This window comes from Silene latifolia, chromosome X (genome assembly GCF_048544455.1).
Source record: "Silene latifolia isolate original U9 population chromosome X, ASM4854445v1, whole genome shotgun sequence".
NCBI classification, from domain to species: Eukaryota; Viridiplantae; Streptophyta; class Magnoliopsida; order Caryophyllales; family Caryophyllaceae; genus Silene; species Silene latifolia.
The window spans coordinates 326375883-326447971 of NC_133537.1; the positions used below are offsets into that span (position 1 = coordinate 326375883).

At 40.1% G+C, this 72089-nt stretch overlaps 2 protein-coding genes across 2 annotated transcripts; both read right to left on the bottom strand.

The window, feature by feature from the left end:
* Nucleotides 1–22034: 22034 nt before the first annotated feature.
* On the bottom strand, nucleotides 22035–23075 carry LOC141620770 (uncharacterized). The gene is made up of 2 exons (XM_074437556.1): nucleotides 22685–23075; nucleotides 22035–22456 (listed from the first exon to the last, which is right to left on the bottom strand). Exons 1-2 carry the CDS (start codon nucleotides 23073–23075, stop codon nucleotides 22035–22037), a joined length of 813 nt encoding a protein of 270 aa, XP_074293657.1.
* Nucleotides 23076–71288: 48213 nt separating this feature from the next.
* LOC141620772 (uncharacterized) lies at nucleotides 71289–72065 on the bottom strand. The gene has a single exon (XM_074437557.1). It carries the CDS (start codon nucleotides 72063–72065, stop codon nucleotides 71289–71291), a length of 777 nt encoding a protein of 258 aa, XP_074293658.1.
* Between the last annotated feature and the right edge of the window lie 24 nt (nucleotides 72066–72089).

The window sequence follows — 72089 nt, forward strand, 5'->3', positions numbered from 1 at the left end:
GATCTTGTTGGGTTTGGATAATAGGAAAGCCAATCGTGACCTACCGTACTTGGGAAGTCCCGTTATCTTGCAGGTAAAAGAACATCTTCTTCTTCTTTTTTCTTTTTTTTCTTTCGTTTTTTTTTTTCTTTTTTTTTCGTTTTTTTTTCGTTTTTTTTTCTCTTTATTTTTTTGATGTCTGATACCCGCTTTTGGTAGGTGTGGCTTATGGAACGGCTTCGATTGATCGAGCCCTCAGTTCATGTCCCTTCCTATCATGCTCGTTCGATTGCAATGAGGACCAGGCTTTACATGGTGGATTTCACTCGAGTCTGTAATTATTGGGAGAACAAACTGAAGAGTGATGATAGCCCCTTGATTAGATGGATTGTACTATAGTGGCACCTCAAATCTGTCACTGGAGTATCTTCTTTGGATCCTACCCGATCTGTGCGCATTCCTGGCTTGGAATTCATGGCGTGCATCTTCCCGGAAATGCTGATGAGACAGGTTGGACTAAAGCAGACGATCCCGTAGCTTGATACCATCCCGCAGACTGCCGTGGCGCTTACTACTGAGAGTCGAAGGGAGTGGGCCATTAAATGGGCCCAAAGGAACGTGTGGTTCTTGAACTCTTTTGCAAATGCCTTACGGGTGTCGGATTCTTATCTGCGATGGAGAAAAACTACTACTCCGGAAGAGCGCGAGAGATGGAGGAAGCGCGAGCCCGTTGACTACAAGGTGCGCGAGGTGGAAAAGGAGAAAGAGAAGCATTTGACTAAGGGAGAGGAAGAAGCCGGGTTTCGAGTTGTTCATCCTTCGAAGAAACCGAAGACCTCTCCTGCCGTGGAGATGGTGATTGTCAAGAATGGTAAAGCCAGGCCTCGAGAAAGACCGTTGGTGATTAGGTCTGAAGTGGCACAAGAGCGTCCGGCTCGAGGTCGTGACAAGAAATATGACAAGAATGCAAGGGCAAGGGGAAAATGGAGGAATAGCCCTAGTCTTTATTATTATTTATTATTATTGTTGTTGTTGTAATAAAAAGGTGGGGTTTTTAGAATCCTAGCCTATTTTATTTATTATTATGTAGCGTATTATTATTAGGAAAAGAATGAAATAAAAAAGGTTAAATGGTTATGACACCGTTGTTATTTTCTATTTATTATTCTTGTCGAATTCCAAATGCAATGCAAATGTCCTTCTATTTACATTTTAAAATAATGGGTTGTATCCCGTGAAGTATTGCCTACGTATTCATTAAATAATGAAATCAAACCCTTGCGCGTAGTTCGAGTAAATGTAAAAGAATAATTGTTCTAAGCAAGAGCTTGTAATGAACTTAGAAAATAAGCATGAGCTTTTGCTTACTCTGAAGGTGCAGTTTATTTTATTTGATGATATGAGGATGACAAATTTGTCAAAATGCAAGAGCAGAGTGACATTAGCTTATTTCAGCTTGGCCAGGGGCCGTTTATTTAGTGCCACAAGAGCGACACGTGAGGTTACGCGAGGCGCGTTTTTGTTCCTACTCTAGGCATAGTACCGTTTTAGTTGGTCGAGGTTTGTCGGGTTGGAAAACTCATTCCCATCTAGGTCTATGATCCTAACCGCACCCCCTAGAAGTATTGATTTGACTAGAAATGGCACGGCCCAATTAGGTTTGAATTTTCCCCGTGGATCGACAGGTAAAACAGCTCTAACCGACTTGAGTACTAAGTCTCCTTCTTTGATGTTCCTGGGCCTAACCCTTTTGTTGAAAGCGCGTTTGATACGTGCTTGATATGTTTGGACATTATGCAAGGCGCGTAGCCTACGTTCATCCAGGAGGATGACTTCTTCATATCTATCCCTCTTCCAGTCGGCTTCCGGGATTTGACTTTCGAGTAAGATGCGCAAGGATGGTATCTCTAACTCGACTGGTTGTACAGCTTCCATGCCGTAAGTAAAATAGAAAGGGGTAGCCCCAGTGGGCGTCCTAACAGATGTGCGATATCCCTACAAAGAAAAGGGTATCTTGCTTGGCCAATCTCGATAGTTGTCAATCATTTTCTTGAGATCACATGACAACGTTCTTGTTTGCTGCCTCTACTGCGCCATTAGTCTGTGGTCTATATGGCGAAGAGTGGTGATGCCTAATTTTGTACTTGGCTAGCAATTGCTCCGTCTCAGCTTGGAAATGTGATCCGTTATCACTAATGATCTCATGTGGGCAACCGTATCGACAGATGATGTTGTTTTGTATGAACTTTGTCACGCTTTTAGCCGTGAGACTAGTGTAGGAAGCCGCTTCTACCCATTTGGTGAAATATTCAATTGCCACTAGGATGAAACAGTGACCTCCTGTTGCGGCTGGAGTTATCTTCCCGATTATGTCGATTCCCCAGGCGGGAAAAAGGCCAAGGAGATGTCATTGTGTAGAGCAATGAAGGAGGGACATGTTGTACATTCCCGAAGATTTGGCAATTGTGGCAATGTCTTACGTATTAGATATAATCGGATTCCATTGTGGTCCAATGATACCCCAAACGTGTGATTTTCTTTTCCATCATGGGCCCACTCATGTGAGGACCGCATTCTCCATCGTGGACTTCTTCCATCACCTTCCGTGCCTGTGAATGATCAAGGCAACGTAGGATTACGCCAAGAGGTATTCTTTTGTATAACTCTCCTTGCATGAGAACGTATTGTGAAGCTAGTAGGCGTATAGCACGTTGTTCCCTCTTGTCCATATCCGGTGGATAGGTACCGTTGAGCTTGAAATTTAGGATTGCTTGGAACCAGGGTTCCTGTGCGATTTCCTCTTCATTGGTGATTTGATGGACATAAGCCGGCTCTGACCGTCGTTCGATACATAAAGGCATTTCCACCATGTCGTCTGGCATATTAATCAAAGATGCAAGTTTTGCAAGAGCATATGCAAAATGATTTTCCTCCCCAGGTAGGTGTAGGTAGGTCACGTGATTAAAGAACTGGGCAACTTGGTCTATTCTGGCTTGATAAGGTGCTAAGCTTTCGCTTCGGATTTTCCAAGATCCCGTAACTTGATTGATGATCGGGGATGAATCCCCATGTACTCGGAGGTTTTTAATGCCTAAGCTCACCGCTTGTAGTCCAATGAGACAAGCTTCGATTCTGCGGCGTTATTTGTCACCTCAAGTCGAGTTTGTGAGAGATTAATGTATGCTCACCTTCAGAAGAAATGAGCAACACTCTTATTCCAAATCCCCTTAAGTTTGATGCCCCGTCAAAGTAAAGGTCCCAGGAGTCTACATCAGTTTGGAGTATATCCTCGTCTGGAAATGACCAAGTGTCTATCGTTTGTGCATCATTGATGGGATTCTCCACAAAGAATTCGGCAAGCGCGCCTTTATAACTTTCAGGGGCACGTATTTTGAGATCGAACTCGAGAGCATCAAAGTCCATCTTGCTAGACGTCCGTTGAGGACGGGTTTTTTGAAGAGGTATTTGACTGGATCCATTTTGGAGTATATTTTGACGGAGTAGCTAAGCATGTAATAGTGTAGCTTCTTCGTCGCCCACACAAGAGCGAGGCATGTATTTTCGAGTTGTGAATATTTGCACTCGTACTCCAAGAACTTCTTACTAAGGTAGTAGATAGCCCTTTCTTCGCTTCCTACGATTTGAGCTAGCATGGCACCCATGGTCATTTTTGCCATTCTTGTGAGATATAAACCAAGAGGTTGATCTCGTTGAGGTGGCATGAGCACTGGTGGTTTAGCCAATATCTCCTTGATTCGATCAAATGCCTTTTGACAATCATCATCCCACATGGTGTGATCCGTTTTCTTGAGGTTCTTGAAGATAGGCTCACAAATCATGGTGAGTTTCGATATGAATCGACTTATATATTGCACTTTCCCTAGGAATCCTCTGACTTCTTTTTCTGTTTGAGGTTGTGGCATTTCGATCAGAGCCTTGATCCTGGAAGGGTCTATTTCTATACCTCGTTGGCTAACGACGTATCCCAGGAGTTTGTCAGATGTTACTCCGAATGCGCACTTCTGAGGATTGAGCCTCATGTTGTACTTTCGTAGCCTTGCGAAAAATTTGCGAAGGTTCGCAATATGCCCTTCTCTATCCTTGGATTGACAATCATGTCGTCTACGTATACCTCAACTTCCTTGTGCATCATGTCATGTAAGACTGTAGTTGCGGTGCGTTGATATGTAGCTCCGGCGTTGATTAACCCAAACGGCATTACCGTATAGCAATAGGTTCCCCATTGAGTGACAAAAGCGGTCTTATGCATGTCTTCTATGGCCATCTTGATTTGGTTATAACCCGCATATCCATCCATGAAGGATAGTAATGCGTGGTCCGCAGTATTGTCCACCAATATGTCAATATGTGGTAGAGGGAAGTCATCCTTAGGACTTGCTTTGTTTAAGTCTCTAAAATCAACACAAACACGGATTCTCCCATCCTTTTTTGGTACAGGTACTATGTTGGCTACCCAGTCAGAATACTCGGAAACTTTGATGAACCCGGCTTTGAATTGCTTATCGACTTGTTCCTTAATCTTGAGAGCCCATTCTGTTCTCATCCGGCGAAGTTTCTGTTTTACAGGCTTGAAACCTGGCTTAATCGGAATTCTATGCTCGGCAATATCCCTGTCAATCCCTGGCATGTCTTTGTAGGACCATGCGAAGACGTCTTTGAACTCGTGTAGGAGGTCTATGAAGTCGGCCCTTTCGGTAGAGCTCAAGGTAGTCCATATCCTAAGTTCTTGGGGTTCTAGTTCGGTTCCTACATTGATGGGTTCGGTGTCCTCTATTACTGGTCCCCCTTCCCCTTCCTGTAGTATTTCTTTGGCTACGTAGGGAGGTATTTCAATTGAGTCTGGGTCTTGGTCATCCTCAGTATCATCGTAAACAGAATTGCACTCAAGATAACACAAAGAGTAAGCAGAACCTGATTTATTCATGTTAAAGTTTGAGAAAAGTTGAAACAAAGAAGCCATCGATCGTGTGGTCGGTGGCGGTAAAGGGACAGATGGTTGGGACATTTCTCGAACTACACATTACTACTCAAGGCTAAGCTAGGAGAAACAAAGGGAATGGGGATGACGACGGGAGGAGACTCCTTAGTGACTTCTCTAGACTCCGACTCCGACTCCGACTCGAATTCATCGTCTTCTGGTTCTCCATTGAACATCTCTCCTTCTCCAGTGGTGAGCTTGAAGAGTCTTCCTTGATTGTTGGTCCACTTGATTGATTTTCTCCATCCTTTCTGTTGATTCGCGTTTATTTCTATGATTAACGCGGTAGGATTGAAGTGATCGTCTTGTAGTATCATGGTAATGATCTCATCCTGCGCGGCTCTAAAAAATCGATCATCTCCAAACAATAGGCTAACAGCTTGTTCGTCTAAGCAAGGTGCTTGACGGGCTTTGATGGTAGGAACCGTTTCTGGAGGGATGAAGTAGCAATCGTGAAAGATCTCGATTCCGGCTAGCTTCCTCTCGAGATAGTGCCAAGGTTCGGGAAATCCGTGAAAGAGTTCTAGGCTTCCTTCCTTAACGAAGTATCCGTTTAGGGTAAGGAGATAGGGTCGCATTTGGACTCCCACGTACTTACGGTTTTGAACTTGAGCAAGCATCTCGAGAACTTCTTCTTTGGTGGGTTTGTACCCTAGTCCAAGTGGTATCCTTTTTGAGTTGCCTTCCTTGTATGGTGCGAAGGTGTTTCTACGGATGGGGTTTAGAGGCATTCCAGGGAAGTATCCCTGGGATTTGAGTATGTGGTTGACCACCAAGTTGGAGTAGGGATCGTAGTATAAGGGTGCCAATTCACTTTCTATGACATTTATGCTTTGGAAGCCCCCAAGTTCATATACTGGATCCGCAGGGACTTGATTGTTCGACTTCTTTTCGATTATTGCCTTGATGGGTGACGAAGTGATCGTCACCACTTTTCCATTTAGTGGGATCTTGATTTTTTGATGAAGGGTGGATGTCACCGCCTTGGAAGCATGGATCCAAGGTCTTCCTAGAAGTATGTTGAAGGAAGCTTCAATGTCCACTATTTGGAAGTTAACCTTTCGCTCAATTGGCCCTGTGGCTATGGTTAGGTTAACGAGTCCTACTACCTTTCGTCGTGTACCATCATATGCGCGAACACCTTGATTGGTGGGGGTTCAATCCGACTCTTTCATGCCTAGTTTGTATGCCGTTTTGAGAGGTATGACGTTGACCGCGGAGCCATCATCTACCAAGGTCATTGGCACATTCTTCTTTAGACAAATGACAGTGATGTAAAGAGCCAAGTTGTGACTAGCGCCAAAAGGTGGAAAATCTTCGTCTGAGAAAGTAATAGGATTACTTAGCTTCGGTGATTCTTGGAAGACCAAGTTGACTACATCTTCGGGTGTGGAGTTATGTGCTACATTTAGTTTGGCCAAGGCTTGCAGTAAAGCTTGGCGATGTGGGAATGAGCTTGCTACCAATTGCCAGACTGAAAGATCAGCCTTTGTCTTCTGTAATTGCTTGACCAAATGATCAGTGGTGTCATCTTCGTTATCATTTGGCGTGACAACGTTGGTTGGACCATTTTGAGTAGTGCTTTGATATGGACGCCCCGAACGAGTTAGGTGGTCCACATCTTGGTCTTCACCATTTTGGACTATTTCTTTGACTAGGGAGTTTTCAATGAGATACTCGTCCTCGTCGTCATCGGCCCATACTTCGTTGATTGTAGCTAATCCCCTCATTCTAATGATTTCATCCTCCAATTGTGTGATTTGGTCGACTAGTTTATCAACCACGGCGACTATTTCTTGCATAGTAGCATTTTGAGAGAAGATTAGTGGCACATGCTCCTTAGGTGTCGCGTTGGGGTCATGTAAGGTTGTCACCACATTTTCCAATTCCCAAACTTGCCTATCCACACTTCTTGCCCATGTGATGAAGTCAGAAATGGTAGGAGAGATAGTAGAGTAGAGTCCATTACTCTCGATTGTGTGGATCTCATCTTCAATTGGAGAAATGAGGTGTGAACAATCTAAGGTAGATTCTTCACTTGTGATCACTAGAATCCCAATAGGGTTCTGAGTGTTGTTGGGTTTACCTCCCGGCGGTATTGCTAGTCGCCCATCTTCAATCATGTCTTGAAGCACATTTTTCAATTTGTAGCATTTTTCTGTGTCATGCCCCTTGCCCCTATGGTAGTCACAGTACGAGTTCTCGTCCCAGAACTTGGATTTCTTTTCAGGTTCGGGAGTAGGTCCTATGGGTTGGAGTTTGCCTTGCTTCATTAACCTTTTTAGAGCGTTGGAGTAAGTATCCCCAAGGTTTGTGAATTTCCTTGGTGGGGTACTTTTCTTGGATGGCTCAAGAAGGTTAACTTCATCAGTCTTGCTAGTGGAGCCGTATGAACGACTTGTTGAGCCTTGATATCCTCGACCTACCGTTTTGGACAAGAGCCCTTTACGGATGTTATCTTCAATCCTTGTTCCTAGTACGGTTAAGTCCTTGAAAGTTTTGATGTTTTGGTATCTCAAATGATTGGCATAGATGGTTTTGAGATTATCCACGAACTTCTCCACAAGGGTAGCCTCATCCGGGCGTTCAACTAGTTGGGTACTAGTCTTCCTCCACCTACTTAGGAAGTCGGTGAATCCTTCTTTGTCATTTTGGGTAAGAACCTCTAGAGTGCGCATGTTAACTTGGATCTCGGCATTATCCGCATATTGCTTAGCAAACTCGATCGCGGCATCTTCCCAAGTAGCGATTTTCTTGTGTTCTAAAGAATAGAACCATTGCTTTGGGATGGTGTCAAGAGATGAAGGAAAGATCCTTAAGAACATCTCGGGTTTGATGCCTTTGATAGACATATAATCCTTGAAGGCACGGATGTGGTTCAAAGGGTTCTCGTGCCCCTTGAATTTAGGGATATCCGTCATATTGAAGTTGGTTGGCAATTTGGAATTGACGGCCTCATACTTGCGATTATTCTCCCTATAAATGTCATCCCCTTTAAGGTACATCAATTGCTCCTCTAAGTATTGGAGTCTTTTCTAAACTACGATCATTCCCATGGGAGGATTTTCGTCCTTGGATTCACTCGCGAAGTGACCTACTACTTCACTTTCTTGAGGAGGCAATCTCCCCTCTACGGCGTAGATCCGGCCCTCGATGGTGTCAAGACGATCATACACTTGATCTTGGGTAACTTGGATTTGAGCTAATGCGGCTAGGATTCGATCATTACCATCTTGAAGTTGATTGAAGTTAGCGTCACTTTCAGGCATCTTGAAAACTGGATAAGAGATCGACGACGAATCAAAACGCGATTGACCATTCTAACACACTTGCAAAGAGAAGAAATGTTTTGACTCTTGAAGTGGGTGTGTGCCACTTGTGTTGAGTGAGCTTTGAAGAAAAGACAAAGTTTTGAAAATGTGTATCCTAGTCAACTATAGTGTAGTTGTAGGAGTGGACTCGAAGTGAGGTTTTGAAATGGGCTTGGGCCCGAATTTTGACTCGACAAACGGACAGAATTTTGACTGGGTTTTGCGCTAATCAATGGCCTTTTTCGAAATTTCTGTTTAAAAAAGGGTTTTGATTTTTACAAAAATCGTCATGGTTTCGTTTAGAAATGGTGATCACGTAAGGTACAAACATTCATACAAGCATTATAACGGGATGCTGAGTGCATTTAAAAGGGTTTTGGTTTAAAGGGTGGGTTGCCATACCGAACAATATAACCCGAAGTCTGTGGAGAGGTTCGTACCAAACAAGAGTAAGGCCGATTCCTAGTCCATTTCCTCAAGTAGTGAAAGTCCTTGATACAAACAAGAGTAAGCATCATGGTATGGATGACGTCAATCGCTATCCATCCTTAGGCCCAAATAAGAATTAGGACCGTTTAGACGGGACGATTGGTCGAATGGGTTGGGTTGGGCCTAGGAAGGCCGAATAAAAAGGTCTAGGAAGACCGAGTTATGAAAACCGACAATTGTCTTGTACAAATTATTCCCTAACCTTATTCAAGTTTCACCCTTGGCTACACGTAAGTGTATTTTCCCCAAGCGTCGCCAAACTGTGGACAACGGGGCCCACGGGGGCGCTTGGGAGAGAGAACAAGCGTTTGCATTTTGTGGAGTCGCCACCAATTTTTATGGGAAATTGGAACCGTTCGAATACCTCGTGTCATGTCAAGACACAAAGTAGTGACATGAACACTAAGCAATCGTTACCCTTAGCATTCTATGTCTAGAATGACTCTCGTGGATGCCAATGAACACGGGTGTTCACAGAGATCTGGAGTAAGGGGTGAGGGTACGTATTAGGAAGCTCTTTTGATCGAACACCTAATCCCGCCCGCCTCGATAGCGGCCTCTACTAATGATTAGGGACATCATTTATACTCGATATATCGTCGATTATATGCATGCAATGCAACATCCAAGTTTTAATCCTAACATGTGAGAATTAACTAAGTCGGTTAACAATTAATTTAGCATACAATTGGGTCAAAGTAGGATTTAATGCTTAATTACATGTGAAAACACGTAAATAAATCATACAAATGCGATAAATATTACAATGGTAGAAAATTACAATAAAAATTATAATAATTACATCGGGTTTCATTGATTTATGTCGAAAATACCTTTGAAACGGATAAGTTGAGAGAAAAAAAGAATAAGAGAAAGAATTAACGAATGAATTAACGAACAGATCAGTAGGCGATAATACGAGTAATAGTAGATTATACGTAAGCTAATTAAACTAGGTCAAGCAACAACGGAGTTCAGAGACATAACTCAACCTGGAACAGGCGCAGCGGGACTGCGCCCTCTGGAAGAGGCGCAGCAGATGCTGCGTCTGTTCCAAGGGTGAGTTCTGGCTGTGAAGCCGGAATTGCAAATCGTTAATGTAAATTGGTGATTTTAATGGATAATTAACATATACTTACTCGGATGGAAGTGATTAATAGGTTATTTACATGTGATTGATGGTCATAAAAGCAATAAAACATGGATGAGACGGAATTAAGACGAATTAATGACAAATTAATGACGAATACGACAAAAGAAAGATTAAAATATATCAAAGATCGAATTCCATAAACCCGATATGAACAAATCGAATTTCTACAATCCGGGTTGAATTTAATGACGAAAACCTGCAAATATGAGATTATAAGGGATTTAAGTCGGATTTAATGATGAATTTTACGTGTGAAAGAATGATAAATAATATACATGAAATTATTATGCTGTTGTATCGAAGAATTAAAGAAAACAAACAAAGATTGATTTAATTACGAGGGCGAATGAAGAAGAAAGGAAGCGGGAAGCTGCGGCCCTCACGAAGAGGCGCAGCAGCTGCGCTCCTTCGAAGAGGCGTAGCAGTTGTTGCGTCCTTTCTCGACGGTTTGTCTTCTGGAAATCCGTAAAAAGGGGTTTTGAAGCACGGTTTTAGAAATCGGTTTTAAGAGATGTTTTCGACATAAACCTTACATTAATGATGATACAAAAAGTAAAGAACAATAAACAAAGAAGGATTTACACCCTCAGACTTACATGTTTGACGAAACGAGAAGAACTAAGTTATCGATTAGTGATGCTCGACTCGAATGTAGATGAAAGTGCCCTCGTAGGAGGAAAAACGATTAGATTAATTAAGTTGATTGATGTGGAGTTGGTCAAATTGGTCGGTCATGCAAACGAGGCTAGTACTTAGAAGGATCCGAGTTTACGTGGTCGAATGTTCAAGCACGTAGACGCCAAAAAGTAAGAACAAAGGTCTAGAATGCAAAGGGAGAAGAGAAGTGCGGACACTCGAGTGAGAAATATGAGGAGCGAAGGCTCCTATTTATACTAATCACGTGAAGGAATAGGGTTTTCGGAGAGACTTTGGAAGTGAATCTCGGAAAGATATGAAAAAAATACGAAAAATACGCAGAAAAGGACCTGGGAAGAGGTGCAGCAGTCACTGCGTCTCTTGGAAGAGGCGCAGCACCTGCTGCGTCTGTTCCCAAGTGGTTTCCTCTTGCGGAAGAAAGATTTCCGTGTTTAAGTTATGGAAGGACGGAATAATTTGGTTTTCCTTAATCTTTTGTATGAATATTATGGGAAATTGTTTACCAAAGAATAAAGATTGTGAAATATTTATAAAATATGGAATAGAAATATCCGGAACATTCCAGAACATTCTGACTCGGATTTTACGGTTATCAGAAAATGGAGACGGTTTTAGGCCCGGACTCCAAATGTACTCTAATTACTGTCAAAACGACCGTATCGGCGCGTAGATGACAACTAAGAGGTAGACATTAGTGTTTGAGCAATCACTTGACGATAAACTTACGAACTGTCACAAATCGTTCCGCGTACCAAACATGCGGCCCAATCATCACCGGGTGGTTTGCGAGAGGTGCAGAAACGAGGTATCTACTATATATATATATATATATATATATATATATATATATATATATATATATATATATAGATTTAGGATCCGGTGAGAACGATCATTCGGTGAGAACGGTGAGAACACTTTTATACTCTAGCCTTATACTTAACATCAGACTAGATTTTCTCTCGCTGGGTTCAATTGTTTTAATACCCAATGGCCCAAAAGACAAAAGTCCATAACATAACCCCAAACAGCTGACAACATCCAACGTTAACATCAATATCCATCACTACAATATATTGACAGTACTTCACTCCCGCCGATAATGACGCCGACGAACCTTTGACTAATTTTAAACGCTCTTCTTCACTTCATGCCGACAATCTAGATGACAGCGACAAATCACAGGCTATACTAAGCGCTCTCCATGACTCCATTACCGACGTCGTATACTGATCCTGCGTCATATACTGATCCTGCCAGCAGGCTTGAGAAGAGGAATGCACCCACAGGATTGCCAAGCATCATGAATGGAATATTACTCCGAAACTTTTCAGCCCAAAAAGCTCAGAAGCAACTGGAATCATTGTGGTGAACTACATGTGCTGTGCGGTTACCGTCTCCAAACCTCTTACTCTTCTCTAAATTTCACTACAAAATCAATTTCGTCAAAAAGAAATTAGAGTATTTGGTTTATATAATAATGTACCTCAAACCAATTTTAATGTACCTTGTAACTAAATTTGTGTATTAATGTTAGATACATTAAATTAGTCGTTAGATACATTAAATTAGTGGTTAGATGCATTAAAAAGTAGTGTAGATACATTGTAAATTTGTAATAGATGAGAAATCAACTAAGGCTGAGAACTGATTCCGACGAAGGTTCATGAATTGGGTCATCGCCGGAGTTGTCGACATTATGGTTGTTGGCCAGCTTAGTGTTGGTAGTCATCGGCAGCAGCAATCGATGAAAGAAAAACCAGATCTAGGCTTTGCAAATCGCGATTTTTTGGGCGCTTGTGATGCTCAATCGCCGGAGTTGCGCCGGTACCGTAAATGTTCGCCGATGGTTCTCCAACGTTGATAATGGTCGTCATCAGAGGCAATGGCAGCTGATGAGTGGTAACGAGCAAGATGATGGGTGGTTAGGTTTGGGTTAGATAGGCGAGGGACAACCGACATGGTGCTGACCGGCGAGGTAAGCAGCTGCTGGTGGCGCCGGCGTGGTGGTGACCTTCGGGCGGTGCCGACAGTGGTCCGAGAGCGAAGCAGTAGGTGGTGGGAGTGATAAGTGGTTTGGGTAGAGTGATGTAGCTTGCGTATGATTAAGGACCTTATATTTTTATTTTTATTCTATAATTAGTGTTCGTTCTCACCGTTCTCACCGAGTGTTCGTTCTCACCGGATCCTACCTCTATATATATATATATATATATATATATATATATATATAGTACTAGGATCAAGTGAGTCCTTCCCTCAAGTGTGAGTCCATAAGTCGTCATCCAAGCCATTGGATGAGGAAAATGGATGGTTGAGATTAGAAGAAGAAAAGGGGATTAATACACTAACTTAGTCACTCTCTCTCTCTACCTCACTAATTAATCACTAATCCACCTTAATTCACTATATATCATTTTTCCTTCATTTATTTCTCTCTCATCTCACGTAATATCATTCATTTTCTCCCTCTAAAATCCAAATAAATAAAACTCTAAAACTCCCTCACTCACCAAAACCTACCCGCCACCCCCACACCCCACCACCTCAACCCGCCACCACCACACCCCACACCATCACCACCACCCACCCCTACTACTACCCTCGCCTTCCCGCCGCCAACAGCCCACCAGACCACCACGCCCATTCGCCCTCACCCGACACACAACCTACCAGGCCACCACCGCACCTTCGCCCTCACAGCCGCAACACTGAACCACCACACCATCAACAGCACCCACACGGCCACACCCTCCAGCCACCACCATTCCAGCCGCCACAACCTGACACGCCCTCTTCACCTCCACTCCAGCCGCCACAACGCAACACACCCGCCGCAACGCAGATCTGGGCTCTTTCCTCGTTTTCTGCTCTCCCGCGACTTTTTTTTTTTTTTTTTTTAAAAAAAATTCAGATCTGGATAGGTGTTTTAAAAAAATTTTTTTTGATTTTTTCCCTTAAATCTCATATAGTTTTATCTTATTTTTTATTTTTTCAGATTTTGTTTATGTATTTGTTTAAATTTTTTTTCTCGGATTTTGTTTATGTTTTTTGTCTTGTTACATGCATTTTTAGATATAAGTTTTTGAAAAGAAATTTGATTTTTTAAAATTTTTGATCTCACATAATATCATTTTTTTTCTTGTGTTGGTGTTGGTGTGATGGTGGAAGAATTATTTTTTTTTAAAAAAAAAACAAATGAAAAAGTTAGATCTAGTTTTAAAAATTTAAACCTAGATCTATTTTTTTTCCATATTTTCTCTTTATTTGTTGATTTTTATCTTCTAGTAAAGTTAAGATTACACTTATCTTCATCTTTATTAAAGTTACATTTTTCTGTATTAAAATTCCACTTATTTCTATTAAGATTACACTTATCTTCATCTTTATCTTTATTAAAGTTACATTTTTACTATTAAAGTTACACTTTTCTCTATTAAAGTTACACTTATTAAAATTACAGTTTTCTCTATTAAAATTACATTTTTCTCTATTAAAGTTACACTTATTAAAGTTACACTTTTCTCCATTAAAATTACACTTTTTTCTATTAAAGTTACACTTTTTTCAATTAAAGTTACATTTTTCTGTTAAAGTTACATTTTTCTCTATTATTAAAGTTACACTTTTCTCCATTAAAATTACACTTTTATCTATTAAAATTATACTTATCTCCATTAAAGTTACACTTATCTCTATTAAGGTTACCCTCTCAATGACTAAAGTTATACTCTCAATGGACTAAAGTTACACTCTCAATGGACTAAAGTTACACTTTCAATGGATTAAAGTTACACTTTTAATATGGAATAATATGGACTAGAGATATACTCTCAATGGACTAAAGTTACAATTTAATTGACTAAAATTATACTTAAATGGACTAAAGTTACACTTCTGGACTAAAATTACAATTTAATGGAATAAAATTACACTTTAATGGACTAAAGTTACACTTCTAAGAGACTAAAGTTACACTTATAACTCACTCAATTTACAATGAGTTGTGTTAAAATTTGAAAAATTCAAAATAATATTTCTCAAAATTTGTCGTAAACTTGCTTCAAAATTTCAAATTTGTCGTAAAACGCAAAATTTGTCGTAAACTTGCTTCAAATTTTGAAATTTCAAAATAATATCCATCAAAACCGCTTTCTTTTTGTTAAAGTTATTACACTTTTTTTTGTTAAAGTTACACTTTTAAAACAGTAAAAGTATCATAAAATTTGTATAAACTTTCTCTCAAAAAAAAATTGTATAAACTTGAAAGTATAAGAAGACAAAAGATAGTGTTAATTGTGTAGGATAATCAATTAGTGAATGTATAATTAAAGCTAGAGAGAGAAAGTGAAATTAATTAGTGTATACGAAACTAATTAGTGTTAAGTGTGTTTCTTGCTTTCAATCTCAACCATCAATATTGGAAGATCCAAGAGATATAGTGAGCACTTAGGGACTCAAAATATATGAGAGACTTATAAGAACTTCACTATATATATATATATATATATATATATATATATATATATATATATATATATATATATATATATATATATATATATTGAAATGTAGATACATAAGAATATGAAAAGGTTAGAACGGCAGTGGATGTATGAAAGATTAGACGAAAAACAGAAACCCAAGATTGAATTCGCAAAGGTGGTGAAAGAGTTTATCAAATTCGCGGAACAACGTAGTGTGTATAAGAATTTAGGTGAAATGAGGTGTCCATGTAAGAAATGCAATAACGGAACTTTTAAAAAGATAAGGGATGTTGAAAATCATCTTTGGTAGAATGGTTTTGCTGATAATTACCATGTGTGGATATATCACGGTGATAAACTGTCTACCGAAGCAAGTACAAGTATCTTAGGTAGTGATATTCCTTACCGTGTGATTGTGGAAAATGCATTGCGTGATAACGTTGAATAATTATTGGAGGATCGTCTCAATCCCGATGACCTTAGCGATGGAGAAGTGCGTTATGAAACCCCACACCCCCAAGTATCTTCATTCTTTAAAATGCTAGATAAAGCCGAACAACCAGTGTATGAGGGAAGTAATATGAGTTTGTTGCAAGCGGCTGCTAGGTTGGTAGCACTCAAATGCGAGCAACATATCTCTTAGATGCGCGGATGGATTTGTGTCATTCGTTGGTGGCATTATTACAAAGGGTAATCAAATGGCGCGCAATTTTTATGAGATTAAGAATGTGCTGAAGGGACTCCAACTACCCCATGAGAAGATCGATGCATGTTCTAGTGGACGCATGCTTTTCTGGGAAGAAAATGCTAATCTTGAGGAATGTACAAAGTGGCATGGGTCTCGGTATGAAGCTACAAAGAAATCAAGTTGGAGACGAATTCCTTGTAAAGCATTAACTTATTTTCCGCTTGCGCCAAGCTTACAACGACTATATGCAACCAAGCACATAGCAGGTGAGATGAGATGGCACTATAAAAACTCCCGATTAAGAAGTAGGGGGACAATGACACATCCAAGTGACGGAGAAGCGTGGAAACATTTCGATAGAGAGCATCCAGAATTTGCAAGTGAGCCTCGCAATGTTCGGCTAGATTTGTGTACGGATGGATTTAATCCTTCTGGACAATACGGGAAGAAATACTCATGTTGGCTCGTGATTGTCACTCCGTACAACTTATCTCCTTGGTTATGCGTAAAGAGACAATTTATGTTCTTATCTTTGCTCATTCCCAGTCCTAAGAACCCTAAGTCCAATTTTGATGTTTACCTCAACCATTGATAAAAGAGTTGAAAGAACTTTGGGAAACCGGCGTGTACGCCTATGATGTCTCTAAGAATCAGAATTTTCAATTAAAGGTTGCGTTAATGTGTACAATCATCGATTTTCCAGCATGTGACATGCTTTCCAGTTGGTCCACAAGTGGGTACTGTGCTTGTCTTTATTGTCAAGAAAAAGAACATAGATCTTTTTGGCTCAAACATAGTGGAAAGGTTTCTTGATTCGATTGTCACCGTGAGTTTTTGAGACCTAATCATCCTTTCCGCAGCAATTGTAAGCATTTTCTAAAGAACAGGAAACCTGAGCATCACATAGCCGCATCGAACTTAACGGGTGATGAAGTGCGGGATTCCGTTAAAGATTTACCAAAAATAGTTGACGCTTCCGACGAAGAATTGAAAAGATTGAAAGACGACAAGGATGAAGGTTGGTCGAAACAAATCATTTTCTGGAAACTTCCTTATTGGAAAACATTGTTGATTCGATATAACTTAAACGTTATGCACATTGAGAAAAAACTTTTTTGAGGAGCTTATCAACACGGTGATTATTGTACCAACAAAAACTAAATTTGGCTCTAAGGGTAAAGCTGATTTTAATGACTTTTGCTATAAAAGGCCCATATCATCCAGGTTTGCTTTAGACACCACGGAGAAAAAGACTTTATGTGAATGGGTGGCTAATTTGAAATTCCCGGATGGTTATGCTTCATATTTGAGTCGGTGTGTTGACCATAAAAAGATGGTGTTGCATTCCATGGAAAGTCATGATTGTCATGTCTTTATGGAATGGCTACTCCCTGTTGCCTTGAAACACTTGCTCCCTACGGGTTCTTGGAATGCAATAACTGAGATAAGCCAATTTTTTAGAGACTTGTGTACTTCTATGATTAAAGTTGATTCTATGGAACGTCTAGAATCAAACATTGCGGAGATAATATGCAAGTTGGAGAAGATATTTCCTCCCGTCTTTCTTCAATTCCATGGAGCATTTGCCTCTTCACCTACCTTATGAAGCGAAGGTTGGAGGACCTGTTCAATATCGATGGATGTATCCATTTAAGAGATTTCTTAATCATTTAAAAAAAAAAGATTGGCAACAAAGCTCGAGTAGAGGGTTCCATATGCAACGCTTTTTTATTATAGGAAATTTCAAATTTCTGTTCTCAATATTTCGAAGATCACATTGACATAAAAGCGAAAGACTTAGATGTTGGTGTAAATTGCGATGAGGAGTTAAATTAAAAATTACCTGAGTTATTCAATGATGACATGGGAACTACAACCGGTAAATGTGTTCAGAGGTACTTGAATGAGAAAGAGTATGAAGAAGCTCATTTCAATGTGCTAAGGAACTGCGGAGAATTTTTAGAGTCTCATGAAAAGTAAGTTATTACTTCGTCATTACTCAATTCATTTTTAGTTATCAAATTAGATCAAAGTTATAGGTAATAATTAATTATAACATGTTTTTGGTACATATAGGGAATTTGAGACACATATCAAACTCACATCTTCTGATGATGTTTAGACCAAACATGACAAAAGTTTTTCAAAATGGCTCCGAAATGAAGTAAGTGATACATTTTTTGGTGAAAATGAACAGCACATTTGAATTTCTTATTAAATATTGAGAAGAATACAATACCTTATTAATTAACGTATTCTTTTATTGCTAGGTTTATAGATTGAAGGATCCTTTAACTATAGCTCTATGATTGGCCCCTAGTAACATGGTAAAGACTTGGAGATGATATTCCTTCAATAGCTATAAATTTCGAGCTTATAAAGAGGGAGTTGATGTTCCGAAATCTACCTTAAGCAATGGGGTTTATGTGAATTCAACTGAGGGGTTGGACTACTATGGAACCCTAAATGAAGTAATTGAGCTTTCTTATTATACCGAACAAAGGGTTTATAGGGTCATATTGTTTAAATATGATTGGTTTGATAATTATCCTCAAGGACTTAGTATCCATAAAGTATACGGACTTGTAGATGTAAAGGGAAAAAAGAAACTTCGTGGACATAACCCATTCATGGCAGCTTTTCAAGTCGATCAAGTTTGTTATGCTCCTTATACAACCACTAAGAAAGGCAATCAATGGTCCGCGGTTTTTAAAATCAAGGCTAGATCACATGTTGTTGTTCCTATTGACGAAATTGTCTTTCAAGAAGATATGGTTGTCAATGATCACCCGATTTCACCAATTTTGGTGGAAGAGACAGAGAATGAAGATGAATATGAAATGGTTGTGGAAAGTGGTTAAGGGGAATATGATGGGGACGTCGGAGAAGAAGAGGATGAAGATGGACTTCAAGAATTTATTAGAGCTGGAAATGAAGAAGAAGAGGAAGAAGTTGGAGTGCTTTTTTCAGATGATGAAGCTCTTTTGATTTGTAGTGATAGTGATAGTGAGAAAGACTAGTTGTATAATCCATTTGTAAAAAAGTATGAACTTTAAACATTCAATAAAATTTGAACCACTTATAAGAAGTTTGTTTGATTTCATTGTTTTATATAGCCTAGATAATTGAATTTCTCTCCTTGATAAAGATTTTCTCAAATCAAGTAGCCTAGATATACAATCGAGTTCTGATTTAATCTTTCAAAGTTGCCACTTAAAACTATTATCACCATTGATAAAAGTACTTGAAAAAAAATTATGAAAACATCAAAGATAAAAGAAAGAATGTTTAACCTTTTTTGAGGTGTAAGTACTTGACTTTATTTGTTTTCTTGTAAGGGTTATGTAATTTAATTTCTATTTACTTAGTTATTTTGTTCAAATAAGCAATGTTTGGACTAACGAATTGCACTAACGATATCTCTTTGGACTAACTATTTGCATTGTTTTTAAATAGTGTTCATGTCCAAGTTTTTCCGACGTCTAGTAGGGAGTAATAGTAGTGGTGGATCTCGTCGTGAGGATGAGAACGAGGAGATTCCGGAGGATAACGACCCAGTTATTACTCCGACATCGGCGCAAGAGAGTAGGCAGGTGACTCTCTCATCGCGCTCAGCCAGATCATTATTGGTAATTTTTTTATCATATTTTTTATTATTTTCATAAAAGATATATCATTTAAATACTTATATTTGAATTTCTAATATTTATGGGTTTTTCAGGTGGGATGACAAGGTTATCAGAAAATACATTACTTGGTCGTTTACCCGTAGCCTCGAAGAGGAGTATTTCACAAGATGGGGTGAGATGAGCCATGCACAGCGTTTACAGATGTGGATTTACTTTAAGATATCTTGAACGTCCCCTATTGTTTTCTTCAATAATAATTTTCTGTTGTAGTTAACGTGACGGATCAACTTTTCTATTATTAATAACTCGTTTTTGAAATAGACGCATGTAAATTCCATCGATCCTGACTATGAACCTAGGCCCGAGTGGCAGACAAGGGTAATGAGACGAATTGCCTCTCTTATTAATAGACTCAAGTATAACAAGAAAAAGCCAGATTGGGTGCCCGTGACTTGGTGGGAGAACCTTAAGAATTGGGAAGCAGCCAATCCCGAGTTTGCCAAACATTCGAAAATAAATCAGGCAAATAGAAGGTAGGGTGGTAAAGATGGGAAAGCATTGGGCGCCCACACTCTTGGTCGGAAGAGTTGCTCCGATGCTTTTAGGGAATTGGTAAGTATAGTTATTACTTTCACAAATTGGTTAATATAAATGATTGGCGAATATACTTGATTTTACTTATTTTCATGCTTCTTTGAGGGTGAAGAGGCTACTCCATACAAGTTGTTTATGAAGACAAAGAAAAACAAGAAAGGCGAGTTTGTTAATCCTCGAAATGCTCAGACGGACGTAAGTGTTTGTAATCAATTTAATGTTTATTTTTCTAGAAAGAACGATAATATTTATTGTATTTAATTTCATTATATATATATATATATATATATATATATATATATATATATATATATATATATATATATATATATATATATATATAATGGTTTTGTTGTGCTTTTCAGGCTGCTTACAACGAGGAAATGAGTCAACTATAGCTAGATGGACAAGCTCCAGATGAGTATCGGTCGTACTTCAACGCCGTCAAGGGCTTCGAGAGGAAGTCGAGGATATTTGGGACCGGAGACAAGGGGGCCGAAGTGTGGTATGAACCTCCTGATAACAAAGGTGATAGACGATCTACCTCTTACTCCCCTACCATGGTTACTCAAATTGCCACCCAATTGAACACTGAGCGATCCGCTCGACTAGCTTTAGAAGAACAATTTCGCCAGACTCGGGCAGAGGTGGCAGCCATGCGAAAGGCTTAAGATGAGATGCAGTCATCTCAACCCCCAAACACATGCTCTTTCCCTACCCCGCATCATAGAGACGACTTTGCGGACGATGGGCATGGGTTTGGAGGTGGTACCGTTGAGCCTTTAGGCCATTGAGCTTGCCTTATTTTTTAGGTAGTGGTCCGTTGAACCTTTAGCTAATGAAGCTTGCCTTAGTTTGTGGAAAATTCCGACTTTTCTAAGTTGTAATAAACTAGTAAGCCATTGTAAGAATTTGAGAAACTTTCTATGTAAGTAACATTGTTTTTCTAATCGTGTTCCATTTTCTTTCTTTTATTTGTTGGCTACTCTTGATTCCCGCACTTGCGGTCGACATGAAAATAGATTCACGCTTTGCGATCGACGATGGATTGTATGTTGTGTTCTGCAGGTGGCTTGTATGCGCAGATTTAAAACGATGCAAATATTAGCATCGTGGCTGGCAGAAGCTGTTGTTTCCTGCCGCTACAAAAAATTATACTAACGGAATTTCCGTCAGAACTGCACTGTTACCAAATAGTTCTGACGGATTATCCGTCAATATTTTTATTAATTCTCACGGATGATCTGTTAGGACTATTTGGTAACGGTGCGATCTGGACGGAAATACCGTCGGATTGCGGTCATTGCTGACGGTTTTCCGTCAGAATTTACAAAATCAAATTCAAATTTTTTCGGCCCACTACAGGTGACACATGTGACGGTATATCCGTCAGTACTGCTACTTACTGATGGAAATTCCGTCAGAACATCCTTTTGACTGTATGGCGGATAATCTGTCAGTTAGCCGTCAGTAAATAGAAATACAGACGGATGTTCCGTCAGGAAGGCGTTTTTAGTGACGAAACGTAGCGACGCGCGTTACTGACGAAATTTCCGTCAGGAATGCGCTTTTCTGACGGATAAGTGGCATTCCTGACGGAATAATTCCGTCAGTAACCCAAGTTTTCCTTGTAGTGAGCACTAAATAGTATCGATGTCCTCAGGAGCTAGGAACAAGTGATGTCCAAAGATCACAATGTATTATGTCAAAACGCAATAACGTACGAGACGTTGAAGCAATAAATGGTTGTTTAACAATTTTACCAATAGAACAAACTGAAGGCAACTTATTTGAATTACATGAAATTAATTTTTTAAGACATAAGGATTTAAAAATAGGAAGTCCTCGGTGCACTAAGCGGTCATGCCAGATAGACGGAGCAAGAGCTACATAAGCAACAGGACTCGATGACATGGTAATGGGATAGAGCTCACCCTGACTATTACACCTCATGAGACGTGTTCCCGTCTTGTAGTCCTTCGCAGAAAAACCAAAAGGGTCAAATTCGACGGCGACTGAATTATCAGTTGTAAATTTTCGTACGAAGACTAAATTTTGACAATTTCGGCTACGTGAATGACATTTTTAAGGTGAAGGGGAGGATGTGGTTTAGGGAGTGTAGTATGATCGTGACCACTAATTGGAATAGACTGACCATTACCGATAATTATATCGTTTTTAATGCTCGAATTAACATAAGACGAGAGATTAACTGCGTCCGACGTTAGATGAGATATAGCTCCGATATCCATGAACCATCGTGGGTCGGGAGGAGTCAATCTAAGTGTGTACATAGCTTGCTCAATATCCGTCTGAGACGGTGGAGACTTGGTCGTGTAAGCTTGAGGTCGTGCAGCAAATTGAGGCCTTGGAACAGATTGTCTTGGCCAATTTCCATAACCAGGTACCATAGGGTAAGGGCACGGTGGGCACGGCCAGGAGGGAGTTCCCCACGGCCAACCACCATACCCTATCCACGGAGCAGCAGCAGCGGACCCATTCGGCACAGGAGGAGTCACGGAATTCCCATTAGCATCACCTTGCTTTCCACCCTTATTTCCTTTATATCCCCCCCCCCCCCCTTCTTTCTTCTTCTTCTTCTTCTTCTTCTTCTTCTTCTTCTTCTTCTTCTTATTATTATTATTATTATTATTATTATTATTATTATTATTATTAGAATAAGAAACATGGGGCTTACCGAGAATAAATGCAGGGGACGAACTAGAACCCACACCATCGTCGTTCTGTTTGACATACAACGTTGATGAGGCAGCTTTAGCAAGTCCCGCTTCTTCAAGCGTTAGCATCGAGCGAGTGCGATAAAATTGTGGAAGCGGATCACTTTGTTGAATTAGGGTTTCCAACTCCTTGATAGCTGGTGAGAGTCCTAGAATAAGTTGAAGAACAAGACGGTTGTTAGTGACAGGAGAGCCTACGTTCTTTAACTGATCGGAAAGAGCCTTTAGTCGTTGACAATAGGCTGAGACAAAGGAGAAATCCCCCATAGATGTGCTTGAGAACTCTTTTTCAAGAGTAACGGCGCGACTATAATGATTATCTTGAAAGATGTTTTTAACTGAACCCAACATTCCATTGCAGTAGAGTCGGCTTCAACAGTGGTTTCAAGAAGTTCCGAGCTGACCGTTGCATTGATCCATTGAAGGACCATGGCATCTATTGTCTCCCACAACTCTTTCTCATCGGTCGTGACATACGCAACAGGTTTGCCTGATTTGGGTTCGATGATATGATGAAGCACGCGTGTAGCTTTTGCGTGATTCGTGAAAAGAGCGACCCAAATCTTAGTTTAATTAGTTGATATTCCCCTTTCACACAATTATTTGCATGTCCTAGTTAAAGGATTACTCACTAATCATTGTTCATCACTTACACTCTAAACTTACGCAGATCTGGTTCTTATATTATCCTTCATCAATTAGACTCTAAATATGGTTTTCTAAAGTACGTAACAAATTTTTATGTATTTTTATTATTAAAAATAAAAAATAAAAATATTAGTTTAATTATTTGTAAATTGTCTTTTTAAATGCGTAGTATACTGTTTTTACATGTTTTCGTTATAAGGTTAATAGGCGTTTTAATTAAATCTTACATCACTTAATGGTATTTTATTGTCATATCAAGCAATGATATACTAACATTATAGTGTTATTTTAACAGTAAAGTAAAAATAGTTTAACATAAAAATAACTTAACTTAAAGTGTCTTTTGATGGTAGTAAATTTTCGTTTTCTACCTCTTACTAAGACTATATTTAGTACGCAGTACATTATAACATTAAACTGCAAGTATAGTTAATTTATGCAATTAATTTGATAAAAAAGTCTCTTTATAAAACAAATCTAAAAAATATTGTGCTGTAACACCGGAACTATACTAGTATTGTAACACTTGTCTAATTTGTTACATGGGCGTGCCCCACCAAGACTCCGTTTGGTAAAACTAGCTGAAAAGCTACCTTAAACCTGAAACGCTACCTGAAACCTGAAAAGGTAGCTGAAATCTGAAAAGATAACTGAAAATGTAGCTGAAAACTATGACCTGAAAAGGTACCTGATTTTTATTATAACTGTTTGGAAGACTAGCTGAAAAGGTAGCTGATATTTGGTCAAATGACGTAAAAGGACATGGCTTATTATTGTTATCATTTATGTTTTTATTATTATTATTATTGTGTTATTGTCGTTGGCACTGTTAGTAATTAGAAGAAAATGTAATTTTTTTCACTATAATTGCACAAGTCTTCAACATGTTTCAAATGACGGAAACAATAATTAAAGTATCACGATAACGTAAAAAAAAATATCAAACAGTATATCAAAAAAATGTATTTTATGTATACGAAGTAAGTTTTCTATTAAACCATACATAAAAATAGTTAATTAAATTGCACCCTAAATTAAAGTATTGATATTATCACTGACGCTTTTCATTTCCGTAAAAACAATTTAATTGGGTTTATTTGAGATCATAATATAACAAATAATAATATTGGAGTAATATATAAAAAGTTGAATGGTAATAAAGGTAAGCAAAATACAATCAGGTACCTGAAATCTCAAATGCTACCCTAGGTAGCATTTCATTTCAGATACCTTTTTTGCTATAAAATGTGTAGGGTAATATCCGTATAAAACCCTTAAATTATAGGACTATAACGTAGATTTAGCATGTGATTATTGTCATAAAACATAAATACAAGAGAAACGATAAAGGTAAGAATCAACCTCGGGTCCTAGTGCAATTCGGCAAAATGAACAGAAATCAACGTAGATTTCCTCCTAATTGTTGCACCCAAGACCGTCTGAGAATATGCCCTTGTGCTAGAATGTATTCTCTAATTGCCTTGCAATATTGAGAGAATTTGTTGTGAGTTTTACGAGATGTGAGATCTAGGTTTCAGAGGAAATTTTTCCAAAACCCTAGTTTTGTGTGCAAAATGAATTGTCTCCCTCACAAAGGAGAGGAGCTCTCCTTTTGTGTGTTTCGGCCAACCGTGGGTTTGCATGGGGAAGTGGGCTTCCACTTCCTCTTAATTTTACCTTGTGGTCCGGCTCGAAAAATGCTAAATGTATATGACACGCTTTTATTATAAATCGTCATCGGTTATCGGTTATTAAAACATCAACTAATAACACGGATTAGTTGAAATATTAATACATGTCCGACATAAACGATATTGTATAATTAATTCAATATACATCAATTTAAATATAATCGTTTATATTTAATTTACGAATTAACTGTTTAATTCGTTTTAGCCATTATTATTTAATCTGGATTAAATAATTATCTCAACATCGCATTTGACTAATTATTAGTCAATGACTCGACTAATCGCTTAGTCAACTTTGGCATCAACATGACTGTATTTTCATACCGTCACATCTCTCAAACGTGTCCTATAGGTGTGACTTTTAGGGACCAGTTGATCACCGCCATCTGTATGACAATAACGTCAAACTCATCTAGCAAGCCAACCGTTATTGATAAACGTGGACCAACTGATTATAATACAAAAGTATACCCTTTGATCCTTTTAGAGATTTATAAGTCCTTGCACTAATTGTAGAGGACACCAGCCCCAACAAGCTCCCACTTGTCCGTACAAGTGTACGTGCAATGACGTTATCCGCACTCACTGGAGGACACCACCTCCAACAAACTCCCACTTGTCCGTACAAGTGTATGTGCGATAACCGATTCTCATATTCATTTAAAATTTCTCCCACTCAATGTAAAACAATTTGCAGATCCGGATCCGCAAAGGTCGTATTTTACATTCGATCCAGTATCAAGAGTGGTTTCCCGACTAGAGAGTAACTCAACCGATAAAACGATTCGTATTCGAGCATGGCCATGCATTTCGATTCTGACTCCTCGAGTGGCCCCGAGAAATATCGAGTACCGATAAAGGCTGAATATTTCCTTCAACTCGACTCCTTCCGAACTAAGCACAGCATGAAATGACCCAGAAAAAATCTACTTTGCCCCCTGTTACGGATGACCGTGAGAAAGAAACCAAAGTCACCCAAAATCTGCCTTAATCTCAAGAGACAGTCGATAGTCAAAAGAATCGACTCTTAGGATCACCATGGAGGTCCTATCCACGACCTGGCAACGAATGTTATAAAACATTTAGGACTCCACGTCGATGTCACAATTGTGTCCTACGAGATATCCGTATAAATCGCCTCGTGATTGGTCACCAACTGTTGACTTATGGCTCGTTGAACCCACCATCAACCAACGTCACAAAATAATTACCTTGAGTTATCAGCTCACGTGGGCAATTAAGGACCAAAAATATAATGTTTGTTCAGTTCACTTTGTGGTGTTCAAAATTGTCGTACAAATCCACATGAAAAAACAAAATATATAAATATCAAAACGATGATGTCGTATGGAGTACAAACGAGAATGAATCTAATCCATAAAAGAGTACTACAACTCAGGAACACGTTTAATTCCCATGGAATTAACATGCCCTTCATGCTTATCTTGTCGTAATGGTTTAGTGAGAGGATCTACTATATTATCATCTGTAGCAATATTTTCTATCACTACTTCCTTTTGCTCCACGTAATCTCGGATTAGATGAGCTTTCCGTTGTACATGTCGAGACTTGTTGCTAGACTTGGGCTCCTTAGCCTGGAAGATGGCACCTCTATTGTCGCAATAGATAGTGATCGGGTCATTCGAACTAGGCACTACATATAGTCCTTGTAAGAATTGACGCATCCATATCGCTTCCTTTGCGCCTTCCAGACGCGACATAGTACTCGGACTCACTCGTAGAATCTGTTTGTAACACTTTGTTTGGAACTCTTCCCGGTGACTGCAGCGCCATTAAGAGTAAAACGAATCCGGATCGAGATTTCGAGTCATCTCGATCCGTTTGGAAGCTAGCATCTGCAGAACCGGTTGCGCATAGCTTTTGTTCGCCTCCATAAGTCAATGCCCAATATTTAGTCCTCCGTAGGTACTTAAGAATGTTCTTGATAGCCATCCAATGTGATTCACTGGATCTTTGTTGGAATCGACTTGTCATACTCAATGCATATGCCACGCCCGGACGTGTGCATATCATGGCATACATGATTGATCCTATAGCCGAGGCATAAGGAATCCGTGTCATGCGCTCTTTCTTCCGGTGTCTCGGTGCCCGAGACTTGCTCAAATGCACCCCTGGAGCCATAGGAAGGAACCCCTTTTGGAGTTAGTCATCTTTGAATCTCTCTAGGATCTTGTCTATGTAAGACTCGGATCGAGAGATAACATCCGACGTGATCTATCTCGATAGATACGGATGCCCAAAATTCTTTGTGCCTCACCCAGATCTTTCATCTGGAAATGGTTCTTCAACCATACTTTTACCGAAGTTAAGAGAGGTATGTCATTCCCAATCAGGAGTATGTCGTCGACATACAATATTAGGAAGACAATCTTGCTCCCACTCGACTTGATATATAGACATGGTTCCTCGACCGATCGAGTAAATCCATTTTCTTTTATCACTTGGTCGAAACGATGATTCCAACTCCTAGAAGCTTGCTTAAGTCCATAAATGGAACGCTTAAGCTTGCACACTTTCTTAGGATGTTCTGGATCGATGAAACCTTCGGGTTGTACCATGTACAACTCTTCCTCCAAAAAACCGTTTAAGAAGGCGGTTTTCACATCCATCTGCCAAATTTCATAGTCATGAAAAGCGGCAATCGCTAAGATAATCCGAATGGAACGCAGCATGACTACGGGTGCAAAAATTTCATTGTAGTGCAAACCTGGCACTTGGGTGAAACCTTTAGCAACTAGTCGTGCTTTATAGATATCTTGTTGACCTTCCACTGAATGCTTTATCTTGTAAAGCCATTTGCATTGAAGGGGACGAACCTTAGCGGGTAAGTCAACAAGATCCCATATGTTGTTCTCATACATGGAGTCCATCTCGGATTGCATGGCCTCAAGCCATAGCTTTGAGTCAGAACTAGTCATGGCACCTTTATAGGTTGCGGGTTCACTACTCGTTAAGAGTAGAATGTCATCTATGTCATGTTCCTCGACCATACCAATGTATCTGTCCGGAGGAATAGAGACTCTTCCCGACCTCCTAGGTTCCTCAGGAATATTCACCGCAGCCGGGATTGAAGGAATTGGTTCCTCCAATGGTTGCTCGGTATTTGGTTCTGGAACCTCCGACAGCTCGAAGGTTCTATCACTCTTTGCATTCTCGAGAAATTCCTTCTCTAAGAATGTCGCACTAGCCGCAACAAATACACGTTGTTCGGTTGGCGAATAGAAGTAATGACCAAGTGTTCCTTTAGGATAACCTATAAAGTATGTCTTGACCGATCGCGGGCCGAGCTTATCTTCGTGTCTCCACTTGACATAAGCCTCGCAGCCCCAAACCCGTATAAAGGACAAGTTAGGGACCGTTCCCTTCCATAGTTCATATGGAGTCTTGTCAACTTGACTTTAGACGGACTTCGGTTAAGTATTAGAGCGGTGATGTAGTGCATAACCCCACAATAAGTCTGGCAACATGGTGTGACTCATCATGGATCGAACCATATCGAGTAGTGTTCGATTTCTCCGTTCGGACACACCATTCAACTGAGGTGTTCCAGGTGGAGTTAACTGTAGGGCAATCCCACAGTCCTTAAGGTGTTGATCAAACTCGTGAGAAAGATACTCGCCACCACGGTCTGAGCGCAGTGTTTTAATCTTTCTACCCAAAAGAGGTTCGTACCCATCCGGTATTCCTTGAATTTCTCAAAGGATTCACTTTTGTGCTTCATTAAGTAGACATAGCCATATCTACTTAAATCATCCGTGAAAGTGATGAAATACCTATAGCCTTCTCGTGCGGTGATTGACATAGGCCCACACACATCCGTATGTATGAGTCCTAATAGGTCAGCAGCGCGCATTCCAACACCTTTGAAGGAAATTCGAGTCATCTTACCGATGAGACATGATTCACACGTGCCAAATGATTGAAAATCAAAGGCCGAGATAGCTCCATTCTTTATGAATTTGTTTTACGCGTTTCTCTTTAATGTGTCACATACAGCGATTGCCATAGGTATGTTTGATCTTTGTCACCGACCTTTAACTTCTTATTCATTACGTGTAATATTTCAGTGGTCTGATCTAAAACATAAATTCCGTTCATGGAGACTGCCTTGCCATAAATCATATCGTGTAATGAGAAAATGCAAGAATTATTCTCTATTACAAATGAAAAACCAAGTTTGTCAAGTGCGTAAACCGAAATAATGTTTTTAGAAAGACGGGTACATAATAGCAGTTATATAAAAATAACTCAAATCCGCTAGGAAGCGGATCACGTATGTTCCCCTCGAGACGGCAGCCACTCGTGCTCCATTCCCGACACGCAGGTCCACCTCACCCTTTACGAGGGGTTCGATGTTTTGAGCCCCTGCACATGATTACACAGATGAGAACCACAACCAGTATCTAGTACCCAAGTTCCGTAACTTGCGTGGTTAATCTCAATCATATGAATAAAAGAAGAAGAAGAAGAAGACATACCAACAGGTTTAACGCGACCTGCTTTTATGTCCTCATGGTAAACAGGACATGTACGCCTCCAATGCCCATCTTGTGGCGTGATGGCATTCCATGTTTTCGGTCTTGCTCTTTGTCGCGCCTGATGAGTTACTTGCCTCACCAGGCCCACTCTTACCTGATCCCGACTTCTTAAACTTCGGTTTGCCTACCGCTAGGTCTGCCTGAGCTTTGCCCTTACCCTTGCCCTTGTTTGACACAACGAGAACATCCTGTTTCAAGCTCCCACTGAACTTCATGTCCTTCTCGGTCTGTACGAGAAGGTTCATGAGGACTTTTCTTCAAATCATTCATATAGTAATTCGCTCTAAAGAGCGCAAAACCATCGTGGAGTGAATGAAGCATGCGGTCAATCACGATATTCTCGCTGATTTTACAATCAAGCGCCTCCAGTCTCTCGACATTCTCAGTCATGCTGAGAATGTGTGGGCTAAACCGGTTGGCCCTTTCGGAGTCTCGCATCAAAGAAGCGAGTGGTATGCTCATAGGTCACGATTCTCGGTGCTTTCGAGAATTCCTTAGTGAGCGTGGTGAAAATCTTGTTTGCACCTTGGGCTATGAAGCGTTTACGCAAATTGATTCCATTGCAAAAATGAGTACATTTTTAATCGCACCCGCTTCCATGACGAAGTCGCTATACTTGGAGACTTCGTTAACTCGAGCCGTGGGGCCCGGGGTGGCGGGAGGGGCTTAGTCGGATATTTGAGCTTCCGTCGTCAGGGCGACATTCCGTAATGCCGCCTCCCATTCCGTGAAGTTTGATCCATCATTCTTCGATCTAGTAGGCGATTCATCGATTCATAAAGATCAGAAGCCGGGACTCACGGTCCAATGTGGCACTTGGCATTGGGTCATCGAGGATGCCAGCCATTATGTTATTAGCAGTTTTAAAAAAACGTGATCTACGCTGAAAAAGAAAGAAAAACAAAAACGAAATAAGCAACTCATCGAGGTGATTTAAGTCTATTTAAAATTCATTTTAATCGTGTAGACTCATTGCACTTGCATAATTGATCTCCCTCAAGAATAATACAAGTGATCCCAAGACTCAATTTCCGTAAATTGATAAGCCAACTGTTTAGCTAGTTCTTCCGTAAGAACTCTTGGTCGATAGATTTCCGTAAATCCTATCTATAGTCCACCATAATCACAGGATCGTACGAGTGACCATAGTGTTGAGATAAAATAAGTCAATCAGTTCCAACTTACCCGACGTAGAAGGGGTCATATTATGCCTACCGACGAAGAAGGGATTCATTGGAGTTTGACCTATAAAGACTATTCTCAATTTTTGGTTATACGAGGAAGATCCCATCAACTTAGTTTTAATTCATTTTAAGTGAACGAATAACTAGCATTACGTGAATGAATTAACATAGGTGATGGCTTAAAATTGATCGTGTGACATAAGAATGTCATAGAAAACTAACGCGTGACCTCTATATGAGTCAGTTTTCATGCAATTATTAGGTGGTTTTGTATTTAGGCGGAATATGATGCAATCTATCGTTACGATAAAATAAATAAAAGAATGCAAAACGTAAATAAAAATTCCTAGTGTGGCCTATCCTAGTAAAAAGAACATAATACAACTTTGGAATCCACCGTTGGACCCGAGAAGCTTGTCTTGATGTTCCATCTTTGTCCATGCAGCGGGAGTGAGCATCCGATCTCCATCTTTGGTCGTCTCAAAAATTACAATTAAAATTTACAAAATATAAACCTATTTTCATTCTAAATAAAAACTGTAATTACAAGTGAAAAATCCAAAACGGAGATGCGAGATCTCAAAATACAACCAAGACCGTATTCCATCATTACGGTAACACGTTCTACTAAGGCCACACTAAGTTACAAATGTTTGTAAAATAAATACGTAATTAAAAGCATTCAAGGCATTCAACAATAACGATAAATAAAATGCATCAACTAAACCAAATTTATTCGTGACATAATTCCGTAATTATGTTAAATTTATCCAAACCACCTTTTAACGATTAAAATTATGTGACAAAACTGGTTCTATCAACTTAATTTTAATCCATTACAATCCGTTACTTTAAATTCGCTTTAAAACAACTATATGGTACGTGAGTGAACCGTTTCACTATCAAGCGAGTGTACAACATCCGTATGATGTACATTTTATGGCCAAAAGAGAATTTAAAACAAAAAGTATAAAATTCAATGCTGCCAAAACGAAATCCCTCGATCCAGGGACAAAAGTTCTCGATCGAGGAACAAAAAGGGTCGATCGAATGAAGCTGCCATTCGATCGAGAGGTTGCCAAACAGTAAGTACTCGATCGACAGGACTCGAGGTCGATCGAGGACTCATATTAGCAATACTGCTCGATCGAGTACGAGGATTTCTCGATCGAGAAGTGGGGTTTTAAAAGAGGTCGATCGAGTGAAGCATGTGCTCGATCGAACGAAAAACAACATCGATAGAGGTCTCGATCGAGTAGAAAATTGCTCGACCGAGAGCAAAACATCTTTGAAACTTTAAAAACCCTCGTGAAAACAATTGGTAAAACAAAAACCAATGCAATTTTGATCTAAAACGCATAAAATCAATTCTACAATTGACAAAACTTAACATATTGCTATAATCTCCATATAAAATAACAATATGCAAAAGAACAAATCGAAAACAAACACAAAACAGCCGTGTAACACATGAGGCCGCACGGTTTTCGAGACAAAAACAACCGTTTCAAATCGTTTTATTGAAAATCACATTGAAAAATATACGTGGCCTCGCTCTGATACCACTTGTTGGGTAATATCCGTATAAAACCCTTAAATTATAGGACTATAACGTAGATTTAGCATGTGATTATTGTCATAAAACATAAATACAAGAGAAAGGATAAAGGTAAAGAATCAACCTCGGGTCCTAGTGCAATTCGGCAAAAAATGAAGAAATCAACGTAGATTTCCTCCTAATTGTTGCACCCAAGACCGTCCGAGAAATGCCCTTGTGCTAGAATGTATTCTCTAATTGCCTTGCAATATTGAGAGAATTTGTTGTGAGTTTTACGAGATGTGAGATCTAGGTTTCAGAGGAAATTTTTCCAAAACCCTAGTTTTGTGTGCAAAATGAATTGTCTCCCTCACAAAGGAGAGGAGCTCTCCTTTTGTGTGTTTCGGCCAACCGTGGGTTTGCATGAGGAAGTGGGCTTCCACTTCCTCTTAATTTTACCTTGTGGTCCGGCTCGAAAAATGCTAAATGTATATGACACGCTTTTATTATAAATCGTCATCGGTTATCGGTTATTAAAACATCAACTAATAACACGGATTAGTTGAAATATTAATACATGTCCGAGCATAAACGATATTGTATAATTAATTCAATATACATCAATTTAAATATAATCGTTTATATTTAATTTACGAATTAATCATTTAATTCGTTTTAGCCATTATTATTTAATCTGGATTAAATAATTATCTCAACATCGCGTTTGACTAATCATTAGTCAATGACTCCGACTAACTGCTTAGTCAACTTTGGCATCAACATGACTGTATTTTCATACCGTCACATCTCTCAAACGTGTCCTATAGGTGTGACTTTTAGGGACCAGTTGATCACCGCCATCTGTATGACAATAACGTCAAACTCATCTAGCAAGTCAACCGTTATTGATAAACGTGGACCAACTGATTATAATACAAAAGTATACCCTTTGATCCTTTTAGAGATTTATAAGTCCTTGCACTAATTGTAGAGGACACCAGCCCCAACAAAATGCTACTTGCCAAACGCGTTTAAGAAAATAAGCTACCTGAAATTTTTGTGAAAAAAGCTAATTCGATGAAAAAAGGTACCTGAAATGCGCTACCAAACAGAGCCCAAGTCTAGTTTGTTAATTATTACTTTCAATCAACCTCTATGACTCCATCTTTGATCAATTTCCTGAGAGACCGTTTCCCGTTTAATTAGTAGGAGATATGACATGGAAAATAAAAATTAAATAACTCCCTCTGCTCATCATGTAAGAGGTCTCTCAATAACGTTATTGAACAAGCTAGTACTCACCATCACTCTCCATGGACATGACCCTTTTATGTGCTACAACAATCGCTTTTACACTTATAAGGTTATAAAATAAACGAACTAGTATAAATATTACAAAAATTACTTTTGTGAAAACCTATTTCATTATGAATTCAATAATAATACTTTGATGTTTTTTATTTAATCGGACTAAAATTGTAGTCTCGAATATTTATAAAGTCAAATAATACAAGGAAATATTATCCTCCCTCCATTTTCTTATTTTCACCCCATATGTTTTTTGGAGGTCAAAGTTTTCGAACTTTGACCGTTAATAAGTTAGAGAAGAAAAACTATTTATTTATAAAACTAAAACATTTACAATTAATATCAAGACATCTTTCACGAAAAAAAATTTCAAGCAAAAAAAATAACATATAGAACATCGAAAAATACGGTCAAAATGGTGTCTTGAAGACTATAATAAAGCAAATGGGTGAAAATAAAAAAATGGAGAAGTATACACGAAAGCGAATTACCTAAAACATATGTCAAATTATAAGCTTCTATTGGCCCACTAGTGGATCACAAATTCTCATTATTGACGGACACTATCCGTCATACATATCAGCGGACTTTATCATACCATTTCTCCTCATAAAATACTCATTTACCATAAAGTGGGATGCACATGGGGGATGCCCCACCTTGTCCCCCTACCCATTTTATTATAGGTCTTTACCTGTTTATATGCCCCACCCATCTATACCAAAACCTATTGCTAGTGGATCTAGGGGTTACCCGGCCAAAATCTATCTATTTTTTTTTTAAAACCTTATTTCATTAGTGGTTAGCTAAAAATCTTGACTCCGTCGATGTATAGACCCTTATGTCACATACGATGATTTTGGTAGTCATAATCAGGAGCCGGTAAGATAAAAATCAAACACCTATTTAAATACAAGTCTTCCTTAAGATGAGTAACATTTCGTCACAAGCTGAAAATGAGGTAAAATGTGTCCCATTTAAGTGGAAAATATAACCATTTTTTGATAATCAGAATAATTGTCTAAGCTATAACAGCTTATCATTAAAATGATCACATTTTATCGTTAAAGTAATGAAATTTGGTCCATCTTCAGTTTGTGACGAAAAGTGTTCGTCTTCATTGAGAATCGGTAGTTTAAATATATAAGCGGTATTATAAGCCATTTTTTGCTTGAATTTATGAGCTATAGAAAAAAGTTGCACCGCAAGGATAGCAGTTAGAGGTGGCAATCGGGTCAGACGGGTCGGGTTTGGGTCGGGTCACTTCGGATCGGGTCATATCGGGTTCGGGCCATATCGGGTTCGGGTCATATCGGGTCAGCATACCATTTCGGGTCGGGTCGGGTTCAGGTCGTTACCGGATCGGGTCATTTCGGGTCAAATGATGTGTTGGGTCGGGTCATTATCGGGTCCGGTAACTTAATCGCATTACTATAATTTTTTACCATTAAATTTAGTTTTTAACCTATTATTTGGTTTAATTAATCCATTACTAAGTCAAACATATCAATATAAACACAAAATCACTTTCATTTTGATCAAAATTAAGCTTAATAATTGTCGGGTCATCAATTTAATCGGGTCAGTATCGGGTCGGGTCAATATCGGGTCGGGTTCGGGTCACTGATAATCGGGTCGTGTCGGGTTACAAGTCGTCATCGGGTCGGGTCGGGTCGGTTTCGGGTCACAATATTTTCGGGTTCGGGTCGGGTCGGGTTTGCTCGGGGTCGGGTCAGACTTGCCAGCTCTAATAGCAGTGTTCTGATAACACATCTTAAACACAGTGCTAACTGTCCTGCTAGGTCTGCTACTACTAATGCTACATGTGAAATTATTTGAGGTTCAATTATTTATTCAGTGGATCACTCTTCACTACATACCGGCCCACCTTGTTTATTTGTAGTATTCTACTTGTACCGGGCTTTACTCCCTGGCCCTATTTCTAACATTGCTTGCTTGGTATACTACTGTTTTTCTTTACACGAAAAGGAGAAAATAAGGAGAAATTAAAAAGCTAGTCGAGGGTTTTCTTTTAGAAGCTGATTTCCGTTTGAAGGGCCCACCTTGTTTATTTGTAGTATTCTACTTGTACCGGGCTTTACTCCCTGGCCCTATTTCTAACATTGCTTGCTTGGTATACTACTGTTTTTCTTTACACGAAAAGGAGAAAATAAGGAGAAATTAAAAAGCTAGTCGAGGGTTTTCTTTTAAAGCTGATTAAACGTTTGAAGGCTTCAAATACTATGTTATCCAACAATTTAATGTGACACTTTTTAAAAAGTTACATAAACAACAAATACTAGCTACAACATTTCGTCGTTAAATAGTCACATCCTCTATCTATAAAAGCTGAAGCATTTCAAGCTTTCTTATTGGTCCTTGGATTTTTAGATTTTAAAAAAACTTTAATTTAGGTGGGGTCTCCCACTTCCCCACTTACTTGGTAAGTAATTAATTACACTCTCTCATTCTTTTATTAAGTGATTAATATGTCTCATACTTTCATTAATTAAATATGTTACATTCTACTATGCTTAAATGAATGATTCCATGATCTTTGATTTAATTTAATTCCTCGATTAATTAATTAAAGTCTTATCTTATAATATGAAGATCACCAAAAAAACAAATTGTTTAGACATAATAATTTCGGCACAAATTTAAAAGGAAAAAAATTCATATATAACCAAATTGCACAGAAAATTAAAGGAAATTAGTGAACTTAAAATAGTAGCCATATAAATTTAAACAAATCGAAAAACAAAATAATTAAATAATCAAAAATATTTTTTAATTTGGTGAAATTAAACGATATAATCTTCGAAAAATCAACAAAAATAATCATCAATCTGATTTTTCTTTGAAAATTAAATGAAATAAGAGACGGTATAGATTCCATAGAAAAAAAAAAATCAATACATTCTTTAGAAAAATCATCAAATGTAGCCACCTTCCATTTTTTTCAAAATAGAGAACAAGAGCGTGTTCTCGAATTTAGTTTTGTGGAACTGATTAATTGAATAATTTATAGTGTATAAGGAGAGGGAGAGACTCATATAAGAGAAAAGTTTAAAATGAAGAAAAAGTAGAGGGAATCCTTAGAAATTAGTAGGGTTTAAAAGAATGAGACTACTGAGTTATGTTTTTAGTTTGTACAATTTTAGAGAGTAGGAGGTAGATCATTTAGGTTTACGGAGGCGGGTTCGGGACTTCGGGATGGGGTGTAAACGGAGAGAGTATAGAGTTTAGTTTTAGTATGGTTTTATATAGATTTTGGATCCATCACCTGTTATTGGGTCATATACTAAGACGAGTTTAAGAAGATTGGTAGTTATATTTCTTGACCTATTCTTAATGTATGCGCCTTATTTTTAAGTGTTAGAAAATATAATCTGCCTATTTTCATTCCCTTCTATATTCAAAGCAAACGATTATGTTGTTGTATTTGTAACCTAGAATATTGATTTCTTAAGCATTTTTTTTTGCGATAACTTCCAAGAAACATATAAGATCATAATAACTTTGATTGTTATATTGGTTGTCTATGTTTTTGAAAATTATATATTATTTGAAATATGGATGATTATTATTAGTTGTACTCCCTAATTGGTTTCAAAACTGGAGAATTATCGTTGTATAACTATATTCATTTAATATGTCAATTTTTTAATTGGTATCTTAGATATACTGATTCTTATTTTAAATTATAATTATGCCCAATTTATGCATTTCGTCAAATTATTAGGTATCAAATTCCGTGCAATTATGCACGGGTTTAAAACTAGTTTTTTAAAAATGATTACATACTACTGTTTAAAACCTTCGATGGAATAGTCATGTCTGGGATGGGAATTAGTGAAAAGAAAGTTGCTCCCGAGTTTTAGACACTGTTTTGGTAAAAATTTACCAACTATTGATTTAATTTAGTGAGTGATAGTGAGTAATACGGCCAACGATGATGTGAATAAAACGGATTTAGCGAACGTATGAACGACGAATAAAAAGATTGACACGCAAGGTTTTGGTGACGCGGAAAACCCGATGTGGGAACAACCGCGGGGGGAGTCGGAATCCCACCAATTTGGCACTATAATCAAGACGGTATTACGCGATTAAGGAAATACAAGACTTATTTTGCTAGTGAGATATTGCTAAGTGTAAACGGAATGGTGAGTAGTAGAGTGTTGAATGACCTCCTCAAGGTGAGTTGCCTTTCTTTATATAGTTGTTTGTTGCTAGGGTTAGAATTTGTAACTCCTCCCCGCCTCTGCTGCTAGATTTCTGCGTCTGCTCCTAGAAAATAGGCAGTAGTTGCTTATCATTAGAGAGTAGTTGTTTGACTTTTCCACTCCCTTTGCGCGTGAAACAACAAACACAAATGTGTTTGTTTGTCCTTTAATCCCATGGTCCCCATTACTCCAACTCATCAATCTCTTTTTCTTTTCTTCCGCCAAAGGGAAGGCGCCACGTCACAGGTAATAAAAAATATAATTTTTATCCCTAAGAGACACCTACTAATATAGAAAGAAAAATAAGATGTAACCAGATGGTGTCTCATCGATTTCCGATATCAAACTTTGGTACAATCCTTGCATATGCAACATATCGAGTTCACTAAATTGATGGGCTTTTATTATAATAAGGGTATGAAAGGTATCACTACTACAGATACAGGCTATAACAACGGTTAAAAACCGTTGTTATATAAAAAAGCGGACGTTGTTAAAGCGTCCGTTGTTAAAGGTTTTAACAACGGTTGGTTTTTCTAAGAAACCCGTTGTGAAAACTATTAACAACGGTTTAAAGTAGAAAAAATCGTTGTGAAAAGTGTGACTAAATTTTGGTGGGAAAGTTATAATAACGGTTACAGTAGAAAAAACCGTTGTTATAACTAAAGACAACGGTTTTTTTTTTAAAAACTGTTGTTGATTTTAAAAAAGAAAAAAAAATTATATACTATTATAGATGCATGCATTATTACTGCAATTCTGATGCATAATATGCATTATTACTGCCAAATCCCTGCATATGAAAGGACACAATAATATATGAAATGAGAAGGGTTATAAGATTTGGCACAACTTCCTAAACATATATTAATTAAAAAACAACTCAAAGGACACATTACTAAGTATAAATTCATGCATTATCTCAATAACCATTCCATTATCTCACTATCCCACGTCCTAAACTGCTCCAAACCCTAAATCTTTAAAACAAACTCCAAAGTTCCCTCAACACTTCCTTCAACAATGAATGATACCATCCGTAATACATGCCTTATGACCGAGTACAACAAGAGTTTCATCCGCCGGTTGCTGGACATCGAGGGCAGGTACATGAGCTACCTTAAGGACGCTCGGACCGCACTCAAGGACGCCAAAAAAAATGGCTTGACAGAGCAGAAGATGTTGCAGCTATATGACGATATAGCAACTGCGGAACGAAACCTCCAAATAGCAAAGGAGGAGAGAATGGATATCATAGAAGAGAATAAGACTCTCTATGCATATCTAAGAATTGCATTTTTAGCAATGTAATTCATTTTTTATTTATTTATATATTAATTAATTAAGTTTATTATGCATTCCTCTCCATCATCTTCTTCTTTTGTTTTATTATATTTAATTTGTTTTACAAGCTAATAAACGCAGAAAAACAATAGTAACCATTCACTAATTAAGCGAATAATACTTAGAGAAAGAACAATAATGATCGATAAAAACACATGCAAATGAAATAATTAGAGAAATAAAATAATGACTGAGATGATGACAAAACCTAAAACCATGCATATAAATTAAAGCGATACCTGATAATTAGAGAAAATAAGAGACGACGATAACAACCGTGACGGAGATGATAAAGCGACGATGAGAAAGAGAGAAAGAGATGATGAGAAAGTGTGTGTTTTTGTTTGTGATGTTTGTGTTTGTGTTAGGTTTGTGTTTGTGGCTGTAGCTGAACTGCTGTGTTTGTGTGGTTTATATTATGGAAAGTATTGACAATGGTTTTTACACAAAAAACCGTTATCATTAGAGAATATATTAACAACGGTTCCTAAGAAAACCGTTGTTAAAAAGTATTAACAACGGGTTCTAATATAACCGTTGTAATTACTTTTCACTAATTTTGCGCCAAATTATTAACAACGGTTATAATGTATTACAGAGTAAACTGTTGTTATTAGTTATTATATTAACAACGGTTGTGAAAGTTTGATCCGTTGTTAAACCGTATAACAACGGTTATCAACACATAACCGTTGTAATTAAGTTTAGTAAAATTCGCGCCATCCATTCTACAACGTCTTATGGTGATTTTCGTGAATAAGCGTTGTTAAAGGGGCGTTGTAGTTGCCTGGATTTGTAGTAATGTATTATCCGATGACGCTTAAACATTATCAAAAAACTGTTTAGGTATATGTAATGATGTTATGACTCACAAAGTATAGCTATATTAAAGAGTCTGTCGCAACTTCTTGTAGTTCCTCTTGTAGTACTGAACCAATGACTATTGAAGTAAGTTCTGGTCAAGTTTCTATGGATTTCGACACCACTTGCGAGGCTGCCTCTCCTCCAGTAGCCGAGAGTAATGACTCTACCTCTTACGTCTTTAGTGAAAAACAGTCAAAGTACTCCTACTCCAGTAAAAAGCATCCTAAAAATAAATTGCATATTTCATCCCAGGATTATGAGAATTTTTTTAGTTGGGAAGGATCTCTCCTTTTTCCATGCAGGTTCATTATCTTTTATGAGGGTTCGACCCCTCATCTCTAAAAATTTTATCCAGGCGGGAAGTCCCCTTGAAGATATCTTAAAGGGTAGCAGAAGTTCCACATTCTTCTCCTTTACATGAGGAGGAAGCTGAGCATTCAACATTTATTCTCGAGAGTTATAAGGCGGTTCAAGAGGAATTTGTTTTCCAAATTCCTAAAATGAAACGGATATCATCAAACCGCTCAGGTCAGCATGATGTCTGCGGTTCAGTTCCAGTTTACTGCATTTAAGGAAAGCAGGATCAAGAGTTGTAGATTTAAGGTGGATTATTCCCACCAGCGAAGACGAGAGACCCAAGCTAGTGTTCATCTGAAGAGAAGATCTTTCGATCCTGTCGATTTAGTTCATTTTCTTTGCAGGTGCGGTGGCTAGGAGGACTAAAAGGAAAGAGGCAAACCTATTCCATTTTGATGACTTATATCATCCTCCTGATAAGTCCATTTTATATATACTTTTCTCCCATATTTAGCTCGGTTTTATATTTATTTTGCGCTCTTAGAAGCGATTTATTGAGCTAATATCGTCTTTGGTAGTATTCTTGTATTTTTTGACTTATGTAGGAACTGGAGCGGTTTTCCGTCATTTTCTTACGCTTTGGCAAATCCTGAGTAAGGCGGAGCTAATTACGAGTATTTGAGCTAAAGATGACGGACCATATTATTTGGTGGACAAAAAAAATAAAATGAAGCTCAAAATGAAGATTAAAGAGCAAGCTTAGGATTCCATATTGGAAGAGGCATTAAGAGCAAAAATTGGATTCCTTGTGCTAATTAATCAAGAATTGGAGGAAAATTAAGAGTATGCTTAGGATGCCATTTTGGATTCCATATGAGCATTCAACCGAAGGAATTAAGGAGCATTAAGACATAGCATTGGATTCCTTTGCAAATTTTACTCCCTTATTTCCTATATAAGGGGTGCTAATCTCACACACTTAGGCATCCAATTTTACACAATTCCCATCATGTTCTAGTTCACAAAATCCTCTAAATTTTAGATTAGTTTTAGTCATTAGGTAAGTTTAGATTAGTTTACTTTTTATGTTGTTTACATTTCCTTTAAACATTTAAAATTATAATTTAATTTCCATTACAAGTTATTTACATTTCATTCCTTGTTCTTCATTTGCAAGTTCTTCTATTATCAAGGTAATTTCATTTCTTGCATTACTTTTATTATTCATTTGTCATTAGATAATTTACATTATGCCCGAGTAATTTCCTTAGTCTAGGGATTAAGGAAGCCATGCTAAATAACTAATCACAATTGTTAAAATGAGATGTCACGATATCAAATAATAGTTTATATAACATGATTGCTTTGTATTGCTTAATCTTTGGTTATTGGTCGTAATCGTAGATTAAGTTTGTTAATTCGTTCTATAAGACGAGAGGCACGGAATTGAATAAAATTAAACATGCGATAGTAGAACGACCTAGCCATATCGAGAGATCGTTAGGACCCGGTCTATGGTCGACGCTAATATCGAGAGGTGGGTGTGTAACACCCCCATCTACCAAGGAGCCTTAACAAGACCTTCCCTAGCAGATAAGGGCGTTACCATCTCGGTTGCCCGAAGAAAGTAATAATCAAATGTCGATAAAAGAACGTTAATGTTATACTACAAGTGACATAAAATCAACAGACGATATAAATGATACAATTCAAGACTACTATCAACTATGTGGAACTATCTCTGCCAAGACTCGTGGTAGACTCGTCCCTCCAAACACCCAGCTAAAATCCACACATCAACCTGCCAAGACTGACTGCTCACCATAGTGGATCACGGCAGACACAAAACAAAGAGACAATAGAAGAAAACCACATAAGGTCAGTAACTGAGGAAACAAGTACAAGCAGACACAACACAACTAAAGCAACACACACACACAACACCTCCTCCAACCATCCACACACCTCTGATTTCCCAAAGGTCCAGTCCTGCCAGTGGGGGACCGCAGCCGTTCCCACCTAAGCCGTGCTCATCTATCGAGCGATAAACCCATGTTCCTTTATGTGCACATCCCTTCTGTGGCGGGTTCCATGGAAGGCGAATCAAGGGCGTAAAGCCACTCCCGCAAGTGACTCCACTCAGCCGAGGACGCACCTCGAGAACCACAGACAACAATCACAGACAGCTGTACAAACAACAATCACCAACTACTATTTCAACTCAATGTTAAACAACTACCACAACTGATCAACAATGATGACACTACCCAATGATACACAAACAATAGACCCTCTAGTCAATCAACAGTACTGAGTAGGCGAACCTATCTTTAGCAAACCGCAGCGATTCCGCGTCAGATTACAAGATAACAATCAACCAGCAAAACCACCTATAACAACCATCATAACCATCTATTACTACTACCACAACCATAAATTAAAACAAGGATGACGATGATGATGATAACAACATACCTATACCAAACAATCTGACGTCAAGACCGCTACCCGACTCAAGCATCACCTTCCTAAGGTGTAAACACTCACAAAGACCTCAAGGAGGTGAACCATGGTGAAGGAGAAGTTCAATGACGGCATTTAGGTTTAGGAAGAAAGGTAGAGAAATGATTTGGGTTTCACGATTTACGATTTATAATTCCCCGCTGCAAACCTGTTACTCGATCGAGTGACGAACTTACTCGATCGAGTGGCACCTACTCGATCGAGCTCCCAAGCTACTCGATCGAGTAGCCTCAGCTAGATCGAGTAACACGCATCCTAAGACTCACATCATCATAAGTCATCACTCTTAAGGTTTCCGAAGGCCACGACATGTGTCTAAGGTCAGTCAACGGGTCCCTAAAAGGACCGGTATTATAGTCTTTCCCCCTTAAAAAGAACTTCGTCCCCGAAGTTCAACTCATCCTCCCCCACGACACAAGGTCAAAGGAACCAAGGCAACCTACCACTATCCACCCGACACAGGCCAACACAACCGTTTAGAAATACCATCCCGCTATAAATGTTCGTCAACCATTATCATCATCTTCCTTAGCACGTATTACACAACACGAGTTCCTATCAAATCACCAACTTCCTATTGAATCACCAAATACACATGTACACAGAGACAACCAACTCGACTATTACTTGCGCTCATCTCATGTTATTACTCAAATATAAACCAACACAACCATCAGTCTATTCCTCCATCAATTACTTGCCAACAATCAGCTATTCATCAAACATCTAAAGCAACAGGTTACCGATTACTGACACGCACATCATATCATTCATTCTACTCATTCATATTAATTCTTTTAACTCATCTCTATTACTCAATCGTGCAACAACACTTCTATTATTTAACCATTAGCGTCCAATTACATGACAACATTGTGACAATTACTTGAAAACAAGATACAACAACATGCTAATTTATTCAACAATTGTAAACTACTACTCAATTGTACAATGACCACTACGGAATCACCCAAACAACCATTTAAAATACTACAAAATTGTGATAAAAATACTATAAAATTGACATAATTATGTCATTTTCTCATGCGACATTACTCTTCCCCTCTTAAAAGGAACTTCGTCCCCGAAGTTCACCATCAAAACACTTAATTATTAGACAGGGCGATAAACTCTTATTCCACATTGACATTACGAACAAATCATACAATATATTGAGACTCACGACGACCATGATACGCGACATTACATAACTATGATTCATTGTATAAAACCATCGGCATAGTGAACCACACAATTATACCTTCAGTCATCCATTATTATACATAACATCAATTAATACCTTATGCGACCATACAACACGTGCAACAAGAACATAATCACCATACATTATATTACGTGAGACAATATGATTTAGCATGCACAATTATATAAACAACACCTAAACTGTATAAACCACACCAATATTTACAACCGTACACCACATTTGAGACGCGACAAGGATATCACCCACCCAAAACAAGAGACATTATCACAAGAACCACCAACTCGAAGCTACAAACACATTTAAAAACGAAATTACCAGTCTACAGGGGCACTCGATCCAGCTCTTAAGGCACTCGATTGAGTTGACGTTACTCGATCGAGTTTACCAGGCACTTAATCGAGTATGTCGAGATAAGAATTGTGGACATGCGGGGGCCCACGGGGGCGCTTGGGAGAGAGAGAACAAGCGTTTGCATTTTGTTAGAGTCGCCACCAATTTTTATGGGAAATTGGAACCGTTCGAATACCTCGTATCATGTCAAGACACAAAGTAGTAACATGAACACTAAGCAATCGTTACCCTTAGCATTCTATGTCTAGAATGACTCTCGTGGATGCTAATGAACACGGATGTTCACAGAGATCTGGAGTAAGGGGTGAGGGTACGTATTAGGAAGCTCTTTTGATCGAACACCTAATCCCGCCCGCCTCGATAGCGGCCTCTACTAATAATTAGGGACATCATCTATACTTGATATATCGTCGATTATATGCATGCAATGCGACATCCAAGTTTTAATCCTAGCATGTGAATTTAACTAAGTCGGTTGACACATAGTTTAGCATACAATTGGGACGAAGTAGGATTTAATGCTCAATTACATGTGAAAACATACAAATGATACAAAATACAAGAAATAAAATTACAATAATAAGAAATTACAATAATTACATCGGGTTTCATTGATTTATGTCGAAAATACCTTTAAAACAGATGATTTGAGAAAAAAGAATAAAAGGAAGAATTAACGAACAAGTCAGTGGGTGATAATACGAATAATAGTTAATTATACGTAAGCTAATTAAACTAAGTCAAGCAACAACGGAGTTCGAGACGAGACTCAACTCAACTGAACAGCGCAGCAGATCGCCCTTTGGAAGAGGCGCGGCGATTCTTTGCGTCATTCAAGGGTGAGTTTCTGGCCATGTGTTTAAATCGCAAATCGTTAATGTTCGTGGGTTAATTTAATGATTGATTTATAATATATACTCGGATAGAAGTGATTATCAGGTTATTTACATGCGAATGATGGTCATAAAAGAAATAAACATGGATGAGACGGATACGAATGAATTATTTACATGGAAGAATGATTGATTAGTGACATAGGTGAACAAAATAGACTAAACATGATGAATTAATGACGAATTAATGACGAATATCATGAATAACAGATGGAAAATATATCAAGGATCGAATTCCAGAAACTCGATATGAACAAATCGAATTCCTACAACCCGGATTGAATTTAATGACGAAAACCCGCAAATATGAGATTATAAGGGATTTAAGTCGAATTTAATGACGAATTTAAACATGTGAATGAATGTTAAATAATATACATGTAAGATGATAAGCTATTATGTCAAAGAATTAACAGGAAATAAACGAAACAAATTTTGACGAACGAATTACAGAGGACGAAGGAAGAAGAAAGGAAGCAGGAACTGCGACAGCCTCACGAAGAGGCGCAGCAGAATGCGCTCCTTCAAGAGGCGCAGCGATTCTTTGCGTCCTTTCTCGACGGTTTGTCTTCTGGAAATCCGTAAAAAGAGATTTTAAAGCACGGTTTTAGAAATTTGTTTTAATAAGTATTTTCGACATAAACCTTACATTAATGATGATACAAAAGTAAAGAACAATAATAAAAGAGAGATTATACACCCTCAGACTTACATGTTTGACGAAACGAGAAGAACTAAGTTATCGATTAGCGATGCTCGACTCGAACTATAATGCAAATATGAAAGTGCCCTCGTAAGAGGAAAACGATTAGATTAATTAAGTTGATTGATGTGGAGTTGGTCAAATTGGTCGGTCATGCAAACGAGGCTGGTACTCAAAAGGATCCGAGCTTACGTGGTCGAATGTTCAAGCACGTAGACGCCAAAAAGTATGAACAAAGGTCTAGAATGCAAAGGGAGAAGAGAAGGGCGGACACTCGCGTGAGAAATATGAGGAGCGAAGACTCCTATTTATACTAATCACGTGAAGGAATTAGGGTTTCGGAGAGTCTTTGGAAGTGAATCTCGGAAAGATATAAAAAAGATACGAAAAACACGCAGAAAAGGATCTGGGAAGAGGCGCAGCAGTCACTGCGTCTCTTGGAAGAGGCGCAGCACCTGATGCGTCTGTTCCCAAGGGGTTTCTTCCTGCGGAAGAAAGATTTCCGTGTTTAAGTTATGGTAGGACGGAATATTTTGGTTTTCCTTAATATTTTGTATGAATATTACGGGAAATTGTTTACCAAAGGATAAAGATTGTGAAATATTTATAAAAATATGGAATAGAAATATCCGGAACATTCCATAACATTCTGACCCGGGATTTAACGGTTATCAGAAAATGAAGACGGTTTTAGGCCCGGACTCCAAATGTACTCTAATTACTGTCAAAACGACGGTCTCGGCAGGTAAATGACAACTAAGAGGTAGACTTTAATATTTCAGCAATCACTTGACGATAAACTTACGAACTGTCACAAATCGTTCCGCGTACCAAACATACGGCCCAATCATCACCGGGTGGTTTGCGAGAGGTGTAGAAATGAGGTATCTACAGAGCCCCCACTTTGACTGAGGCTTGGACAAGGCAAAAGTCAAAGTATACCCATCAGGTCAATCGAAGATTACAACCTGACGACTATGGCGACACGAGGCGGCTCAAGGGGTCTGAGCCAAGGACCTGTCGTCGGGGAACATTTTAGAGTCTGTCGACTATCGGGGAGGGTCGTTTAAAGTCCATTAAACTACGTAAGGAGGCTCACCAGCCATAAGAAGAGACCATACCTGAGACTTCTTTCTCGAGATGCTTCAGGAGGTGCATAGGAGCTAAGGGTAAGACGTGAAAGATATATAAGGGTTGGTGCTAGGGTATGGGACCCTAAAGGAAAGCATCGACGGGAAGGAGGCCCGAATATAAGTTTAAACTAAAGGATAAATAAGGCTCGAGTGTAGGAACTCTACTGGTCTAGGAACTTATGGAGAACGACATCTTTATCGCACTTCGAGGGGAAACAAGAAATATTGTGAGTAGCCGGACACATGCGGGAACTGCTGGGAGAAATCTGTTCGTGTTCAGCTTCAAACAAACTTCGGAAGAAATAGGGGCTGATGTTGATCTCCATGTCTCGAGAGGAAAAGTCTACCCGCTTACTCTCGTTGGGGAACATAATCGAGAATTAATCTCCGTGTCTCGAGAGGGAAAGTCTATCCGCTTACTCTCGTTGGGGAAATACGATGAAGGCGTGTCGAAACTCCTGTGAAAGGGATAAATGCTCGTTGTGACAAGCAAGGTCTTAGAAGCGATAAATAACGTGTAATAGTCTGCTGTTTGGCTTAGAAATGCGGGCCGGAATGAAAGATAATCGTCAAACGGACCAAAAGGATAAGATAGCAACGAGGAAGAGGCGCACCAAAGATGGGCCCACAAATAACGAACTCATAACGAATTTTTGAAAACTCGTATGGAGGGAACGCTAGGAAGAGGCGCAGCAAGAGCTGCGTCAATTGGAAGAGGCGCAACACCTGCTGCGTCTATTCCCCAAAATGTATTTTCTGCGTAAAAATGCGATAAACAGAGGGTTTAGGATCATTTGTTCGAAACACAATTTCTTCAAATTATCTCTCAAATCTTAATCATTTCCGCCAAGGTTTGATCTGAAAGCTTGCATTCATCATGACTAATCGAGGTATGTGTACCATTCTTGCATTAATCTTCTATATTCGCTCAATTTGGATCGAAAAAATTAGGGTTTGCAACTCAATTATTTCGAAAATTTGGGGCTTTTCTCCCAAATGGATTTGCCTTGTGAAATTGGTGTTAGAAATGGATAATTGGTCGCATAAGGAACATAACCATGCATTTGTTTTGAAATTTCGTTGAGTTTTGAGCATTTGAGTGAATTTGAGACGGTTTCACAGCTAAACCGTAAATTGCTTCGAAAATAGCCTTAGGATTGTTCATTTGCGATGAAACTTGATATTTGGGATCCTTGGATGATGGGTAAACTTCCTATCATCTCGGAATTTTGGTTTGTGACAGCTTTTTCAGGACACTTTTTAGGGCATAATCGCCGTTATAACGAAAGGCTGCCGAAATTTCGACTCGAACCCAGAATTAGGCTTCAAATTAGGCTTGACTTGACCCTAATTACCACATGAGTGATTGGATTTGTGAGGATATGGCCAAAGATGGCGAGAAAAGAGCGATTTCAGGGTTTCCGAAGGCTAAAAAATCCCTTAACTAAGGCTCGCCGTCACGTGATGCGGCCTAAATTACCTTAATGCTGCAGGTGATGAGGCTTCTACTTCTGTGAGAGGTCCCATGGAGATAGACTCTGAAGTGATCGAGGAGGCTTTGGAGCAGGCTTTCACCGCTACGGTGATGGCTGCTGGGGACGAGGCCCACGAGGAGGAGGCTGTTGAGGAGGAGGAGGCCCCTAGACGGGCCAACGTCAGACGAGGAGGTCGTCACCGAGGGAGCTCCGCGTGGCCGAGACTGGGAGAGCAGGCACATGATGTGGGCTGCAGAGGGTCACCTGTCCTACAGGACGGTGAAGAGTTTGGTAATTTTGCATTCATTACTCACCACTCATCTCCTTTCATTCATTTCAATTGCTCACCTCTTATCCAATTTTCATTCAAAACTAAAATTAGCTTTTTGTTTCAAATCACAATAGGAGGCCGGGAACATCAGGTCGTTCTCGGGTTACACGACAGCGATGGAGTGCTACGAGCGGCTGTCGGCGGAGGAGCGCGCCATGATCGAGCGCAGAGCGTTCGGTGCCTTGGTGCAGGCCTGGAGGGATATCGCGAGGAGGAAGTTGCGGGCTAACCTTAGCCTAGTCCGCGCTTTCTTGAACCGATTCTGGGATACGACTTGTACTTTTCACATGCCTTTTGGTGAGGTGGGAGTCACTCTGGAGGACTACGACATGATTTCTAGCCTGCCGTGTGGGACTGAGGCTGTGGAGTGGCCGGAGACTGCCATGAAGGTGGACTCGGCCGAGGCTAGAAGGTTGATCGGCTAGAACTTATCGCCGAAGGCTGTCACAGTGCCTGGTTTGGTACCCAACTCCTACGTTCGAGACTACTTTGTGGGAAAGATCCCGGCGCTGGTGACGATTGATGGGAGGGAGACGGCTCCTCCTCCCTGTACTGCTGAGCAGAGGGCCCGCTTGTGGCTTTGGTGGTTTATGTCTTTGATTTACCTCAGAGACAAGGGAGAGAGGCTGTCGCAAAGCTTTTTCCCTTCCTTTCTGACCTGAGCTCCCTAGGGTGTTGGGACTGGGTCACTGCTGGTTTCGCGGTCCTCATTCGCTTCATGAGGGCCATGGTTCGTCCGGAGTTGATGGAGAAGGGGACTTCTCCAGGTGCTGTCGGTCCTGGACTTCTGTTGGAGGTATGAACCTTCATTGAGACTTAAAATCAATTATCTTCTTTATCAAATTACGAAAGATCGTCATTTGACTATCTTGCTTTACAGGCGTGGGTGTACTCCTACTTTCCGGGCCTCGCGTCCAAGAGGACGGAGCCGCTGGAGAGGGACTATCCCGTGGTGAGGGATTGGGTCATGTGCAGGACGAGGAGCAAGCGTTCCTCTCACGGTGTTTACCGGCGGGACGTGAACGCTCTTCAGCTAGACAACGTGAGCATCTTACTTATATTCATTTGCTTCTATATTGCTTTTTAACTCGATCATAAGAATGATTCCTTGTTTGTCTTGTCCCAGTAGGTGCTCAGGCCTTGGGCGGAGTACGCTGGACCGCCTCCTTTTGTGGCTGAGGTTCTTCGGCCCAGGAGTTCGAGCCGACTGCTGTTGAGGACGTCGATGGGTCCTGTGTGGTACTTGGACGAGCGCTTGGCTCGTCAGTGCTTTCGGAATGTGTTGACGGTTCCCATCGATCCTCCTAGGACGATGTTCAGGGAGCCTTCTGAGGCTGAGAGGGAGGCCGACTTGGCTGGCGTTGGTGGTGACGCCCTCCTTCTTCCTGGCGAGGACTACTCGGCGTTCCTCTACGGGAGGTTGGCGTACTGGCCGGTTGTGGTAAGCATTTTTACTCTTCTTGATTTTTGATTTTAAAACTACGATGAAGGATCATCGATTAATGAGAAACATTTGACTTTGCAGGAGGTTGAGGCGGCGGGCATCGAGCCCCCAGAGTACCCCGAGACCCTCGAGTACACTGACGCGACTAGGAGGACGACGATCTCCGAGCTGCGTGACTTTGACGTGGCTGCGACGGATGCTGGCTTGGACGATTGACAGCATTTGATTCGGAGGGTGAGCCTCTAAATTGCCTAATTTTTGTGTAAGAACACATTTGGTTGAATTTATTCAATTATTGAGAATTCCTTTTGAAAATGCAGGTTGCGCCGTCTCGGTTCGAGGCGTTGTGGAGGGTGGCCAACCGGCTGCGAGCTACTGCCGTCGAGGCACTTGTCGGCGGTCGAGGTCGTAAGGTATGAACCTTGTGCCTATTTCATTTTTGAATTTTGATTTTTCCACTTTTCTTGTAATTGCTTGAAATGATTGACATGAGCTAATTTCATTGTTTTGCAGGGGGACCGCGAGCTGGAGCGAGAGTTGGCTCAGTCTCGGGAGGAGACAGCTTGGTTGTTGAGGGAGCTCGAGGTTCGGGACGCCGAGATTGCTGCTCTCGCGGGAAGAGTTGCGGAGCTGGAGGGCGACCGGCAGTAGTTTTATTTTGTTGTATTTTGCACATTTGTACATTTTGGTCCTTCATTTTGAACATTTTGGACTTTGTTTGGGGCTCGAGCCCCCAGTTTGTTGTACATTTCCCTTTTTGGTTGTATATAAGATGGCCTGAGTGCCTTTGCTGCTGGGTTGTGCTGCTTGTATCGGCAGGTTAGCTTTGAACAGGTTTGGTAGATGACGGTTTACGCTGTCATGCTGCCGAAATTTACATATAAATCACGCAAAACATACATTTGTATATACACATGGCCTACATTAGCGCAAAACGAATGACTTAAAGGAGTGTGAAAATGCAAAAAATTGCAAAAAATTTGCCGGAAATGACCGGACGGTAGGGAGGGTTACCCCTAAAAAAATAAAAAAAATAGAAACCTATAAGTTTAGAAATGAAATGAAAAAAAAAAGAAAAAGAATTAAATTAGTATGAAACTTATTTCCTAAAATGAATTATAATGAAAATTATTTCCTAAAATGAAAATGTGCAAGTGTGGTAAAATGGCGAAAATGTCGATGTCGCCTCGAAATGCGTGCCCGCGGAATTAGAAAACACGAAATATGGTAATTTCCACGTATTTGCCAAAATAATAACCCGTAGGAATAGGAAATTATTCATCACGGAATTAGGAAATATCCAACGCGGAAAATCATAGATATCAAGCTGAGGAAGAGGCGCAGCATGAGCTGCGTCCCTTTAAAGAGGCGCAGCAGTCTTTGCGCTGTTCCCTGTGTGGTTCTGTTTCGCGCGATTTTTGGAAACAGAAATTAGTATAAATAGAGACGTCGATAGAGCTTTTATTCACACAATTCTTCCGTCTCTTCTTCGTCTTATTACATAAAATTCTCAAAATAATTCCTCATCATGAATACTTTGGAGATTCGCTTAAAAGAATGGACCAACGAATTTTCAAACGTGGAGAAATATGATATGGGCGCCTATAATCTTGGATCATTGTTGAGTTTGAAGCTTATTAAGGTTGTCCAACCATTCTTGGATGCTTGTCTTGATTATTGGGACCCGAATTACCATGTTTTTGCGTTCCTTTGAGGCGATATTTGCCCATTCCCTGAAGAAATTGCCGCGATTGGTGGGTGGGACCCTGAACACTTGTCTGCCATTCCTTCTACTTCGCAAGGGTATAAAAGCAAATTTAGAGACTTGCTTGGGTTGACTAGACTTGAGGTGGACCGTCTGGTGACCTCGAAGGGAGTGCGAATGTTGGACTTCATTGACCGATTCATTAACAGGGTCGACCCCACCGTTTCTTATGTTGCTAGGCGAAGGGCATTTGGATTTTGCTTGTTCCATGTATATGTCTTCCAAGGGCATGTTGATGAAGACTTGAGAGGTGATCCCCGTCTTTTGGGCCTTGTTGAGCAAATGGAGCTGCGCAGGAGCCCAGCTTGTTTATGCTTAGGAGAGATCCTGTTGGGCTTGGATAATAGAAAAGCCAACCGCGACCTACCGTATTTGGGAAGTCCCCGTCATTCTGTAGGTAAAAGAACATTTCCTTCTCTTTTTTTTTCTTTTTTTTTTTTTTTTTTTCTTCTTCTCTTTTTTTTTCGTGTTTTTTGTTTTTTTTTTTTTGTTTCGTTCGTTTTTTTTTTTTTTTTTTTTTTTCTTTTTTTTTTCGTTTAATACCCGCTTTTGGTAGGTTTGGCTCATGGAACGGCTTCGATTGATCGAGCCCCCAGTTCATGTTCCTTCTTATCATGCTCGTTCGATTGCGATGAGGACTAGGCTGTACATGGTGGACTTCACCCGGGTCTGCAATTATTGGGAGAACAAACTGAAGAGTGATGATGGCCCCTTGATTAGGTGGATTGTACCATGGTGGCACCTCAAATCTACCACTGGAGTGTCTTCCTTGGATCCTACTCCATCTGTGCGCATTCCTGGCTTGGAATTTATGGTGTGCATCTTCCCGGAAAGGCTGATGAGACAGGTTGGACTAAAGCAGATGATCCCGAAGCTCGATACCGTCCCGCAGACTGCCGTGGCGCTTACTACAGAGAGCCGAAGGGAATGGGCCATTAAGTGGGACCAAAGAAACGTGTGGTTCTTGAACTCTTATGCTAATGCCGTATGGATGTCGGATTCTTATCTGCGATGGAGGAAAGCAACTACTCCGGAAGAGCGCGAGAGATTGAGGAAGCGCGAGCCCGTTGACTACAAGGTGCGCGAGGTGGAAAAGGAGAAAGAGAAGCATTTGACTGAGGGAGAGGAGGAAGCCGGGTTTCGAGTTGTTCATCCTTCGAAGAAACCGAAGACTTCTCCTGCCGTGGATAAAGTGATTGACAAAAATGGGAAGTCTAGGCCTCGAGAAAGACCGTTGGTGATTAGGTCCGAAGTGGCGAAAGAGCGTCCGGCTCGAGGTCGTGACAAGAAATATGATAAGAATGACAAGGGCAAAGGGAAGATGGAAGAATAGCCCAAGTCTTTGCTATTATTTATTATTATTATTATTATTGTAATAAAAAGGTGCGGTTTTTAGAATCTTAGCCCATTTTTATTTCTTGTATTATGTAACGTATAATTATTATTAGAAGGTGAATGAAATAAAAAAGGTTAAGTGGTTATGAAACCTGTTGTGATTTTCTATTTATTATTCTTGTCGAATTCCAAATGCAATGCAAATGTCCTTCTATTTACATTTTAAAATAATGGGTTGTATCCCGCGAAGGATTGCCTACGTATTCATTTAGAAAATGAAATCAAACCCTTGTGCGTAGTTCGAGTAAATGTAAAAGAATAATTGTTCTAAGAAAGAGCTTGTAATGAACTTAGAAAATAAGCATGAGCTTTTTACTTACTCTGAAGGTGCAGTTTAGTTTATTTGATGATATGAGGATGACAAAATCGTCAAAATGCAAGAGCAAGGTGACATTAGCTTATTTCAGCTTGGCTAGGGGCCGTTTATTTATTGCCACAAGAGCGACACGTGAGGTTACGCGAGGCGCGTTTTTGTTCCTATTCTAGGCATAGTACCGTTTTAGTTGGTCGAGGTTTGTTGGGTTTGAAAACTCATTCCCATCTAGGTCTGTGATTCTAACCGCACCCCCTGGAAGTATGGACTTGACTAGGAATGGCCCGGCCCAATCAGGTTTCAATTTTCCCCGTGGGTCAACGGATAAAAGAGCTCTAACCGACTTGTGCACTAAGTCTCCTTCTTTGATGTTTCTTGGCCTAACCCTTTTGTTGAAAGCTCGTTTGATACATGCTTGATATTTTTGGACATTATGCAAGGCGCGTAGCCTACGTTCTTCCAGGAGGATGAGTTCTTCATATCTATCCCTCTTCCAATCGGCCTCAGGGATTTGACTTTCGAGTAAGATACGCAAGGATGGTATCTCTAGCTCAACTGGTTGTACAGCTTCCATGCCGTAGGTCAAATAGAAAGGAGTAGCCCCAGTGGGCATCCTAACAGATGTGCGATATCCCCATAAAGCAAAGGGTATCTTGCTCGGCCAATCTCGATAGTTGTCAATCATTTTCTTGAGAATTGTGACAACGTTTTTGTTTGCCGCCTCTACCGCGCCATTAGTCTGAGGTCTATAGGGCGAAGAGTGGTGATGCGTAATTTTGTACTTGGCTAGGAGTTGCTCTGTCTCAGCTTGGAAATGTGATCCATTATCACTAATGATCTCATGTGGGCAACCGTATCGACAGATGATGTTGTTTTGTATGAACTTTGTCACGCTTTTAGCCGTGAGACTAGTGTAGGAACCCGCTTCTACCCATTTGGTGAAATAGTCAATTGCCACTAGGATGAAATAGTGACCTCCTGTTCCGGCTGGAGTTATCTTCCCGATTATGTCGATTCCCCGGGCAGAGAATGGCCAAGGAGATGTCATCGTATAGAGCAATGAAGAAGGGACGTGTTGTACGTTCCCGAAGATTTGGTAATTGTGGCAATGTCTTACGTATTTGATGCAATCGGATTCCATTTTTGTCCAATAATATCCCAAACGTGTGATTTTCTTTGCCATCATGGGTCCACTCATATGAGGACCGCATTCTCCGTCGTGGACTTCTTCCATCACTTTCCGTGCCTGTGAATGATCAAGGCAACGTAGGATTACACCAAGAGGTGGTCTTTTGTATAACTCTCCTTGCATGAGAACGTATTGGGAAGCTAGTAGGCGTATAACACGTTGTCCCCTCTTGTCCATATCAGGTGGATAGGTACCATTGAGCTTGAAATTCAGGATTGCTTGGAACCAGGGTTCCTGCGCAATTTCCTCTTCATCGGTGATTTGGTGGACATAAGCCGGCTCTGACCGTCGTTCGATGCACAAAGGCATTTCCACCATGTCATCTGGCATATTAATCAAAGATGCGAGTTTTGCAAGAGCATCTGCAAATTGATTTTCTTCCGGAGGTAGGTGTAGATATGTCACGTGATCAAAGAATTGGGCAACTTGGTCTATTCTAGCTTGATATAGCGCTAGGCTTTCGCTTCGGATTTTCCAAGATCCAGTAACTTGATTGATGATTAGGGATGAGTCCCCATATACTCGGAGGTTTTTAATGCCTAAGCTCACTGCCGCTTGTAGTCCAATGAGATAAGCTTCTTATTCTGCAGCGTTATTTGTCACCTCGAAGTCGAGTTTGACAGCAATTGGTGTATGCTCGCCTTCAGGAGAAATGAGCAACACTCCTATTCCAAATCCTCTTAAGTTTGATGCTCCGTCAAAGTAAAGGTCCCAGGAGTCTACGTCAGTTTGGAGTATATCCTCGTCCGGAAATGACCAAGTATCTATTGCTTGTGCGTCATTGATGGGATTTTCTGCGAAGAATTCGGCGACGGCGCGACCTTTTATAACTTTCAGAGGCACCTTTTTGAGGTCGAATTCTGAGAGCATCAAAGTCCATCTTGCTAGGCGTCCGTTGAGGACGGGTTTCTCGAAGAGGTATTTGACTGGATCCATTTTGGAGTATATTTTGACGGAGTAGCTAAGCATGTAATGGCGTAGCTTCTTCGTTGCCCACACAAGAGCGAGGCATGTCTTTTCAAGTTTTGAGTATTTACACTCGTACTCCAAGAACTTCTTACTAAGGTAGTAGATAGCTCTTTCTTCACTTCCTACAGTTTGAGCTAGCATGGCCCCCATGGCTGTTTCGGTTACTGTGAGGTATAAACTAAGAGTTTGATCTCGTTGAGGTGGCATGAGCACTGGTGGTTTAGCCAATATCTCTTTGATTCGGTCAAACGCCTTTTGACAATCATCATCCCACATGGTGTGGTCTATTTTCTTGAGCTTCTTGAAGATAGGCTCGCAAATCATGGTGAGTTTCGATATGAATCGACTTATATATTGCACTTTCCCTAGGAATCCTCTGACTTCATTTTCTGTTTGAGGTTGCGGCATTTCGATCAGAGCCTTGATCTTGAAAGGGTCTATCTCTATACCTCGTTGGCTAACGCCGTATCCCAGGAGTTTGCCAGACGTTACTCCGAATGCGCACTTCTGAGGATTGAGTCTCATGTTGTACTTTCGTAGTCTTGCGAAAAATTTGCGAAGGTTCGCAATATGCCTCTCTCTATCCTTGGACTTGACAATCATGTCGTCTACGTATACCTCAACTTCTTTGTGCATCATGTCATGTAAGAGTGTAGTTGCGGTGCGTTGATATGTAGCTCCGGCGTTGATCAACCCAAACGGCATGACCAAATAGCAATAGGTTCCCCATTGAGTGACAAAGGCGGTCTTATGCATGTTTTCTATGGCCATTTTGATTTGGTTATAGCCCACATATCCATCCATGAAGGATAGTAATGCGTGGTCTGCAGTATTGTCCACCAATATGTCGATGTGTGGTAGAGGGAAGTCATCTTTAGGACTTGCTTTGTTTAAGTCCCTAAAATCAACACAAACACGTATTCTCCCTTCCTTTTTGGGTACAGGTACTATGTTGGCTACCCAGTCAGAATAGTCGAAAACTTTGATGAACCCGGCTTTGAATTGTTTGTCAACTTCTTCCTTAATCTTGAGAGCCCATTCCGTTCTCATTCGTCGAAGTTTCTGTTTCACAGGCTTGAAACCTGGCTTAATCGGAATTCTATGTTCGGCGATATCCCTGTCGATCCCTGGCATGTCTTTGTAGGACCAAGCGAAAACGTCTTTGAACTCGTTTAGGAGGTCTATGAAATCGGCCCTTTCGGTAGAGCTCAAGGTAGTCCCTATCCTAAGTTCTTGGGGTTCTAGTTCGGTTCCTACATTGATGGGTTCGGTGTCCTCTATTACTGGTCCCCCTTCCCCTTCCTGTAGTATTTATTTGGCTACGTAGGGAGGTATTTCGACTGAGTCTGGGTCTTGATCATCCTCAGTATCATCGTAAACAGAATTGTACTCAAGATAACACAAAGAGTAAGCTGAACCTGATTTATTCATATTAAAGTTTGAGAAAAGTTGAAACAAAGAAGCCATCTGATCTGCGGTCAGTGGCGGCAAAGGGACAGTGGTTGGAACATTTCCCGAACTACTGTTACTACTCGAGGCTAAACTAGGAGAAACAAAGGGAGTGGGGATGACGACAGGAGGTGACTCCTTAGTGAATTCTCTAGACTTTGACTCTGACTCCGACTCCGACTCGAACTCATCGTCTTCTGGTTCTTCTTTGAACATCTCTCCTTCTCCAGTGGTGAGCTTGAAGAGTCTTCCTTGATTGTTGGTCCACATGATTGACTTTCTCCATCCTTTCTGCTGACTTGCGTTGTTTTTGTGATTAACGCGGTAGGGTTGAAGTGATCGTCCTGAAGTATCATGGTAATGATCTCATCCTGCGCGGCTCTAACAAATCGATCCTCTCCAAATAGTAGACTCATGGTGATGTTTGGAGAAATGGTGGAGTAGTTCCCTTCATTCTCGATTGCGTGGATCTCATCTTCAATTGGAGAAATGAGGTGTGAACAATCTAAGGTAGATTCTTCACTTGTAATCACTAGAATCCCAATAGGGTTCTGAGTGTTGTTGGGTTTACCTCCTGGCGGTATTGGTAGTCGACCATCTTCAATCATGTCTTGAAGCACATTTTTCAATTTGTAGCATTTTTCTGTGTCATGCCCCTTGCCCCTATGGTATTCACAGTACGAGTTCTCGTCCCAGAATTTGGATTTCTTTTCGGGTTCGGGAGTAGGTCCAATGGGTTGGAGTTTGCCTTGTTTCATTAACCTTTTTAGAGCGTTGGAGTAAGTGTACCCAAGATTTGTGAATTTCCTTGGTGGGATACTTTTCTTGGATGGCTCGAGAAGGTTAACTTCATCAGTCTTGCTAGTGGAGCCGTATGAACGACTTGTTGAGCCTTGATATCCTCGACCTACCATTTTGGACAAGAGCCCTTTACGGATGTCATCTTCAATCCTTGTTCCTAGTACGGTTAAGTCCTTGAAAGTCTTGATGTTTTGGTATCTCAAATGATTGGCATAGATGGGCTTGAGATTGTCTACGAACTTCTCCACAAGGGTGGCCTCATCCGGGCGTTCAACTAGTTGGGTACTAGTCTTCCTCCACCTACTTAGGAAGTCGGTGAATCCTTCTTTGTCATTTTGGGTAAGAACCTCTAGAGTGCGCATGTTAACTTGGATCTCAGCATTATCCGCGTATTGCTTAGCAAATTCGATCTTGGCATCTACCCAAGTAGCGATCTTCTTGTGTTCTAAAGAGTAGAACCATTGTTTTGGGATGGTGTCAAGAGATGAAGGAAAGATCCTTAAGAACATCTCGGGTTTGATGCCTTTGATAGACATGTAATCCTTGAAGGCACGGATATGGTTCAAAGGGTTTTCGTGCCCCTTGAATTTAGGGATATCCGTCATATTGAAGTTGGTTGGCAATTTGGAGTTGACGGCCTCATACTTGCGGTTATTATCCCTATAAATGTCATCCCCTTTAAGGTACATCAATTGCTCCTCTAAGTATTGGAGTCTTTTCTCAGCTACAGTTAGTCCCATGGAAGGATTTTCGTCCTTGGATTCACTCGCGAAGTCACCTACTACTTCACTTTCGTGAGGAGGCAATCTCCCCTCTACGGCGTAGATCCGACCCTCGATGGTGTCAAGGCGATCATACACTTGGTCCTGAGTAACTTGGATTTGAGCTAGCGCGGCTAGGATTCGATCATTACCATCTTAAAGTTGGTGGAGGTTCGTGTCGCTGGTTCCAGGCATCTTAAACTGGATAAGAGATCGATGACGAATCAAAACACGATCGACCATTCTAAGACACTTGCAAAGAGAAGAAATGTTTTGACTCTTGAAGTGGGTGTGTGCCACTTGTGTTGAGTGAGTTTTGAAGAAAAGACAAAGTTTTGAAAATGTATATCCTATTCAACAATAGTGTAGTTGTAGGAGTGGACTCGAAGTGAGGTTTTGAAATGGGCTTGGGCCTGTATTTTGACTCGACAAACGGACAGAGTTTCGACTGGGTTTTGCGCTAATCGAATGGCCTTTTTCGAGATTTTGATTAAAAAAAGGGGTTTTGATTTTTGCAAAAATCGTCATGGTTTCGTTTAGAAATGGTGATCACGTAAGGTAAAATCATTTATACAAGCATTATAACGGGATGCTGAGTGCATTTAAAAGGGTTTTGGTTTAAAGGGTGGGTTGCCATACCGAACCATCAAACCCGAAGTCTGTGGAGACGCTCGTACCAAACAAGAGTAAGGCCGATTCCTAGTCCATTTCCTCAAGTAGTGAAGGCCCTTGATACAAACAAGAGTAAGCATCATGGTATGGATGACGTCAATCGCTATCCATCCTTAAGCCCAAATAAGAATTAGGACCGTTTAGACGGGACGATTGGTCGAATGGGTTGGGTTGGGCCTAGGAAGGCTGAATGAAACGGTCTAGGAAGACCGAGTTATGAAAACCGACAATTGTCTTGTACAAACTATTCCCTAACCTTGTTCAAGTTTCACCCTTGGCTACACGTAAGTGTCTTATCCCCAGCGGAGTCGCCAAACTGTGGACATGCGGGGGCCCACGGGGGCGCTTGGGAGAGAGAGAACAAGCGTTTGCATTTTGTTGGAGTCGCCACCAATTTTTATGGGAAATTGGAACCGTTCGAATACCTCGTGTCATGTCAAGACACAAAGTAGTGACATGAACACTAAGCAATCGTTACCCTTAGCATTCTATGTCTAGAATGACTCTCGTGGATGCCAATGAACACGGATGTTCACAGAGATCTGGAGTAAGGGGTGAGGGTACGTATTAGGAAGCTCTTTTGATCGAACACCTAATCCCGCCCGCCTCGATAGCGGCCTCTACTAATGATTAGGGACATCATCTATACTTGATATATCGTCGATTATATCCATGCAATGCGACATCCAAGTTTTAATCCTAACATGTGAATTTAACTAAGTCGGTTGACACATAGTTTAGCATACAATTGGGTCGAAGTAGGATTTAATGCTCAATTACATGTGAAAACATACAAATGATACAAAATACAAGGAATAAAATTACAATAATAAGAAATTACAATAATTACATTGGGTCTCATTGATTTATGTCGAAAATACCTTTAAAACGGATGATTTGAGAAAAAAGAATAAAAGGAAGAATTAACGAACAAGTCAGTGGGTGATAATACGAATAATAGTTAATTATACGTAAGCTAATTAAACTAAGTCAAGCAACAACGGAGTTCAGAGATTTAACTCAACTGGAACAGCACAAAGAGATCGCGCCCTTTGGAAGAGGCGCGCTTGATTCTTTGCGTCTGTTCCAAGGGTGAGTTCTGGCTGTGAAGCCGGAACTGCAAATCGTTAATGTTCGTGGGTTAATTTAATAATTGATTTATAATATATACTCGGATAGAAGTGATTATCAGGTTATTTACATGCGAATGATGGTCATAAAGGCAATAAACATGGATGAGACGGATACGAATGAATTATTTACATGGAAGAATGATTGATTAGTGACATAGGTGAACAAAATAGACTAAACATGATGAATTAATGACGAATTAATGACGAATATCATGAATAACAGATGGAAAATATATCAAGGATCGAATTCCAGAAACCCGATATGAACAAATCGAATTCCTACAACCCGGATTGAATTTAATGACGAAAACCCGCAAATATGAGATTATAAGGGATTTAAGTCGAATTTAATGACGAATTTAAACATGTGAATGAATGATAAATAATATACATGTGAGATGATAAGCTATTATGTCAAAGAATTAACAGGAAACAAACGAAACAAATTTTGACGAACAAATTACAGAGGACGAAGGAAGAAGAAAGGAAGAGAATGCGCAGCCCTCACGAAGAGGCGCAGCAGAATCGCGCTCCTTCAAGAGGCGCAGCGATTGCTTTGCGTCCTTTCTCAACGGTTTGTCTTCTGGAAATCCGTAAAAATAGATTTTAAAGCACGGTTTTAGAAATTGGTTTTAATAAGTATTTTTGACATAAACCTTACATTAATGATGATACAAAAGTAAAGAACAATAATAAAAGAGAAATTATACACCCTCAGACTTACATATTTGACGAAACGAGAAGAACTAAGTTATCGATTAGCGATGCTCGACTCGAACTATAATGCAAATATGAAAGTGTCCTCGTAAGAGGAAAACGATTAGATTAATTAAGTTGATTGATGTGGAGTTGGTTAAATTGGTCGGTCATGCAAACGAGGCTGGTAGTCAGAAGGATCCGAGCTTACGTGGTCGAATGTTTAAGCACGTAGACGCCAAAAAGTAAGAACAAAGGTCTAGAATGCAAAGGGAGAAGAGAAGGGCGGACACTCGCGTGAGAAATATGAGGAGCGAAGACTCCTATTTATACTAATCACGTGAAGGAATTAGGGTTTCGGAGAGTCTTTGGAAGTGAATCTCGGAAAGATATAAAAAAGATACGAAAAACACGCAGAAAAGGACCTGGGAAGAGGCGCATCTGTCACTGCGTCTCTTGGAAGAGGCGCAGCACCTGCTGCGTCTGTTCCCAAGGGGTTTCCTCCTGCGGAAGATAGATTTCCGTGTTTAAGTTATGGTAGGACGGAATATTTTGGTTTTCCTTAATATTTTGTATGAATATTACGGGAAATTGTTTACCAAAGGATAAAGATTGTGAAATATTTATAAAAATATGGAATAGAAATATCCGGAACATTCCAGAACATTCTGACCCGGGATTTCACGGTTATCAGAAAATGAAGACGGTTTTAGGCCCGGACTCCAAATGTACTTTAATTACTGTCAAAACGACCGTATCGGCACGTAGATGACAACTAAGAGGTAGACATTAAAATTTGAGCAAGCACTTGACGATAAACTTACGAACTGTCACAAATCGTTCCGCGTACCAAACATGCGGCCCAATCATCACCGGGTGGTTTGCGAGAGGTGCAGAAATGAGGTATCTACAAGAATGCATCCCCAAAGTCACTCCTGCAGTTACTCGATCGAGTGAGAGGCACTCGATCGAGTAGCCGCGGGTTGATATCCCCCAACTCACCACCTCATGAGGGCCAAGAAACATGTACATAAGTCGAAAATGTATTCCCGACACTAACAACCTGCATAAAAGTCTGGAAAAAAAAAACATTCAAAGTACGGCCTAATGGCCAAAATACAAACCAAGGTCTAACAAATGTGCCAACCAAAACAAGTGCCAACAACTACAAATCCATGCAAACAATATAGAAATAAAAGGAGCATCATCACTCCAAGGTCTGATCATCCATCATCTCATCTCCACCACCGCCTCCGGACGTACCCGCTCCAGCTGTACCCGCACCTGCGACATCACCAGTGCCAGAATCAACTCCCACTCGCCATGGTGCCAAGCAACTATAGGGGTAACTCGTAGGCTCTCCCCCAAGTAGACCGCTCCACGCCAAAGGAATGGAAGACCCCGCTGTCATCTCCAACACCTCTCCACCACACCGGCTGAGCCGCCTCGGCCCCGATGCCCTGAACATAATCCATCTCATGGAGGTTCCGGAGTGTCAAGGTAGCATACACTCTCTCCGTGAGCTCACTCACCCTCATCTCAGGACTGAAGACGGAAGGGTAGCTGGGAAACTGAAACTGTGGAGGCACATGCTGATCTGGCTGGGTCTCAGCCATCCTCTCCCTCACCCGTCGCGGTCCTCTCCCCATCCTAGACTGTGTATCCTCGGGTCTAACCTGATCCCTCTTCATCGGCTCAGGCATCACCTCCAAAATATCAACATCAATGAGGTAAAACTGCCGAGTAGGGACCTCCCCCTCATCATCTGAATCCGCTGCCACCGGTAAAGGCTCGGTCACGGGAAGGTGCTCGGAGGCAGGTATCCTCATCCAACTTATCCCACAAACTCTCCAGGCTAACCCACCACCCTCCAAAGTTCTCAACCATTTCCGGTCGAGGAAATACTCACGGTCAAAAGTAGGCACGGAAGGGGCCATGGGTGTATAGGCCGAGGAGGCCTCAAAGGTGTTCAATCTCTCCGCCAACCGTGTGACGATGGCACCACAACTCAAGAAACATGTGTCAGATGAAGCCATCAAAGCTAGGCTAGCACATACTATGGCTGGGGCCTTGAAAGAGACTCTCGGGCCTCGGGTGGGGTTAAGGTAGGCAACAAGCAACATCACCTCATGTGAGTTGAGCTTACTCACATCCTTCCGGTCATAGAGTAAACAATTCAAGGCACGAAGAAAGATTTTCAAGGTGATGTGTTGCACATCATTGATCAACATGTTGCTAGAGGTGGGGGCGGGCTTGCCGGTAAAGCAAGGCAGGAAACTACTGGCTCCACATTCAGTTGGGATGTCCCTAAGGACTCCCTTCTCCAGTCGGGCAAGGCCAAGATGGGTGGCAAACATATCCATGGTCAAGAGGAAACTAGTGTTCATGAGACGAAATTGGACGGTCTTCTCCGCCGCATCATAAAGAAAAGAACTCATGAACTCCGAAGTCAAGAAAGCATAGGAGTGTTTCCTAAGACGGTACAACCCGGTCAAACCCAAAGTCTCAAAGATGTGCCTCACATCCGTCTCCACCCCTAGGTCCGTTAAGAGTGTGGTGTCGATACAACGGGTAGGTTTTAGACGACGTTTCTGTAACTCGACAAACGCATCTCTTTGCTTGAAATCAGCAAAGACGATGGTAGGGTACTCAGGCACAGGTGGGACCGTGGGTCCCCCACTCCCCTCACCAGCCTCAGGCTCAGTAGCCCTCCCCCTCTTACTCTGACGGGTACCAACTGTAGGTCTCGGCATCTGTTTTCAACACACATTTTAGGCACACAAACAAACACTTACTTGAGCATACATAAACTTCCATGCATAGCTATAAAAGAAGAACAACTATGTACACACTTTCACCAAACAATCCAAAAAGATTCAAATATATAACTTTCAAATTCCCATCAGACGGTCTTTACAGCTATCAAAACTATGAGAAGTATAACATCAATTAAAACATCAACTTAACAACTTTAAAGTATTAAACTTGCAAAATAGTTTTCCAAATAAGTAACCATCAAAAGAATTGGGGCTATTTTTCAGTTTGGGGCACTTTTAAGACGGAGTTTTAAGACAAAATTTTGAGCAAACTCATCAAAATCAACACTAAACATGATACCCATAACACACGTTTCTTATTTTTCCCCCTTTTATAAGCAAAAGACAAACAAAATTCAATTTGAATCCCCAAACCCTAGAAATTTCGGTCCATTCAAACTCCCACATTGATTTGATTTTTCTATTTCTAGCATCAATAATCAACAAATTAAAGCAATTACTTCATGTTACAACAATTATAAGCAAGAATACATGTCTATAAATCAAATTTTCCAAAAAACACCAACACTTACATGTTTCTAATTGATTATAACAAAGAAAAGGATGAACATTCTTACCTTGAATGATTAGCAAATGAAAAGGACGAATTAAACAAGAGGAACACCAAGAAATCAAGCATAAAATCACCAAGTTTTGAGAGCAAGAAGAGAGATTTAGAGGAAATTAGGGTTTAGATATGAAGAAAAATAAGAATAAAGAAGATAGGAAAAGGGTATAAGAATCCCGTATAAACCCGTGTACTGTTCACTTACTCGATCGAGTAAGTAAGGCACTCGATCGAGTGGCCTCTACTCGATCGAGTTAGAGCTACTGGATCGAGTTTTCGCTGGCAGTTCCAGCTTTTCCGATCTTATAACTCCTCAACTAGATCGAATGAGGTCTACTCGGTGGAGTAGGCACTTGTACTCGGCCGAGTAAGGTTAGGAACAAGGTCAAAAGTTGCGAGTTTAGTTAACGATTCCTGCAAAACAACAACTCGTGTCGATTCCAAAGTGCATTTGGAGATCATCACAGATTATTTCATTCAATCACGACACACTATCACTACTCATTCGTAACATAACTATTTCACTTGAACACTATACACATCATTCCATCCTATGACAATCATTACGCAAAACGATTCGCTATACTATTAACTCATTCATACATATACTCAACACATTACTTCACATGTACTTACGCATTTGTAAATTCAACTATCCAACATATATGTACACTACACTATTCTAACCATCCATCTAACAATAAACCATCCTATATTACTCAAATCTGCAGAAATTTCCATCATGCCACAACAATTCATCAACCAAATATCCGACTCAGTTATGCCGTATTACCAAGGTACTCAACAAATTCATCCATTGCAATTCCTATTACTTCTTGACCAATATTACTACTAGCACAAAACTCACAACTTACTATCATCACATACAAGCTTACGGTTCCTTTATAAACTGATACGCATACAAAGACTTACAACTCTTTATTAACATCACATTATCTAAAACTATTATGTAACTATCAGTGCTTTCACCGTCTCTACTACATCCATACACACTTCCACCCAGCCACAAACCATCACAGTTCGTCATTACCAATTACACGCACTAAACATTACCAGAGACTCCATCACAGTTATTTCTAACTTAACCATCATACATATTAAGCACATAATTCCTGACTCGATATTTCCATACCCGGTGACTGGCTTAAGCATAATGGGGCCGTGATTTTGAAATGAGGGCGCCTACTCACCCAAAACAAGCATCAGTTGTGGCTCCCAACATACATGCACCAGGTTCATTTTATTAGACTCACTACGTTCATTGGACTCATATGTTACAGGTTCTAAAATCGTCGCTCTGATACCACTTTGTAACACCCCTATCTACCAAGGAGCCTTAACAAGACTTTCCCTAGCAGATAAGGGCGTTACCATCTCGGTTGCCCGAAAAAGTAATAATCAAATGTCGATAAAAGAACGTTAATGTTATATTACAAGTGACTTAAAACCAACAGACGATATAAATGATACAATTCAAGACTACTATCAACTATGTGGAACTATCTCTGCCATGAATCGTGGTAGACTCGTCCCTCCAAACACCCAGTTAAAATCCACACATCAACCTGCCAAGACTGACTGCTCACCATAGTGGATCACGGCAAACACAAAACAAAGAGACAATACAACAAAACCACATAAGGTCAGTAACTGAGGAAACAAGTACAAGCAGACACAACACAACTAAAGCAACACACACACACACAACACCTCCTCCAACCATCCACACACCTCTGACTGCCCAAAGTTTCAGTCCTGCCAGTGGGGGGGGGGGGGGACCGCAGCCGTTCCCACCTAAGCCCCGCTCATCTATCCGAGCGATAAACCCATGTTCCTTAATGTGCACATCCCTTATGTGGCGGGTTCCACGGAAGGCGGATCAAGAGCGTGAAGCCACTCCCGCAAGTGACTCCACTCAGCCGAGGACACACCTCGAGAACCACAGTCAACAATCACAGCCAGCTGTACAAACAACAATCACCAACTACTATTTCAACACAATGTGAAACAACTACCACAACCGATCAACAACGATGACACTACCCAATGATACACAAACAATAGACCCTCTAGTCAATCAACAGTACTGAGTAGGCGAACCTACCTTTAGCAAACCGCAGCGATTCCGCGTCCGATCACAAGATAACAATCAACCAGCAAAACCACATATAACAACCATCATAACCATATATTACTACTACCACAACCATAACTGAAAGCAAGGATGACGATGATGATGATAACAACATACCTATACCAAACAATCCGGCGTCAAGACCGCTACCCAACTCAAGCATCCCCTTCCTAAGGTGTAAACACTCACAAAGACCTCTAGGAGGTGAACCATGGTGAAGGAGAAGTGGAATGACGGAATTTAGATTTAGGAAGAAAGGTAGAGAAATGATTTGGGTTTCACGATTTACGATTTATAATTCCCTGCTCCAAACCCGTTACTCGATCGAGTGACGAACTTACTCGATCGAGTGGCACCTACTCGATCGAGCTCCCAAGCTACTCGATCGAGTAGCCTCAGCTAGATCAAGTAACACGCATCCCAAGACTCACATCGTCACAAGTCATCATTCTTAAGGTTTCCGAAGGCCACGGCAGATGTCTAAGGTCAGTCAACGCCGGTCAACGGGTCCCTAAAAGGATGGGTATTACAGGGTTTCTAAAGGCCTAAACTATTTATCATTATCAATGCATTTCTAAATTAACATGACTAATTAGTAATTTGCATGTGTGACCCGACTTCCCTAGACGCTTTCTCTATTATTGTTTTCATTTTATTTGCATAATCAACCAACCAACAACCAATAAACCGACCTCGATAGAATTCAATCCATAGCAACTTGTTTAGCAAACTCCCGTCTCCTTGTGGTTCGACCCCTATTACTACATTTATTTGTGTTTATGGAATTTATCTTTGATTAGGTGTGCGACATAGCCTATCACCTCCTTGTGAGAAATGTCGTCTTACTGTTTCTGTTTCATTCTCCTGTACTTTTCGTTCAATTAGTCGGTTTTCTAATAGTCTAAAGGACTCCGGTACTCCTGAGTTTGTACTGTAACTGACTTTTTTTTTCATCTCAGTGTATCGTTGTAAAAAAAAATACAATATTTTTTTTTTTCAATAATTATTGTTTTTAGATTTTTGTGAGCTTTCAGAAAAAACTTAGTAGTATTGTAAAAATAATATATTTAAGTATTAATTATTACTTTAGACAAACATCTTATGCTTTCACAGAAAAACTCTGTAAGTTTAAAATGTGTATAAATAGCAAATTATTTGGTACATTCGTCTTTTTGTACGAAACCTTACAAGTATTTATGTTATACTTGAGAAATAATATAGGTCTCCTGAGAGACGATCTCTCAATATGTTTATTAAGAGATTATTTTAGAAGTTTAAGAAAAAGTGATATTAAAGGTAATAAAATAGGTACAAATTATAATTAAAGATAAAATGGACACATTTATTATGTAAATAGGTACGAAAATACTATGTCATGATCAACAACAAAAGGGTCACGAAATACAAATAAAAGAGTATGGAAGACTGGTCTCATAATAATTGTTGAAAGACCGTCTCTCCCAAATTTTAGTGATCATCTTATAAGTTACTTTTCAAACATAGGACGATCACTTTTTTTTGTGATTAAGTAAGAAAATAAAATAGATTGATCCTTTAGAGTAGGACTAGAGATGATAGCGAGTCGAGCTGAGTATGTATGAGTTTTGCCTTACTCGGCTTGTGTTCTTGAAGCAAAACTTAAGTTCTAAACGAGCACGAATTCACAGGAGCTTGAAAAACTATGTTTTTTTTTTTTGGGAAAGGTAAGTATATTAATCAAAGAACCTCAAATAGTTCAAGTTACAACTCTTCTAAGAGCAAACAAATGAAAGAATAGGAACAAAACTACAAAAGAACACTACAAGTACTTAAATCTTATCAAGCCATTCTTTATCCGCACTCTTCAAGGGACTAACATTAAGTCTATAGAACCTAGCCTTAACATCAGTGATGATAAGCTGAATAACATGCTCAGGTCTCCTCACAAATTGTTTCAGCCGAGCTTCATTTCGCACCCTCCAAATGAAATAAACCAAGTACACATGACATGCCCCACTGACTTTCCTGAGAATTTTAGGGCACCTTTCAGATGAATACCACCTCACCAGATCTCCCATATGAAAATTGACATTCAGACGCTGGTGAAGAAGCCTACAACATTCAACACTATATGCACAGTCATAAAAAAGGTGCTGATGGTCCTCACTCTGAGCCCTGTAGATATCACAAGTAAGGTCCACCACAGTACCCATTCGGTTCAGTCTGTCTTTAGTCAATAACCTCAGATGTTGTGCAGCCCAGAATATGAATGCAGACTTGGGAACATTTAACCTGTTCCAGCACAAATGAAACCAAGGAACCTTTGGTTTGCTCTACCTTAACCATTCATAACCAGACTTCACAGTGTAGTCCAGATTCAAGTTCAGCCATTTATTGTTGGTGTATGCTTGGGAGAAGAGAATCATATTTTGAGAAATTTTCCTCCATGACCAACTACAGTCAGAAGAAGGTGAATAATCAGTCCACTCATTTCCTTTCATATAAACATGATTAACCCACCTAACCCATAAATGATCTTTTTTAGAAGCTAACCACCAAGCATACTTACCCAAAATTGCCCTATTCCAATCCTTAGCCACCTTGAGTCCTAAACCTCCTTCTAACTTAGGAGCACAGCATGTATCCCAAGAAATAGCAAGAGCCTTCCCATATTCAGCCTTACCAGCCCATAAAAAGTTCCTACAAATAGCATTCACTCTATTCAGAATCCCATTAGGAATCAAAAAGATATTTGCCCAATAAGTGTGAAGACTAGACAAGACATAGGAAACCAAAGTAAGACGCCCAGCATAAGACAAATGTCTTGTCCCCCAACCTCTGATTCTAGCAACCAACTTATCCAGTAATTTCATCCCCTCATTCTTGGTTAACTTCTTGGAAGATATGGGAATGCCAAGATATTTGAAAGGCAACTGTCCCCTCTTGAAACCAGAAATCTGCAAGATATTAGAGACAGTGCTGGAAGTAGCCCCATTAAAGTAAATTTCAGATTTGGATTTGTTCATGTGAAGCCCAGAAGCAGCAGAAAAGGTAGCAAAGCATCTCAGAATACAGATAATAGAACTCTCATTCCCTTTACAAAACATTAGAAGATCATCAGCAAACATCAAGTGATTAAGCTTCATATGACTGCACATAGGATGAAATTTGAAGGTATCTTGGAGGGCAGCAACCTGAAGAATACGAGAGAGGTATTCCATGCAAAGGGTAAAAAGAAGAGGTGATAGTGGATCACCTTGCCTGAGACCCCTTTTGCCTTGAAAGAAACCAAAAGAGCCTCCATTGATTGATAAAGAATAGGAAGGAGTGCTTACACACACCATGATAAGATCAATAAATTTCTGAGGAAACTTAAGAGCATAGAGCATTTGTTCCAAAAAGTTCCATTCAACTGAGTCATAAGCTTTCCTGAGGTCAATTTTAACCAAACACCTTGGGGAGGCAGCCTTTCCTATTGTACAGCCTAACTAGATCTTGACAAATAAGAATAGTCTCAACAATATTTCTACCTTTCACAAACCCTCCCTGGCTATCACTCACAACATCAGATAACACCTGGCTCAGTCTCTTGCAAAGCACTTTAGCCAAACACTTGTATAAGGTGTTACAACAAGCAATTGGCCTAAAGTCTAAGACACTAGCAGAGTTATCAATTTTAGGAATAAGGGTGAGAGTAGTGGTATTTACTTGTTTGAGAAATTTACCAGTGAGAAAGAAGTCCTTCACAGCACCCAGAACATCATTGCCAACTATGTCCCAGGCATCCTTATAAAAATGACTCGTATACCCATCAGGACCAGGGGACTTATTCCCTGGAATGGAAAACAAGCAGCCCTTGATCTCCTCATCAATCACTGGTGCTAGCAGAATGTCACTATGAGCTTGAGTCACCAGCCTCCCAAGTCTAACAGTAGACACATGAACCTCAGCAGTGGAATGGCAAGTACCCAAAAGCCCTTTGTAATAAGATAAGAAGGCAGCTTCAATATCCTTAGGATCCTTGTAAGTAATACCATTCTCCCCTTTAATGGTCATGACACTATTGTGTATCTGCCTAGACCTGATATGATTATGGAAAAACCTTGTATTATCATCCCCATTACATAACCAGTCTACTTTTGCCCTCTGACTCAGGAAACTATGCTAAACTTGGAATAAATGTCTGTAAGAATCAGCAGCATTTTTTTCAGCTATACTAATGCTTTCATCAGTGGGATTAGACTGCAGTTGAATTTGCAGGCTTTCCATCAGAGCCTTGGAGACACCCACAACTTTATCAATATCAGAAAAATTACTCTTATTAAACTCCCTCAGATTATGCTTCAGGTTCCTTAGTTTATGAACTAGCTGAAACATAAGAGTGCCCCTAACAGGCCTACTCCAAGCTTGCTGGACAACAGTTTGAAAGCCATCACCTAAACTCCACATGTTATAATATCTAAACTGCCCTTTAGGTCTAACCCCCACTTGCCTTCTGAAACAGACACAAGGATTATGGTCAAACAGGCCTTCAGGTAAGAAATGAGCATAAGCATTAGGATATAAATCCATCCATTCAGAGTTGATAAGGAATCTATCAATCCTAGAGAAAGCCCTAGTCTGAGGTTCATGCTTGTTATTCCAGGTGTAAAAGGCTCCTTGGGCCTTAATATCAGTGAGTCCACAATGCTGAACACAAGCTCTGAACTCAGCAATCTCATTCCAAGTAACCTCTCTCCCAATTCTTTCATTATAGTGAAGTACATTATTAAAGTCACCACAGACCCCCCAAGGCTTATGATAGTTATCCTTGATGAATCTTAGGTGAGCCCAAAGATCAGCTCTCTCACTATCCTCATTGAAGCCATAGACAACAGAAAAAAGGAACTCATCTCCAGTAGCTCTCTCAATAACCAAAACAGTAATAATTTGAGCATTCATAAGAAGAGTAGTAACATTAAACAA

Excerpts from the sequence above, each read along its gene's own strand:
- LOC141620770 (XM_074437556.1), bottom strand. The coding sequence starts at position 23,075 with ATGTTGGGTTCAGTTAAAAACATCTTTCAAGATAATCATTATAGTCGC. Across the intron at positions 22,457-22,684 it reads GTCCCCTGCATTTATTCTCG|GGTATGGTGGTTGGCCGTGG; the intron begins GTAAGCCCCATG and ends CTCCGTGGATAG.
- LOC141620772 (XM_074437557.1), bottom strand. The coding sequence starts at position 72,065 with ATGAATGCTCAAATTATTACTGTTTTGGTTATTGAGAGAGCTACTGGA.